At 39.2% G+C, this 72089-nt stretch overlaps 1 protein-coding gene across 1 annotated transcript; it reads left to right on the forward strand.

The window, feature by feature from the left end:
• The first annotated feature begins 18066 nt into the window (after positions 1-18066).
• On the forward strand, positions 18067-58204 carry TRIM58 (tripartite motif containing 58). Its single transcript, XM_045850566.1, has 6 exons — positions 18067-18486; positions 21536-21631; positions 50932-51162; positions 53172-53194; positions 53285-53385; positions 57615-58204. Exons 1-6 carry the CDS (start codon positions 18067-18069, stop codon positions 58202-58204), a joined length of 1461 nt encoding a protein of 486 aa, XP_045706522.1.
• Positions 58205-72089: the final 13885 nt, after the last annotated feature.

Consider the following 72089-nt stretch of genomic DNA (forward strand, 5'->3'; position numbering starts at 1 on the left):
GCCATATTTCTTTGTCTCAGCACACCTATTAAGTTATAAGGGGTCGGGGCCTTAGGTATTCACCAGGGCAGGGCAACCCTCTTTGCTGTGCTGCAGCGCTGCCTGTGTGGGAGGGGCCAGAGAGGGAGCAATGCAGCTTGCCTGCTTGGCTCTAGTCCACTTTCCGACAAACTCTTGTGTGAGACTGGGAGTTTCTCCCACTGTGGCAACCCCCACCGTACTCCACAGTCAACTCTGAGTCTCAGTTTCCCATTCAGTGAGCCCTGCCTGTGTGGTCTGCCACCTCGCTGCAGGTTCTTACTGGTCTCATTGCTCTGGTTGACTTTTTCTTTAATTCCTTGGTTATCGGAGTTCCATGCAGCTTGATTTTCTGGCACTTCTGGTTGTTTATTGATTTAAATTGGTTGTTATTCTCCTTTTGGTTGTGTGAGGAAGTGGAGGGTTTCTACCTACACCTCCATCTTGGCTAGAATCCCAATGTACCATAGTTTTTTTCATCCATTCATTTAGTAATGGGTACTTATGTTGCTTCAACACTTGACTATTGTAAATTGTGCTCCTGTGAACATTGGGGTGCATAGGTTCTTTTAAATTGGTGTGTCAGTGTTCTTAGGGTACAATTTAAGCAGTGGAATTATTGGGTGAAAAGGCAGTTCCATTTTTAGTTTTTTGAGGAAATTCCATACTGTTTTCCACAGTGGCTGCACCAGTCTGCATTCCCACCCACAGTGCACTAGGGTTCCCTTTCCCCACATCCTCATCAGCACTCATTTGTTGATTTGTTAATGGTTGGCACTCTAAGCAGTGAGAAGTGGTATCTCATTGTGGTTTTAATTTGCATCTCTCTGATGTCTACTGATGCTCAGCATTCTTTCATGTGTCTCTGGGCCCTCTGTATATCCTCCTTGGAGAAGTTCTGTTCAGGACCTTTGCCCCTTTTTCAATTGGGTTGTTTGTCTTCTTTCTGTGGAGTCATAGGAGCTCTTTATGTATTTTGGAGATCAAACCTTTGTCTGAGATATCATCTGAAAATATATTTTCCCATATAGATGGTTCACTTTTCATTTTTCTGGTGTTTTCTTTACCCATGCAGAAGCTTTTCATTTTTATGAAGTTCCATTTGGTTATTTTTTTCTTTATGTCCCTTGCTCTAAAGGAAGATCTGTGAAAATATGGCTGCATGGAATATCTGAGATTTTCCCACCTATCTTCTCTTCTAGGATTCTTATGGTATCATTACTTATATTTAAGTCTTTTATCCATCTTGAATTTATTTTGTGCATGGTGTAAGTTGGTGGTCAGCTTTAATTTTTTTTGCATGTATCTGTCCAGATGTCTCAACACCATTTGTTTAAGAGGCTATTTTTACTCCATTTTATGCTTCTGCCCCCTTTGTCAAATATTGATTGCCCATAGAGACTTGGGTTTATTTCTGGGCTCTTTATTCTGTTCCATTGGTCTATGTGTCTGTTCTTATGCCAGTACTAGGCTGTTTTGATTACCATGGCCTTTCAATATAGTTTAATGACAGGTATGGTGTACTTTGTTCTTTCTCAAAATTGCTGTAGCCATTCAGCGTCACTTATGGTTCCATGTAAATTTTCAAAATGTTTGTTCTATATCTGTAGAATATGCCATTGGTATTTCCATAGGAATTACATTGAATCTATAAATTTCTTTGAGTTGTATGGACATTTGGGTGATGTTAATTCTTCCAATCCATGAACATGGCATATGCTTCCATTTATTTGTGTCTTCCTTAATTTCAGTTCTGAGTTGTATAGTTTTGTGAGTACAGGTCTTTTACCCCCTTTGTAAGGTTTATTCCTAGGTACTTTATTTTTCTTGTTGCTATAGCAAATAGGATTTTCCCCCTGATTTGTGCCTCTGGTATTTTGTTGTTGGTGTACAAAAATGCCTTTGATTTCTGAATATTGAGTTTGTATCTCACTGCTTTGCCAAATTCACTGATCAGGTTGAGTAGCTTTTTGCAAAGTCTATAGGGTTTTCTATGTTGATCCATGTTTCTATTTCTTATTCTTCCCTCTATCCTCTCATAATCATTTTTCTTTCATTTGATCTTATTCTTTTTTCTTATAATATTCAATGTCCCTTTCCACTTTATTATTCTTTGCTCTTTTATCATTAACATTACTGTTTTTGTTGATTTTTTTGCTTGTGTGAATTTTGTTTTCTGTGTTTCTTTCTTTTGTTCTCTATGTTGTTTTGTTCTGTCATCATCTGTACAATAACGTATAAGATGTGGTATGGGTTGAACCTCTCAGTCAGCCAATGAACAGGACAACAAAAGTGAAGACCCAAACACAACAGGAGAACCTACGCAGAAACTACACAAGGGACATCCCTAGAACATCCAGTTCAGGAGATTGAGGAGACTGCACCACTGAGTCCCACAGTAGACCTACAGCATAAGGACTCCCCATGAAGACAGGGAGTCATAGCAAACTATCTAATATGTGGAAGCAAACAAAAAGAGTTGCTTACAATGGGGAGACAAAGAAACAACCCCCAAACATTTAAGGAAGAATCCCCCCAAAAAATCTAGTTGAAATTGAAGCAAGCAAATTATTAGACATAGTTCAAAGTAATGGTTATAAGGATGTTCAAGAAACTTAGTGAGAAGTACGAGGAACTTAGTGGGAACTACATCAGCATGAAAAAGGACATGGAAATCTTCAATAAGAACCAGTTGGAAATGAAGTATGCAATATCCAAAATTAAGAATACACTAGAAGAAATGAAAAGCAAACTAGATGAAGCAGAGGATCCAAACAGCTATTTGGAACACAGGGTAGAAAAATACACTGAATCAGATGAACAAAAAGAAAAAAGATGGAAGAAGAACAAGGATTGTTTAAATATATAATGAACACAAACCTCACTGAACTAACCAGAGTAAAAAAGGGCATTTTTTTCCTACTGACATTTATTAAATAAACATTCACTGAACACCAAAAAAAAACCTTCTACACTCAACACTGTTCTTACAACTTGTCTCATAAAATGCCCTGATTTTTGGGACTATAATCACAGTGCACATTTGTGGCTGATCATCATCAGAGCACTATGCATTAACTTCCCTGATGGTGTATGAAAAATTAACACCCTCATTATTTTTTCAAATAAATTAACATTCTCCTCTCAATGGACTCACTTGGCAGAAAGAAATCAACATGTTGTGAGAAGAGACAAAGTGGAAGAAGAGTTTAGAAGGTGTGGGAAGATACAGGTGGAAGAGGCACTAAACAACTTAAAAATAGAAATATCAGAACTACCAAATGGCCTACTTATTAAAAAATTTGCATTATCATTTACTGAAGTTGGGAATGAGAGTTGTTTCACATCAAACCAGATATAGTAATTCTTAGCATATTTGTTCACACATGTGTTGAGAATATGATGATAATGACAGACTCTACCCAGAAAAATATCCATATTACATACACACAAAATCCTGTTTTATAAGAACCACTAGTTAAATAATCAAGATGAGACCGTATCAGTCACAACACACACATAATAAGTAATCCTGATTACTTGACTGCCACATAATTTTTCTTGCATCTAACCTAGTTTCATTCTACTTTTTTATCCTGTTTGCTTAAAAAAAGATCATTATAGACCTGCCTGTGTTTCATATATGCTTGCAAAGGGCTATGAAATTTTTATCATGATTATCCTTCAAAATTGAAGCTTTCTTAATCTTTCCTCATTGATTGTGGCATAGAGTGCTATGCTAGTTATCTTTCAATATCCACTTCTTCCTTCTGCCATAGTTACTCAGCTATAGGATTACATTTTTGAGCCTCTCTTGCAGCTTGATGTGGCCATGTAACTAAGCTTTAATTCAGTAATATGTAAGCACTGTGCTATGTGGATCTTCTGAAAAATCTCCTTTTTCTTTTTCCATCTTACTGTCTGAAATAAAGATACAACAGCTAAAGATCAATAGCCATCTTGGGCCATGAGTTTGAGGTATGATGGGCAACACTGTCTGTTGACACTCCTACTAGAAAAAAATATCAAGAGAATAGGCACCTTGCTTTTTTCTTGTTATTATTAATTTTCTTTGTCCTTATTAGGGGATTCACATGAAATGACTAGTTTGGCTTCCAAATTATTAAATATAATATACTTTTGTAGATATGATTTTCTTTATAAAATTTATTTTTTATTTTTTAAACTTTATTTTTATTGTTGACACTATCACAGATGTTCCCATTTCCACCTCTGTTGCCCACCTACACCTAGCCCCTGCCTCCATTTTCCTCTGGATAGCACCACACAGTTGTCTATCTCTATGTGTTATGTATATGTTCTTTGGATAATCTCTTCACTTTCTTTCATCCAGTCCCTCCCTTTCCTTTCCCCTCCAACAGCTGTTAGTCTGTTCCATGTATACATGCCTCTGTTTCTATTTTGTTTGTCAATTTATTTTTTTCATTAGATTCCACATATAAATGAGATCATGTGATATTTGTCTTTTACTGACTGGCTTATTTAACTTAGCATAATTATTTCTAGATCCATCCATGTTGTCACAAAATGTTAGATTTCCTCCTTTTTATGTCTGTGTAGTATTCCATTGTGTAAATGTACCAGAGCTCTTTTATTCACTCATCTGCTAATGGGCACTGAGGTTGTTTCTGGATCTTGTCTACTGTAAATAAAGCTACAATGAATATAGGGATGCATGTAGTCTATTGAATTGGTGTTTTGGGATTCTTCGGATACATTCCCAGAAGGGGAATTGTTGGGTCATAAGGTAGTTCCATTTTTAATTTTTTGAGGCATCTCCATACTGTTTTCCACTGTGGCTGCACCAGTCTGAATTCCCACCAATTGTGAGGTAGGGTTCCCTTTTCTCCTCATCTTTGACACCACTTGTTGTTTGTTGATTTATTGATGGTAGCCATTCTGGCAGGTGTGAGATGATATCTCATTGTGGTTTTAATTTGCATCTCTCTGATTATTAGTGACATTGAGCATTTTTTCACATGTCTTGGCCATCCATATGTCCTATTACAGAATTATGTATTCAGATCCTTTGCCCATTTAAAAAAATTTTTTAAAAGATTTTATTTATTTATTTTTATAGAGGGAAGGGAGGGAGATAGAGAGAGAGAGAAACATCAATGTGTGGTTGCTGGGGGTCATGGCCTGCAACCCAAGCATGCACCCTGTCTGGGAATTGAACCTGCGATACTTTGGTTCACAGCCCGCGCTCAATCTACTGAGCTACGCCAGCCAGGGCTCCTTTGCCCATTTTTTAAAATTGGATTGTTTGTCTTCTTGGTGTTGAGTTGCATAAATTCTTTATATATTTTCGAAATTAACCCCTCATCAGATGTATCATAGGCAAAAATTGAACCCATACAGTGGGTTCCATTTTCATTTTGTTGATGGTTTCTTTTGCTGTGTAAAAACTTTTTAATCTGATGTAGTCCCATTTGTTTCTTTTCCTTTTATTTCCTTGCCTTAGGTGATATATCAGCAAAAATATTGATTTGTGGGATGTTTGAGATTTTATTGCCTATGTTTTCTTCTAAGATTTTTATTGTTTTGTGACTTACATTTAAGTCTTTCATCCATTTTGAGTTTATTCTTTTGTATGGTATAAATCGGTGGTCTAGTTTTATTTTTTTATGCATACACCTGTCCAACTTTCCCAACATCATTTACTGAGGAAACTGTCTTCATTGTATGCCCTTACATCCTTTGTGAAATGTTAATTGTAAAGGCATGGATTTATATCTGGGCTTCTTATCATGTTCATTTATCTATGAGGGGAGACCCAAGAAAAGAATTTATTTGTAAATATTGTGTATTTATTCTTACATGTTTAAATTTTGGTCATCTTCAAAGTATTCTCCATTTGATGTAATAAACTTATCAGGACATTTTTTCCACTGCTCAAAACAGTTTTTGACCTCATCAATTTTGTTGCTTTTTAGTGCTTCTGCCATTTTTTGTTTTACCTCTTCCACATCAGCAAAACATTTCCCTTTGAGGCATTTTTTCATCTGGGGAAACAAATGAAAGTTGCTTGGGGGCAAGATAGGGTGAATGGAAAGGGTGGAATGTGGAGGTCAGGATGTTTTTGGACTAAAATTCCTGAACACTCAGTACAGTGTGGACAGGTGCGCTCATAAATCACCCATCATGAAATGGGCAAATGCGTTGAAAGTCTTAAAAAAAAATTCATAGAAGCCAAATACAGTCTCTTACAACAATGCTAACTTGTGCACTGATGCAGATGGGTTCCTAGAATACTCACCTAGAGGGGAAACCTGTACTACAAGGGGCCTACCCTCCAGGAGATAATTCTGTTTTTAGGGAGGTTCCCCCTTATATATACCTGTTTTTATGCCAGTACCGTGCTGTTTTGATTACAATGGCCTTATAGTTGTTTGATATCAGGTAGTGTGAATCCTCAACTTTGTTTTTTTCTCAAGATTGCTGAGGCTATTTGGGGTCTGTTTTGTTTCCATATTAATTTTTGGAATATTTGTTCTGGATTTGTGAAATATGCCATTAGTAATTTGATAGGAATTGCACTGAATATATAGATTGCTTTGGGTAGTGTAGGCATATTAATTTTTTAAAAGATTTTATTTATTTATTTTTTAGAGAGGGAAGGGAGTGAGAAAGAGAGAGAGAAACATCAATGTCCGGTTGCTGGGGGTCACGGCCTGTAACCCAGGCACGTACTCTGATTGGGAATCGAACCTGCGACACTTTGGTTTGCAGCCTGTGCTCAACCCACTGAGCTACGCCAGCCAGGGCTTGGCATATTAATGTTAATTATTCTAATCTATGAACAGGGTATATGCTTCCACTTATATTTTCCTAAATTTCTTTCTTTAATGCACTATAGTTTTTTAAGTACAGGTCTTTTACCTCCTTGGTTAAATTTATTCCTAGGTACCTTATTTATTTTGTTGCAGTAGTAAATGGGATTATTTTATTAGTTCATCATTCTGATAGTTTATTATTGGTGGATAGAAAAGCCACAAATTCTTTTTTTTTAAAGATTTTATTTATCTATTTTTAGAGAGAGGGGATGGGGGAGGAGATAGAGGGAGGGAAACATTGATCAGTTGTCTCTCATATATCTTTGTTGGGGACCTGACCCACAACCCAGGCATATGCCCTGACCAGGAGTCAAACAGTGAGCTTTTGGTTTGTGAGATGAGGACCAAACCAACCCACTGAACCACACCAGTCAAGGTGCCACCAATTTGTGAATGTTAATTTTGTATCATGCTACTTTGCCAAATTCATTCATTCAATCTAGTAGGTTTTTGTTAAATTTTTAGGGTTTTTTCATGTACAATATCATGTCACCTGTGAATAATGACAGCTTTATTTCCTCCTCTGCAATTTGAATGCATTTTGTTTCTTCTTATCTGATCATTGCTCAGATGTTCAGTAAAATGTTGAGTAAGAGTGGTGAAAGTGGACATCCCTGTCTTGTTAATCTTAAGGGAAATGCTGTTAGTTTTTGCACATTGAGTGTGTTGTTGCCTATATGGCCTTTATTACCTTGAGGTAATTTCCCTTTATTTCCACTTTACTGAGCATTTTTTTTCACAAATGGGTGCTGGATTTTATTAAAAGTTTTTTCTGTATCTATTAATGTGGTTATGTGATTTTTATCTTTAATTTTGTTTGTGATGTATCACATTTATTGATTTGTGAATCTTGTACCAACCTTGAATTTTGGTATAAATTTCAGTTGATCATGGTATATAATCTTTTTAATGTATCGCTGGATTCAGTTTGCTAATATTGAGTTGAGGATTTTTAGCATCAATGTTCCCCAGGATATTGGCCTATAATTTTCTTCTTTGTAGTGTCTTCATCTGGTTTTGGAATTAGTATAATGCTGGCATTGTCAAGAAAGCTTGGAAGTCTTTCCTTGTCTTGTATTTTTGCAATAGTTTGAGAAGGAAAGGTGTTAGTTCTCCTTTGAATAATTGGTAAAATTTGCCTGTAAAGCCTCTTGGTTCAGGACTTTTGTTTGCTGGAGAGTTTTTTGATTACTGCTTCAATTTCATTAGTTGTAATTGTTTTATTCAGTTTCTGATTCTTTCCCAGTAAGTTTTGGAAGATTGTACATTTTCCCAGGAATTTACCCATTTATCCTAGGTTGTCCAATTTGTTTATCTATGAATATAATTGTTCATAGTATTTTCTTACAATCCTTTGTATTTCTGTGATGTCAGTTGTTATTTCTACTCTTTCATTTTCAGTATATGTGCTGCCAAAGTGAACACTCTCCTCTTTCATTTTTTATCTTATTTATTTGGGTCCTCTCTCTTTTTATCTTGATGAGTCTGGTTAAAGTTTGGTCTATCTTGTTTATCTTGTCAAAGAACCAGCTCTTGGTTTCATTAATTGTTTTGTGTGCTTTTTTTTTTTAGTCTCTATGGCATTTATTTTCACTTAGATCTTTATTATTTCCCTCCTTCTACTCACTCTGGGTTTTTTTTTTCCTGGTTGTTTTAGCTGTCGGGTTAGATTGTTTATTTGAGATTTTTCTTCTTCCTTGTGTTGTTGGCCTGTAATGCTATGAAATTGCCTCACAGAGCTGCTTTCAGTGTATCCAATAGGTTTTGGGTCCTTCTATGTTCGTTATCATTTGTTTCCAGGTAATTTTAATTTTTTTCCTTGATCTCATTGTTAACCCATTCATTATTTAATAACATGCTATTTAATCTCAATATGTTTGAATGTTTTTAAGTTTTTTCAAAATTTTTATTTATTTTTGGACAGAGGGGAAGGGAGGAAGAAAGGGAGGGAGAGAAACATTGCTGTGAGACACATTGATTGGTTGCCTCTTGCACAACTCCATCTGAGAAACTGGCCTGCAACCCAAGCATGTGACCTGACTGAAAATTGAACTGGTGACCTTTGTGTTTGCAGGACAGCACTCAGTACACTGAGTCACACCAGCCAGGGTGACGTTTCTTTTTTAAATTGTAGTTGATTTGTAGTTCATGCCATTGTGATCCAAGAAGATGCTTGATATGATTTCAATCTTCCTGAATTTGTTAAGACTTATTTTGTGTCCTAATATGTGGTCTGTCTTTTGGAATGTTCCATGTGGAATGGAGAAGAATGTATATTTTGCTGCTTTTGGATGAAATATTCTGTAAGTATCAATTAAATCCATCTCATCTAGTATGTTATTTAAGGTCGCTGTTGTCTTGTTGAATTTTTGTCTGAAATGTGTATCCATTGATGACAGTGGGTGGTAAAATCCCTGACTAAAACTATATTGTGTTTAATCTCTCTCTTAAAGTCCATCAAGAATTTTTAAAAACATATTTAGGTGCTTTTATATTGTGTGCATATATGTTTACAAAGGTTATATACTCTTGTTGGATCTATCCCTTTAGTATTATATAGTGATTTTCTTTGTCTCTTATTATGGCCTTTGTTTTGAAGTCTATTTTGTCAGATAGAAGTATTGCTACCTCAGCTTTTGTTTTGTTTCCATTTGCATGGAATGTATTTTCCCATTTCATCATTTTCCATCTGTGTGGATCTCTTATTCTGAAGTGGGTCTCTTGTAGATAGCATATGTGGGTCATGTTTTTTTTTTATTCATGCAAATACCCTATGTCATTTGATTGGAGCATTTAATCCATTTACATTTAAAGTTATTGTTGACAGGTATTTATTTATTGTCATTTTATTTTTTATACATATGTTCTCTCTATTCTTCTTCCTGAAGCACTCCCTTTAACATTTCTTGCAATATTGGTTTGGTAGTAATGAACTCATTTAGCCTTTTTCTTTTTGGTCTGGGAAGCTCTTTATTTCACCTTCAATTTTAAATGATAGTCTTGCTGTATAGAGTAGTCTTGATTGTAGGTCCTTGCTTTAAATTACTTTGAATACTTAATGCCAATCTCTTTTGACAGGTACTATTTCCTTTGAGAAATCAGATAATGGTCTTATGGGAACTTCATTGTAAGTACCTGTTTTCTTGCTGCCTCTAAGATTCTCTCTTTGTCTTTAACCTTTGCCATTTTAATTATGATGTATCTTGGTGTGGGTTTTTTGGAGTTCATCTTGATTGGGACTCTCTGTGCTTCCTGAACTTGTGTAATTTTTTTTTTCACCAGATTAGGGGAGTTTTCTGCCATTATTTCTTCAAAGAGATTCTTGATCCTTCACCCACTCCCTTCTCCTTCTTGTGCTCCTAGAATGTAGATGTTGTTACACTTGATGTTCTTCCAGAGGTTTCTTAGACTTTTTCTTACTTTTTAAAATTCTCTTTTCCTTTAGATTCTCTGCTTAGGTGCTTAATGTTATTCTGTCCTCTAAGTTGCTGATTTGATCCTCTGCTTCACCTAACCTGCTGTTGATTTCTTCTTGTGTATTCTATGTCCTTTTTAATGCTTACTCTCTTTTTGTTTATGTTCTCATTGAGATCATCCATTTTTCACCTAAGGTCCTTGAGTATACTTATAACCATTGTTTTAAACTCTGCATCTGGTATTTTGGTTGCTTCCTTTTCATCTAGTTCTTTTTCTGGGGATTTCTCTCTTTTTTTGTTGTTTGTTTTGTTTTGTTTTTCATTTGGACCATATTTCTTTATCTCTTCATTTTGTATCTGTGTATTATGTAGATCTGCTAAGACTCTCAAACTTGTTAAGATGGTTTTATGGTGAATGTGTCTTGGGTCGGTGGCACAATCTTCCAGTTTACCTGAGTTCCATACTTCAGGAATGTTTATTGTGGGTTATGTGCACCCTCTATTGTAACTGAGTCTTGAATGCTGTTGGCCCTTTCATCGGTGGAGTTAATGTTCAGGCTGGGTGACCGTACAGGTAAATTTTGACAATAATGTATGAGATGCTGTGCAGATGCTGCCCTTGAAGGTGAGGTTGTTCCCAGCAGGGTATGGTACTTGCCAGAATAGTTAGGTTGGACTCTGGTGTGGTCTGAAACTATCCACTTGTTGTGTTGGTTATGGGTTCACTTGGGTTCAGGTATAAGCTCTTTCAGACATTTTGTGTAACTTGCCTTGGGCTACCTGTCTGGAGCTGCCACACTGTTCACTGGTTGTGCCTGCACCTACTGGACCTGAGTATGCATGTGAGGGTCCAATCTGTGTAAAAGGGTTATTTCTCTTAGCTTAGAGGTGGGAGCAGTACTGTAAAAGAATCAAGGTTTACTGGGGCCTGCCTGCACCTGTCGGCTACTCTGTCTTCCCCCAAGGTTGCCTGGTATTCCTCCAGAGGCTTTTGAAGAATATCTGTAGGATGAGTCCAGGTTAGCTACACTCCACATCCCCTTTGACAGGTTGGGGTATTAGTAGGGAGGGGCAACCAAAATTGAGAGGGTCCCCTACTTGGGAATCACACACTCAGGCACTCAATAAGGGAAAAATGGCCTCTGCTTCAAAGCTAAACCACTCAATCTCTAACAGAGTTTTCAACACTAGTTGCCCCTGGAGGTTGGTTGCAGCCAGCTGTCCCCTCTGCAGGAGCAATGTCAGCTCTCTGGGCTCAAATGAAGAGTATTCTGTTGGGGATGATGCTGACCCAGCTTATAGGAGGATCCTAAGCACTTTGTCCCAGTACCAGACTATAGTTTGTGAGGGTCCCATACCTTGAATGTCCCAGCTCTGGTCAACTCTGCCTTTCCCCCATGGAACTGTGCCCAGCAAAGCACGATATTGAGGACACTACAGGGCTAATCCAGCCTGTCACCCATTGAAGGTGGTGCTCACAAGCCTGTAGGAGGGGGTGCCCACTTTTTTCCCTTTCCTGGGATAGTGTGGCCTGAATTTGCAGGGGAGACTGTATTTGCCTCCCTACAATGTAGCCAAACAGTCTAGAAGGCACCCTTCTTGTTCCTGGACCAAAGCTTCCCCATGGTACACTATACAAAAATCCCAGTCCTACATGGCTTTGTCCCCCCCCGCGCACACACACACACTGCTGAACTCTTCAGGATGGGGACAAAAGACCCAATTCAGTATGGCTGTCTGGTCTCCCCATGCTGCTGCCAAAGTCCACAGGATGGGGCTGAAATCCCTGTTCTGTGCCCCACCCTCTAATTTTCCTGTGTAGTCGGACTCAGCAGGACGAGGCAGCCAAGTGATTTGACAGGGAGGGTCACTGGCTGTGTGCTCAAGTCGGGGAGATCAGACCTCTTTCCCAAGCCACACGGTTCAGCCACTTCCAGAGTCTCCACCAAAAGCCTCCCTCCTCAAAATAGGGCCCCAACAGCAGTCACTGGGGAGCATAGCTAGCAGACCTCTGCAGGAGCCGAGTATGGCAGTGTGGCTTCACCAGCAGTCCTATTCCAGACTGTGAGCTCCCCAGGCTGGTGCTCATGAGGCTGCCATCTGAGCCTCCCAGATGGACTAGATCCTCACTGATCTTCACCAGTAGATGCTATGACAGGCTTCTCTTCCCATCTCCATTGCTCTGGCTTGGGGATCTCTGTATGGGGTTGGGACCCTACACTCCCAGGGTGAGGGTTTCACAGCTACTATATCCCTTCAACCTCTCAGCCACTGCTGCACCTGACTGTGGGACTATCCTTTTCCATATCTCCATCTGTCTTGTTAGTCTCTATGTAGCTTCTTCTCTAATCCTTGGTCATGATATTTCATATCAACTAGCTTTCACTGGATTGTTCTGTAATTTAGTTGCAAATCTGATTTGGTGCTAGGAGCAGGTGGGAGTTGCTTTCACCTACTCTGCATCCATCTTGGAATCTGCTGACCATTCTTAAGCATGTATTCAGTTGGATTCACAGTGCTTTGTGTTTTGCATTACCTAAGCTCACCTTCACAATTGTTCTCCTTTAATCTATAAATATGAAACCCGAGGCCTAGAAATAAATGATTTGCTCAAAGTCACCAAGCTCAAGGTCACTATAGCACCCTCCATGACTTCCTTCCAGAAGTCTGGATATGGAAGCCATATTTGTATATACAGTTCTTTCCTACTTCTCTAGGTACAGAGAGAATACATTTACTTACAAGTTAACGAAGGAGAAGGGAGTTGTTTAAGGTGACAGAGGTCTCACACAGTGTGCATATGGACTAACCACTCTAACTCAGCTGATCTGGAGCACACTGCTTTCACTTTTGAGAGCTGTGATTTAGAAACTCTTAGGTAAGTGGCATGTGCTCATAGGAGAACACCATGAGCTTTTAGAATTGTACCAATAGAAAGGAACAAAAAGGAAGTGGAGGTATTTCATCTGATTGGGAGAAGATAAACATGGTTTAATTTCAGGAGGAATTAAATAACTTTTACAAGAGTATTTAAAATTGTTTTGTGTCACCATAAACCCCACTCACATATTAGGCATGAGAAATTTGGGTTGTGAGCAAATTTAGGGATGTCTTATCTTCAGTTCTAAGCCTGTGTTCAGTGATATTCCTGGTGTGCAGACCAGTGCAGGCAGGGGGTTCCTCCTCCAATAGACAGTTTCTGAAGCCAGGCACTAGGTATTGGGCTCAAGTGGTAAGCTGTTGAAACCTCACATCACATAAGTATTTACTCATTTCCTTTGGTGATTCTTAGAGCCTGATTCCATGAATATAGCACCTGCAATTCTCAGAATTGCCATGAAAGAGTGCACTCTGGTGAAGGTCGTGGATTTGAAGCTGTCACAGACCTGCATTCAAACACTGATGCTCTCATGCAACCTGTGGAACCCTGGAGGGAGAAATGGGCCTTCTATAAAGATTATACGGAATACCACGTATGGAGGGGCTAGCATCTAATATGTATTCAACAAATTCTTGCCCAAACCCCTTACCCCCCTATTACATAATTCACATGAGAGAAATAAAGTGAAAACCTTGGGGACATTTTCTGTTCCCCGTGTGTGGGGTCAATCTGAAGTTTCCATGCCTCCATTCTGTGTTCCATGTCTTCTTTCCTAATTATGTGCCAGGAGGTTTATGAAGATAATAACAAATTATCTGCCAACTTTAAGATGCTAGAAAAGATCTTCAAGATGCTTGAAGATCTGCCATCTTCAAGATGTCTTGAAAAGAATAATTTGATTTCTAGATTGGTCACTTACCTTCTGTGGCTAGTTGTCTCAATTACTTCATCAGCTTTATTCAGTTACTTGTTTGTAGAGAGTGGTTTCAAATTATAAACAACCAACTCGCCCAAGTTTGCCCTTTGACAGAAAGGAATTCTAAAAAAATACAATATCATCCATCATAAAGGACATCACATTTGTTAATTTATTCCAGAACCTATACCACCCTCTTACTCTGTGCAGGCCCAGAGTAAAGTGACTTTGAAATGAAAGTATGAACAGGATATATTCTTGTCATTGAATCACTTAAATTAAGAGAAAATTTTCATGTAAATCACTCTTTACCTACAGCATTGCTAGACAAATCTCTTTGTTAACATGCACATGTGCTGATTAAAGCTCCTGTGCATGGAAGGGGGCTGGCATTTCTCTGGCTGTCCCACCAGTGTCTTAGAGACCCTGGGTTCTCCCTCAGTCAGGAGGCTTCTCTACTTTATGTGTGCTCTCTGAATTCCTTCCACAGAAGCACAGAGGTGCCTGGGTGCAGGTGCCCCTCAGCCAGCCAGGGGAATCTGAAGCTGTGTGAACAGAAGATTTTAGGCAACTTTAGCTCAATGAATCATCAACAGAGCCTTTGGGAAAAAGAAACAGTAAAAATCCAGGATGCAGCTGCTGAAATGAAAAGCAGCACAGATCCTTTTATTCTTTTTAAAGATTTTATTTATTTTTAGACTGAGGGGAAGGCAGGGAGAGAGGGAGAGAAGCATCAATGTGTGGTCGCCTCTTGCGCTCCCTCTACCGGGGACCTAGCCCACAACCCAGGCACTGGGAATTCCCTTAATTCCTCTGACTGAGAATTGAACCAGTGACCCTTTGGTTCACAGGCTGGTGCTCAATCTGCTGAGTCACACCTGCCAGAGCAGCACAGATCTTTTTAAAGACCAGAAGCAGGAAGGAAAGCCTGCATCATTGACTGTTGCTTTTGAGGATTTTTTGAGGTGTGTGCTGGTTGTTCTCCACATCTCCCCCACTCCGCCCCCGCCCCTCCCCCCACACTGTGGAGTGGGCTGAGTTTGAGGCTAGGAGAATGCAAATCCCTAAAGCAGGAGTGTCAAACTCCTTTTCATCAGGGGCCACATGAACCTGGTGGTTGCCTTCAAAGGGCTGAATGTAGAGCTCCTTGCCCCTAGTTAAGGAGTAGTTACATTTATACAGTCCTAAAATTACATTTGGCCCTTTGAAGGGAGGCTGATGTGGCCCCCAGTGAAAATGAGTTTGACACCCCCACCCTAAAGCTAAGACAGTGATGAAAAGGACCCAGGCTAGGGAAGGAAGCATGGATGCCCAAGGGAGATGGTTTCAGGAGCCCAAAGCCACAGTGATAAAGACATTAGCAAGGGAAAACGGAAGGTCAGGTCAGAGGATGGAGGACTCCATGTTGCCAGAGAAGGCAAAACACCAATGAAGAAGGGGATGGCATTAGGGGTGGGGGTGGGGTAGCTTAATGGACTGGAACTATGCACGCTCTCAGTGAGTCAGGGGATGGAGTCAGGGTTGGCAGAGGTGGGGGGACCAAATGGGGTTGTACCAGCACAAATGCAGAGATGTTTTATTCACTCCAGAAAAATGATCATCAGACAAGAGAAGTTTAAATTAGACAAACCATACTCAACAAGAAAGTTCCCCGAAGGCCCTTCACAGAGCATTTGTAAATAAGTGACATCAAGTTAATAACCTAGCCCACTGCTTGCCTGAAGATGGAACAGAGCCTTAGTGATTCTAGAACCAGACAGGGGAGACATGCCATCTGGCACTGGCTATCCCCTCCACTGTGTCCTCCTGAAGACCACTGTGACCCTCCTCAGCAGAAGCCAGTCACCTCCTCTTACCTCCTAGACACCAGGCAATCTGCATTAATGTGCGCTGTACTATCAAGTTGTTCATACATTTGAACAAATATGTTGCTTGGTTATGTCTCTAAATAAAATACAAACAGGGTCTAGTATCTCCCAGAGTCACAGTGATAAAAAGCCTGATCATATATATAAAATGCAGAAAAATATGGATCTCACATTTGAGATCATGTGATCACCTTTGAAGTTCTCTAATCCATTAGCTTCTAGGATAAAGTGTATTGATTCTGTATATTCCTTTATTCACTTATTTATTAACCTAGTATTTATTGGGTGTCCATATGTGCCAGTCACTCTTCAAGGTACTGGGGATACAGCACTGAATCAAACAGAAAAACATCCCTCTGTCCTCACTAGTCTTCCACTCACTTTGCTATGTTTCCTCTTTTTCTTTAATTAAATATGCTTATTACATGCCAGGACTTGTGTTAAGTGTGTATTATCCATTAGCTCATTTGACCCTGAGTGGCACTAGCACTGTCCTCACATGTTAGATGAAGTGGGGCCTATAAAGTTGACACAGCTCCTTTAAAGCCCCTCAGTGAGCAAGTCTCCAGCCTGGGTTTAGAGTATACTTCTCTGTCATGGAAGCCTCTGCTTTGCTTTCTTTGGTAACCTCAGGTTTTGCTCATATTGTCCATGTCTATTCTTAACAATCTATCCATTTTCATTATCCAGCTAGCCTTTTGGCAGATAGTCTCAAAGCTTTTAGACTCTTCCTTCTGCCAAAGCTACAGGCCAAGCCCTGGTCCTTAGAATAAGGAGGAGTGTCATGGGAGGGTGCCACAAGGACCTGAATCATTTGGCCTGGCTTCCACTGGGACCTTATCTGCTGCCACTCTTCTTCATCTGGCCACATAATTCCCTGCCTGGGGCTGGAGTAATGGGTGAATCTGGCTCTCTCTACCATGGCTCCTGTGGACTTTGCCCTCTCACTGTCCTGCTCACCACAGCCCCTTCCCACCTGTGGTTTGCACTCACCCTTCAGATGTTAGCTTGGAGACCCCCGAGGGTCCCACCTGATCCCATAGGCTGGTTTAGAGTCCTCTGTTATATTCTTGAAGCACTAGAAAGTTTCCTTATCCCAGTTATTGGCTCCTTGAGAGCTGGACCACATGTCTTTTGCTCACCTTGTGTCTGAGAGCCCGGCTACCTGAGTAGATTGCTGAAGATATGCCTACCATCACTTCAAGTTCAACAAAATGGAAATTACATTTTGCTCAGAAGGCAGACATGTCTATTTTCCTGTGACCTAATACCTCACCAAATTCATCCTCAGTCAGGATCACATACTTTCAAATCATCTTGCTCCTTCCCTGTCCTTCTCAGTCTCCCCATGACACAGGTGCAGCATTGATGGCCTCTGCTCATTGTCCTTCTGAGGAACGTCTTGGCCTACAGCATTGTCACCTTGGTAATTTGCTTTGCAACAATCAGAATGCCCCGCAGGCTCCCATGCCCAGGACCCTCTCTGAATGCAGCCAGATACTTATTCAAATGTTCTGAATGTTAGTGGACCATAGACCTATCATCACACACACATCTGTCAGGGCATCTATCTTCCCTTCAGCTCATCTACTAATTATTTTTTAATCATGAACTAATTAATAGGAGGTAGAGAGATTAAGGTTTGGAAAAGATATATTAAGAAATCATTATGTATGTAGGGATGAGGAGGACACAAACACAGTGGAGGAAGGAGCTCAGCCTGTCTCCAAATTTACTGGTGGTAAAAACACAAGCAGAGTAAGGCGCATAGTGAAGGGCTCCAGTTAGAAACGTCCAGTTGACTGGGGACCTAAGTGTTAATTTACCCTGGTGGCCCAGGGCCTGTGCATTGTTGCTTATCACTGGGAATGGCTCCTCCGGCCTCCTGACCCCAAGCCTGAGAATAAAATCCGTGGTGTGCACACTCATCCTCAAGCAGGGCCCCTCCCGAGCGTGCAGACCTGACTGAGATGATAGTGCAGGGAGCGGGTGGCAGGGCCCCTCCCAAGCGTGCAGACTGCACTGAGATGATAGTGCAGTTAGCAGGCATCAGGCCCCCTCCCTCCCGAGCAGACCAGAGGGAGGTAGCACCAACCGCGAGGCCAGCAGCATGGCCGAGGGGTCGCCTAGGCAGCGGCTGAGCGAGGAGGCGCGGTGCCCCGTGTGCCTGGACTTCTTGCAGGACCCGGTCAGCGTGGACTGCGGCCACAGCTTTTGCGTGCGTTGCATCTCCGAGTTCTGCGACAGGTCTGACAGAGAGCAGCGAGGCCTCTTTGCCTGCCCTCAGTGCCGCAGTCCCTTCACGCGGGAGGGCTTCCGGCCCAACCGGCAGCTGGCCAGCCTAGTGGACAGCGTGCGGTGGCTGGGGCTGGACGAGGGGCCCTCCTGGGCACAGTGCACACTGCACGGCCAGGAGCTCAGCCGCTTCTGCGAGGAGGACCAGGCCGCCCTGTGCTGGGTGTGTGACTCTGGCCCTGGGCACCGAGGTCACCACACGACACCGCTGCAGGAGGCCACCCAGCGCCACCAGGTGAGCTGTGCTTGCAGATGCACTGGCAGGCTGACTGGCCTGGAAGATACTTCCGACCACAGCAGGCCCAGCAGAGGTGCCCTGACCTTCCAGAGACACGGTCCGGTGCCACCACCTGATCCCAAGGACTTTGTGCCTACCACTGCGCCCCCCGCCCCCCCCCCGCCCCCCCACCCCGCGCTCTTGCCCCTCTCTCCCACACTCCTCCTACCCTACATGACCCAGATACTCGACTTCACATGCTCCCAGCGCCCTGCCCCCGCTCAACTCTCTCTCCCCAACTTCCCCGCGTCCCTGACATTCCCCCTCTGAGCCACACCCCCCACAGTGCACTTAGGTGGGTTGGGGTATCCCTGACTTTGCTCCAGAATAACCTCATCTGGGACCCCTGTTAAGGAGCTCAGATGCACATTCCTTGCAGGCATGGCCCACCTTTTGGCATTTCTGGGCCACATGGGAAGAAGAGCTGTTCTGGGCACCACATTAAATACACAAACATTAACGGAAACTGGTGAGCAAAAAACAAAGAAACAAAAAAACCCAAACAGGTTTTGAGTAAATTTATGATTTTGTGTTGGGCTGAATTCATAGCTATCCTGGGCCATGGGTTGGATATCCCTGTGAAGGACCACTCTGCCTGGTAGCCTTCCCCTCAGGTACCCCTTTTCCCAGGCTGATAGTCAGGGTCCCCCAGCTAGAGCCCTAGCATCAGCGCTGTGGGCTTGGTTACAAGGGTGAAGGTTTTTGGTGAACACATTCTAACCACTACCATTGGCATTCTGCCTTCCTTTTACATAATGTTGATCTCTACCTTAAATAATACTGTTATCAAAACAACCATGAGGTCTGAGCATTAGTTAAGAATAGTGCCTGGCTGGACACAGGGCCCTGAAATAGGAATCCAGGAGGTAAGGGCACAGGACAGGTCTGTATTCAACTCATATTTGAGGGCTCAGGATGTGAGCACTTCAATGAACAGGTGCTTCCTACCAGTATTTGGCTCCCAAAAGGGATATCTGTGACACTCTATAAATAGAGTTCTCCATCCTGGTGCTCTTCTAAAGTTCTTGGACATACTCTGAACACATTTAAATTTGTGACATCTACAACAGCTACTAGCACAAAGAAGGTCAGAGTCTTGTTTAAACTGACATATTTTCCTGAAATAGGATGACAATGAAATAAATTAAAAATACTTAAAAAAAATTTTTAAGCTTGGTTTTATTGTTTAAAAACAAGATTTAGGGTATTTATCCCTGAAACTTCCTTCTGGACTTTCCTAGAAACATCTCTGAGTTTTCTCCTTGGTTTTGGTTGCCATCTACAAAACTCAGATGCTGGCTATTTTCTAGCTAGTTTTTTTGTAGAATGTTTCTGTCTTTTTTTTTTTTTTCATCAAAAGCACCATACAGAGTATGGCTAGTGTAATATTTCTAGAGTCGTTTTTGGTATTTTAGTAGTCTTTCAATTAAATACCAAATAAATATCTTCTGAACTTCTTTGCCTTTGTCTTGATTTGCTGGGCTCTATGTTCTATTTGTATTGTTGTCTTAACCCACTGAGATCCAACAACACTGGCCTACTAGCTGCTCTCCCCAACCCTGCCAGGCCTTAGTCACCTCATTGATTTTGCCAGTTTCTCCTGTGGGAGGGAGCTTCTTTCCATCTATGTGATTCTACTCCTTGCAAACACTAAAACAAATGCCATTTTGATCATGTTAATTCCACCATGAATCCTACTATATTTTATCATCATTATGGTATGTCATCATCATCATCATCATTATTATATATGTATATGTTTTTATTTATTTAGAAATAATTGGTGTGTAGGAGTTGTGAATGACTTTGGCACATTTTTTTCCCCTGAGACTTATTGAATAGCTTTGAGTAGAGTTTTAAAATGTGTGTGTGTGTTCTCTGTAAGTAAAGTACGTGCCTACCTCTAGCGGGGGCCTAGGGTGGAAAGGAAATTTAGTTTTCATTAAATTATTTTCTACTCTTTGTAAGACTTACAACATTCTGTATTTCTTTTTCATTGAATAAATTCTAACTTACATGATTTCTTGTTGCCTAATACTAGTAAACACTTTTCTGATTATAAAGTAGTAAGTATTTTCTGAAGTTGACACGTATGGGTGTAGGAATAACATCCTTTCTCATTCAGACACTAGTAGGTGTCTAGTAGGTGAGGTTTTGTTTTTGTTTTTTGAACATTTTTACTGACCTCTGCCTAGTTTTTATATATTCCTTAAAGCACATATTTTTCCAAAATTGGTATGGTATTACATAAAATATTCTTATTTTAGTTCACTTTAAAATTGTGAGCACTTCTTATTATTAAACACTTTCTTCTTGTTATTAGACACCTTATTTTAATTTCATCCTGTTAGTGTAAAATATATTTTTCTTACTCCCTACTTTAAAAAAATTATTGGATTATTATTTATTAATTAATGTATTATTTTCTTTTTTCTGTTACTTTTATTGTATTTTTCATTACCATTTATACCTCTGTCCTTCCAACAATCACACACTATTGTTCATGTCCATGAGTCCTTTTTCCTTTTTGCTCAATCTCTCCACCCCACCACCCCCTCCCCCCATAGCTGTCATCCTGCTCTCTATCTATGATTCTGTTTCTATTTTGCTTGTTAGTTCAGTTTGTTCACTAGATTCCACATATGAGTGAAATCTCATGTTTGTTTTTTTTTTCTTTCTCTGACTGGCTTATTTCACTTAGCACAATGCTCTCTAGGTCCATCCATGCTGTTGCAAAGGATAAAATTTTCTTCTTTAACATTTTGGTTAGTTACAGGTTTACTATTTTAAATAATGCCACAGTGAACATACTTTTACTAAATCTTTGGTTATGTCTGGCATTAACATTAAAAGTGTATGTATGTTTAACTTAGCTATAATGAGGTTGGGCATCTTTGTGTGCTCACTGGGCCTGTTCTAGGTGATCTCTGTGTTGCCTGATGCACCTGGTTGGGACAGGTACTACATGAGGGTTTCTGTAATGGTCTCAGCATATCTTCCCAAACAGGCAAATCTCCAGACGGCCCTAAAACTTGTAAGGAAGGAGATGGAGGAGGCGTTGAGTCAGGAGACCAACCTTGGGAAGAAAACTGTCATTTGGAAGGTATGAGAATATTGTTACTTCAGGAGGCTTGCCTACCTGAAGGATCCAAATTTGGGTCATTATATCATTCTTCCTTGCTCGAACACTTTTGTGACATCTCTATCCTTCTTAGCTGTAACCCCAACCTGAGTTATAAGGAGATTTGCTGACCTGGCTGTCACCAAAACTCACTGACTCACCCCTACAGCCTCGAGCAGAGTCTCATACTGCCACTGCGAGTGTGAAGACTGGCCTTTCTGGATGAATGAATGCTAAACATCTCTTAGCATTGATGTAGATGCTAAGACACGATCACTTGCATATAGAGAAGGATCGTCTGAATGTTCAGCCTCTTTATCATATATGTGTTCTCTCTTCTATACATCATTGGCTCGTTGTTTCTTTTAGTCACTTACACACAGAGAATGGTTCTCATATGGGTGGTTTTGCCTTCTAAAGTGAATTTTGCAGTATCAGTAGATATTTTTTGTTGTCACAACCGGGGGCTGGAGAGTGTTACTGGCATCTATTGGTAGAGGCCAGAAATGCCACTAAGCAGCCTACAAATGCACAGAACAGCCCCTAAAACTCACAGTAAGGAATAATCTGGTCATATACCAAATAGGGTCTATTTAGATTGAGAAACTATATATATAAACTATATATGAAATATAGTATACCATATAGAAAATTTATAAAATATTACTTTTTTTATAGGGTTAGAAATAGGTTTTGAGTTAAGGTTAATGTTAGGATTAGGGTTAGATTTAGGGTTAGGTGTAGGGTTGAGTTTTTGATTCTTTGAGGATTTGAGTTTTCAGGTTAGGGTTAGAATTAGCTCTGAGGTCAGAGTTTGGGTGTAAATAAATTAGGATTAGGGTTAGGATAAAGGCTACGGTTAAAGTTAGTTTTGAGTAAGGGTTGGGGTGAGGGTTAGATTTTAAGTTAGTGTTACATGTAGAGTGGGGTTATGATTAGCATTAAAATTAGGTTTGAGTTTAGGATTAGAGTTAGGTTTAGTGTTAGTTTTGAAGTATTAATTAGGCTTAGTATTAGATTTTGGGTTAGGGTGAGGAGTAATGTTGGGTTAGGGTTAGGGTTAGGTTTGCCTTAGTGTTAGGGTTAGAATTACAATAAGGGTTAGGTTGAGTTTATGAGCAGGGTTGGGCTTAGAGTTAGCTTTAGTTTTACACTTAATGGGTACATTAAGATTATGGTTAGAGGTTGGGTTAGGGTTAGGTTTGGGTTTAGTTTTAGACTTGAGATTATGGTTAGGGTTAGAGATAGCTTTAAGGTTCGGGTTTAGGTTTAAACTAGAGCTGAGGTTAGGGTTAAGTTGTGAGTTAGGGTTAGATTTACCTTTAGGGTTAGAGTGAGCTTCAGGGTTACAATTAGTGTTTATTTTATGATTAGAGCTAGGGTTAGTGTTAAGGTTAGAGTTAGCTCTGAGATCAGTGAAATGGTTTAAATTAGGGTTCAGGGTAGGGTTAGTTTTAGAGTTAGGTTTAGGTTTGGGATTAAACAAGTTTAGGATTTACTTTATTTTATTTTTTTTTAAAGACTTCACTTATTTATGTTTAGAGAGAGAGGAAGGGAGGGAGAAACAGGGACAGAAACATCAATGTGTGGTTGTCTCTCATGTGCCCCCAACAGGGGGCCTGGGAGACATGTGCCCTGACTGGGAATCAAACTGGAGACCCTTTGGTTCGCAGGCCAGCACTCAATCCACTGAGCCACACCAGCCAGGGCAGGACTCACTTTATGTTTAGGGTTAGGGGTAAGTTTAGTGGTATAGTTATCTTGAGATTAGGGTTTGGGCTTAAATTAGAAATAAGTTTAAGGTTAGGGTTTGGTTAAGTGCTAGGGTTAGGTTTAATTTTAAAGTTAGAGTTGTGGTTAAGGTTAGGTTTTGAGTAAGGGTTTAAATTTATGCTCAAGGTTAGAGTTAGTTTTAGGGTTAGAGTTACACTTATGGTTGATTTAATGATTAGCATTAGGGTTAGTAGTAAGGTTAGACTTAGCTTTGAGGTTAGCATTTAGGTTAATTTATTTTTAAAATTTTATATTTGTTTCAGGTATATACTGTAGTGGTTAAGTAATTATATAATTTATGAAGTAAACCCTGATAACTTTAGTACCCACCTGACACCACACATAATTATTACAATATTACTGATTATATTTCCTATTCTCTACTTTACATCCTGTGAATATTTTATAACTTCTTACTCCCTCCAACTTTTTCACCCATCCTTCCCACCTCGGTTTCCTCACTGTATCTGTCTATGACTCTGTTTCTGTTTTGTTTGTGTATTTATTTTGTTCTTTAGATTCCACATATAAGTGAAATCATATGGTTTTTGTCTTTCTCTGTCTGACCTATTTCACTTAGGATAATAACCACTAGGTCCATCCATGTTGTCACACATGGTAAGATTTTGTTCTTTTTTATAGGTAATATTCCATTGTATATAAGTACCACTTCTTTATTTAACCAACTGTTGATGTTCACTTAGGTTGCTTCCATGTCTCTGTTATTATAAATAACACTGCAGTGAGCATAGGGGTGCATACATCTTTTCACATTAGTGTTTTTGTATTCTTTGGATATATTCTCAGAAGTAGAAGTAGTAGAAGTAGAATTAATTAATTCTCAGAAGTAGAAGTAGAAGTAGAACTTCTACTTCTGGGTCATAAGATATTTCTATTTTTAATTTTCTGAGGAATCTTCACAATGGTTTTCATAATAGTTGCACCATTTTACACCATAAACAGTGCATTAGTGTTTCCTTTTATCCACATTCTCACCAACACTTGCTGCTTTTTTATTTATTAATGATAGCTATTCTGATAGGTGTGAGATAACATTAAACAATATCTTTTGGCCATCTATAGCTCCTTTTTTAGAGAATATCTATTCAGGTCTTCTGCTCATTTTTTAAAAAGATTTTATTTATTTATTTTGAGAGAGGGAAGGGAGGGAGAAAGAGAGAGAGAGAGAAACATCAATGTGCAGTTGCTGGGGGCCATGGCCTGCAACCCAGGCATGTACCCTGACTGGGAATCAAACCTGAGACACTTTGGTTCACAGCCCGCACTCAATCCACTGAGCTACGCCAGCCAGGGCTTCTGCTCATTTTTAAATTGGGTTGTTTGTATTTTTGGTTTTGAGTTATATGAGTTCATTATGAATTTTGGACATTAACCCCTTAATGTATATATTATTGGTGAATATATGCTTTCATTCAGTAGGTTGTCTTTTTGTTTCATTGTTTTCCTTTGCTGTACAAACCCTATTTAGTTTGATGTAGTCTCATTTGTTTATTTTTTCTTTTGTTTCCCATGCCCAAGGAGATGTATCAGAAAACTTATAACTAAGAGTAATGTCTGGGGGGGTTAGCCAGGGACCAGCTGCTGTTACCCTCTGCTCTCCTGGTGATAAGACCATTGGGAACTCTTAGAGTTTAGGAAAAAGAAAACAAGGGGTCCTGAGATGGTGGCTTAGTTGAAGGAATCGTGAACCCCTTCCTCTGTGCAGGGGAGAAAAACTCGTGGATCAGCAGAGGAACAGAGCAAGGGGCATAGGATATCGAAACATTTATGAAAACAAGACATCAAAAATTATAGTGGACATTGAAAAACCAGATGGTAAGGAGACTGCTTCAGGACAACAGGGACTCAGGGATCAGCTCGGGGACCAGGGGGGTTGCAGTCCCCAGGCCCTGTGCTCTCAGGTCTGCTTCAGGGAACCCAGGAGAGCGGAGTTGCTGCTCCCTCCCCGGACAATGGGGGCTGAGCAACACCAGGGGAGGCCTTGTTGCTTTAAGGCACAGAGAGGGGAGTTGGACTGGGAGACAGTCTTGCAGGGCTGCTGGCACTCAAGCGTAGCCCTGGGAGGGGTGAGTGCCCCCAGCCGGTGCTACCAGAGGCAGCCTGGACGTGCGCCCGCGCCCCCAGCCCGGTGGGAGTGTTGATCTGTGGAAAACACAGACCTCACAGCCCTGAATAAGGAAAGGGCATGGGGGTTCGCTAGTTTCTGGAGCTTGTGGTAGTGAACTTGAGGAAGCGTGCGCCCCTTCAGGATTCCCGACTCTGGCGCTGTGAACCCGGAAGGGACGCCGCATTTTGGGGGTTCCTGGAACTGGCAACGGGGAAATTGGTGGAAGTGTGTATCCGTTCGCAATCTCCAGAGCTTGTGCCGTGAATCCAGAAAATATGCAGGTGCTTCCCGAGAACATAGAGCCCACTGCAGTGAAATTTGGCAGAAAGGCGTGTCTCCTTGCGATCCCTGGAGCTTGCACTGTGAATCCAGAAAAGATGCAGGAGCTCTTAGGGGTCCGGAGCCCGGGAGACCGCGACAGTGAGCTCTGGAGAGCGTGATCGGGAGCACCAAGGGTCCTGCGGGGGAAGTCGGATTGGCTCTGCAGAGAGTGCCCGGCTGGCCCTGGGGACAGTACTTGAGAGACTGACTGAGTTTTGACTGGGAAGACTGATAAGCATTTGAAAGGGCCCTCAGCCTGCTGAAGCCAGCAAGACCAGAAAAACTGGTCTGGCCAGTTACAAACTGACAAGAGGTGGGTTTGTTTGTTTGTTTGTTTGTTTGTTTTTTGCCTTTTTTTTTTGGCTGTTGTTATTGGTTGATTGTTTGATTTTATCTTGTTTTTTAAGTGACTTTTTATTTTTAATTCTTCTTATTTTTATATCTCTCAATTCCTTATGTTTCTCTTCCTTTCATCCTAGTATTATTCCTTCCACTCCAAATTTATCTCTCCTGCATTCCACCTTCTGCTTTTTCCCCCTTTTTTCCCTGAGCTTACAAGTTACTGCAAATTTGTATTATCTTTTTCTCACTTTTCTGACATTTTTTATTTTAATAGTATTTTGGTATTCTTTTTCTTTCTGTATAATCTTCTTTGCTTGGCTGGTTATACTGTCATTTTTGATAGGTTCCCCCTGTTATCTCAGTCACAGTGTATTGATAATTTACTATCCTTCGTCTGTGTTCCATTATACACCTCTCAAGGTTCTATACTCCTTATTTTTGTTATCTAGATCTCTCATATTCTGCCACATGATTGTTGCTTTAATATTACTGTAAATAAGACCTAGTTCATACAATTGTAAATACTACTCAACACCCCTACCTTATCTCAGCCCACTTCGCAATTTCCTGAACTATATTTTTGTGGGGGTTGTCTCTATTTTTTTACACACTACTCCTATTTACTAATCTTTATTCCCACCCTACATCAGAATCTGACCTCCCACAGCCTCACAGCTTTCTAGATCCAACTAACAATCCTTTCATCCCCAATAAGAGTCTTATCTTCTTTCCACCCTTTCTAAAATGTGGCTAGTGGGGTAGAAGATCATGGTTAACACTATAAGTAGCCAAAGGATATCCCATCTCTTCTCTTCTGGCTGCTAATGTAAATACCATAGAATACTGTCTTGCTGTCTTAAACCATTTTGCCTTACTCCTCCAACTGATCACAAAAAAGAGTAGGGGGAAGCTGTGAACAGCAGGATACCCAAAGGAGACAGCACCACTGAATCTCATGGGTATTCTACCACAGAAGTTCACACCATAAACCCAGGGAACAAGAACAGATAAATTTAAGAAACAGAGGCTAACAAGAAGAGTCTCACAAATAATGAGAAAACAAAGAAACAATCCCCAAATGAAGGGAAAGGAGGAAGCCTCAGAAAAAATGCTAAATAGAGGCAACTCAACTATCAGATATTGAGTTCAAAACAATGATTATCAGGAAGCTCAATGAACTCACAATGAGCTACCAGAAATGAGAGGGAAGCTACAATGATCTCACTGCAAACTATATCAACATGAAAAAGGAAATAGAAACTATCAACAAGAACCAAGAGGAACTGAAGAATACAATTTCTGAACTGAAGAACACAGTAGAAGAAATCAAAAGTAGGACTGATGAAGCAGGAGATCAGATCAGCGAATTGGAGGACAGAGTAGAAAAGACACCCAGAAAGAGCAAGAAAAGGAAAAGAGGCTTAGAAAGAATGAAGAGGGATTAAGAGAAGTGCAAGACAATATGAAACGTAATAATATCCAAAAATAGGGATACCAGGAGAAGAAGAGCAAGGGATAGAAACCTGGTTGAAAAAGTAATGATGGAGAACTTTCCTAATTTGATGAGAGAAAAAGTCACACAAATCCAGGAAACACAGAGAGTTTGAATCAAGAGGAACCCAAAGAGGCCCACCTCAAGACACATCATAATTAAAATGGCAAAATTCCAAAACAAAGAGAGAATATTAAAGGCAGCAAGGGAAAAAAAGGAAGTGACATACAAGGGAGCCCCAGTAAGGCTAACAGCTGACTTCTCAATGGAAACACTCCAAGCCAGAAGAGAATGGCAAAAAATATTCCAAGTAATGAGAACCGGAGGTCTGCAACCAAGGCTACTTTACCCAGCTAGGCTCTCAATCAAGATAGAAGGCCAAATAAGAAGCTTCCCAGACAAAAGAAGTCTAAAAGAATACACCTCCACCAAACCAGCTCTGCAAGAGATGCTAAAGGGACTGCTTTAAGGAAAGGAAGGAAAAGAGAGAGAGAGAGAGAGGAACACACATAAATAAAAGACAATGGATACGTACCTATCAAGAATAACCTTAAACATAAATGGATTAAATGCTCCAATCAAAAGACATAGAATAGCTGAATGGATAAGAAAACATGACCCACACATATGCTGCCTACAAGAGACCCACCTCAAGATAAAAGACCTGCACAGGCTGAAAGTGAAAGGCTGGAAACAAATTTTCCAAGCAAATGGACAGGAAAAAAAAGCCTGGGTAGCAATACTCATATCAGACTAAATAGACTTCCAAAAAAGGGCCATAAAGAGAGACCTAGAAGGTCACTTCATAATACTCAAGGGAAGAACCCACCAAGAAGACATAAATATTGTAAATATACATGCACCCAACATAGGAGGACCCAAATACATAAAGAAAATCTTGGAGGACTTCAAGAAAGATATTGACAGCAACAAACTTATAGTGGGAAATTTTAACACCCCACTGTCAAAAATGGACGGATCTTCCAAACAAAATATCAACAAAGATATAGTGGCATTGAACAATGCCCTAGATGAAATGGACTTAACTGATATATATATAGCCTTTCATCCCAAAGAAGCAAAATACATATTCTTTTCAAATGTACATGGAACATTTTCAAAGATAGGCCACATGATAGAACACAAAACAAGCCTCAACAATTTCAAGAAAATTTAAATCATACCAAGCATTTTCTTGGACCACAAGGGACTGAAGCTAGAAACCAACCACAAGGAAAAAAACCCCAAACACTCAAAGTCATGGAGATTAAATAGCATGCTATTAAACAATGAATGGACCAAAAATGAAATTAGGGAAGAAATCAAAAGATTTCTGGAAACAAATGAAAACAAACTCACAACAACCCAAAACTTATGGGACACAGAGAAGGCAGCTCTGAGAGGGAAGTTCATAACAATACAGGCCTACCTAAAAAAGTTAGAAACATTTCAAACAAACAACCTAACCCTACATCTACAGGGACTTGAGGAACAATAACAAAGACAGTTCAGAGCAAGTAGAAGGAAAGAAATAACCAAGATCAGAGCAGAATTAAATGACATAGAGACTAAAAGCACAATTCTAAGGATCAATGAATCCAACAGCTGGTTGTTTGAAAAGATAAACAAAATCGACAAGCCTTTAAGCAAACTCATCAAGAAAAAAGGAGAGAAGACCCAAATAAACACAATCAGAAATGAAAGAGGGGGAGATTACAACAGATACCACAGAAATAAAAAGGATTGTAAGAAATTACTATGAAGAACTTGCCAAGTTCTTGCTATTACTATGCTATTACTAAATTACTATGAAGAACTTGCCAAGAACTTGCCATTGTATGCCAAGAAATTTGAAAACCTAGGTGAAATGGACAAATTTCTAGGAAAATATAATCTTCCATAACTCAGTGAAAAGAAGCAGAAAGCCTGAACAAACCAATAACAGCAAAAGAGATTGAAGCAGTAATCAAAAAACTCCCAACACACAAAAGCCCTGGACCAGATGGTTTCACAGGAGAATTCTACAAAGTACTTAAGGAAGAGCTAACCCCTATCCTTCACAGACTATTCCAAAAAATCCAAAAAGAGGGAAGACTCCCAAACTCTTTTTATGAGGCCAACATCATCCTAATTCCAAAACCAGATAAAAACACAACAAAGAAAGAAAACTTCAGGCCAATATCGCTGATGAACATTGACACTAAAATCCTCAACAAAATACTGGCAAACCGCATCCAACAATACATTAAAAAGATCATACAGTATGACCAAGTGGGATTCATCCCAGGGATGCAAGGATGGTACAATATTCGCAAATCAATAAATGTAATACATCACATAAACAAAAGCAGACAAAAACCACATGATCATATCAATTGATGCAGAAAAAGCATGTATTAGTACAGCACCCATTTATGATAAAAACACTCAACAAAGTGGGAATAGAGGGAGCATTCCTCGACGTAATAAAGGCCATATATGAGAGATCCACAGCCAACATCATACTCAATGGGCAAAAATTAAAATGTTTTCCACTAAGATCAGGAACAAGACAAGGCTGTCCACTTTTACCACTTCCATTCAATATAGTACTGGAAGTTTTAGCCACAGGGATCAGACAAGAAAAAGAAATAAAAGGCATCCAAATCGGAAAGGAGGAAACAAAACTGTCACTGTTTGCAGATGACATGGTAGTGTACATAGAAAGTCCTATAGAGTCCACCAAAAAAGTGCTTGACCTAATAAATGAATTTGGAAAAACAGCGGGATACAAAGTCAATACCCAGAAATCAAAGGCATTTCTGTACACCAACAATGAAACAGCAGAAGCAGGAATCAAGAAAAAAAATCCCATTTGAAATAGCAAAAAGAAAAATAAAATATCTAGGAATAAACCTAACCAAAGAGGTAAAAGACCTGTATTCAGAAAACTACATAACACTGAAGAAAGAAATCAAGGAAGACACAAACAAATGGAAACCTATACCATGTTCATGGATTGGAAGAATTAATATCATCAAAATGTCCATACTACCCAAAGCAATTTACACATTCAATGCAATACCTATTAAAGTACCAATGGCTTATTTCACAGACATAGAACAAACACTTCAAAAATTTATACAGAACCATAAACGACCCTGAATAGCTGCTGCAATTTTGAGAAAGAAGTGCAAAGTAGGAGGGATCACAATACCTGACACTAAACTATACTACAAGGCCACTGTAATCAAAACAGCTTGGTACTGGCATAAAAACAGGCACATGACCAATGGAACAGAACAAAGAGCCCAGAAATAAACCCAATTCTCTATGGTCAATTAATATTTGACAAAGGAGGCAGCAACATAAAATGGAGTAAAAATAGCCTCTTCAACAAATGGTGTTGGGAGAATTGGACAGCTACATGCAAAAAAATTGAAACTTGAGCACCAACTTACACCTTATACAAAAATAAATTCAAGGTGGGTAAAAGACTTAAATATAAACCATGACACCATTAAAGTCCTAGAGGAGAATGTAGGTAGGAAAATCTCAGATATTTCATGCAGAAACTTTTTTACTGACATGTCCCCTAAAGCAAGGGACATAAAGGAAAGAATAAACAAATGGGACATTATCAAAATAAAAAGCTTCTGCACAGCTAAATAAAACAGTATCAAAATAAAAAGAGAACCAACTGTATGGGAAAACATATTTGCCAATGATACCTCAGACGAGGGTTTAATCTCCAAAATATATAAAGAACTTACACGACTACACTCTAAGAAGTCAAGCAACCCAGTTAAAAAATGAGCAAAGGACTTGAACAGACACTTCTCCAAGGAGGACACACAGAGGATCCAGAGACACATGAAACAATGTTCAATATTGCTAGTTATCAGAGAGATGCAAATTAAAACCACAATGAGATACCACTTCACACCAGTCAGAATGGCCATCATAAACAAAGCAAAAAACAACAGGTGTTGGAGAGGCTGTGGAGAGAAGGGGACCCTAGTGCACTGTTGGTGGGACTGCAGACTGGTACAACCACTGTGGAAAGCAGTATGGAACTTCCTCAGAAAACTAAAAATGGATCTGCCTTTTGACCCAGCAATTCCACTGCTGGGACTATATCCTAAGAACAGTAAAACACCAATAGAAAAGAACCTTTGCACCCCGATGTTCATAGCAGCACAATTTACAATAGCTAGGTGCTGGAAGCAACCTAGATGCCCATCAGTAAATGAATGGATCAGAAAACTATGGTACATTTACACAATGGAATTCTATGCAGCAGAAAGAAAGAAGGAGCTCCTACCCTTTGCAACAGCTTGGATGGAGCTGGAAAGCATTACGCTAAGCGAAATAAGCCAGACAGTGAAAGACAAATACCATATGATCTCAGCTTTAACAGGAACCTAAACAACAAAACAAACAAAGAAGCAAAATATAACCAAAGACACTTAGATAGAGGACAGGCTGACAGTGAATAGAGGGGAGAGAAGAGGGAATTTCAGGGGAGAATGGGAAGGGTTTATAGGAAGAAATTTAAAGGACACAGGGACAAAAACTAGGGGGGGTTGGTAATGGGAGGGAAGTGGGAATGGTTGGGTGGGTGGGCTGAACTGGGAGTAAAAGGGAGAAAACTGTACTTGAACAATGATTAAAATAAAAATAAATAAATAAATAAAAGAGTAATGTCTGAGCGTTTAGTGCCCATATTTTCTTCAAGAAGTTTTATGGCTTAGGGCCTTATATTTAAGTCTTTAATCTATTTTGAGTTGATTCTTATATATAGTGCAGTAAGATGGTCCAGTTTCTTTTTTAGCATATATTCGCCCAGTTTTCCCAACACTATTTATTGAATAGACTGTCTTTGCCCCATTATATATTCTTGTCTTTGTCATATGCTAATTGATCATACAACATGGGTCAATTTGTCTCTTTTTGTGTGTGTGCCAGTATCGTCATGCTCTATGATTATAATGGCCTTGTATGTGACTCTTTTAACTTTACTTCTTTTTCTCAAAATTCCTGCAGCTATTAGGGGCCTTTTGTGGTTCTATATAAATTTTAGGATTATTTATTCTAGTTCTGTGGAAAATGCCATTGACGTTTTGATAAGGATTGCATTGAATCTATAGATTGCTTTGAGTTGTGTGGACATTTTAACGATGTTACTTATTCCTTTCCATGGACATAATATATACTTCTATTTATCTGTATCTTCTTCAATGTTTATAATTTTCTGAGTACAGGTCTTCTACCTCCTTGGGTAAATTCATTCATAGGTATTTTTAAATGCAATTGTAAATGGGATTTTTTTGATAGCTCATTATTGGTATATAAAAAGAAACTGAATTCTAAATATTAATTTTATTTCTTGCTACTTTAATGAATTCATTTCTCAGTCTAATAGATTTTTGGTGGAATCATTAGGTTTCTCTGTATGTAGTATTATGTCATATGCAAATAATGACAGTTTTACTTCATCCCTTTCCAATTTGGATACCTTTTATTTATTTTTCTTGACTGATTGTTTTTGCAAGTATTCCAATACTATGATCAATAAAAGTGGTGAAAGTAGATAACATTATCTTTTTCCTGATGTTAAGAGAAACACTTTAACTTTATTCCATTGAGTATGATGTTAGCTGTGGGTTTGTTATATGTGGACTTTATTATGTTGAGAGACATTCCCATTGTACTGAGAGTTTTTCTCATAAATGGGTGCTGGATTTTGTCAAATGATTTTTCTGCATCTATTGATATGATTGTATGATTTTAATCTTTTACCTTGTTTGTGTGGTGCATCACACTAATTGATTTGTGGATACTCGGACAACATTTCATCCCAGGAATAAATCCCACTTGATCATGCTGTATGCTCTTTTTTAATGCATTGCTGAATTCAGTTTGCTAATGTTTTATTGAGCATTTTTGCATCTATATTCATCAGGATGTTGGACTATAATATTCTGTTTTGGATAATGTTTCTGTCTCATTTTGGAATCAGAGTAATGCTGATAGTAATACTATCAGAGTAATTGTAAAATGAGCTTGGGAGGCTTACCTCCTCTTTAAATTTTTGGAATAATTTGAGAAAGATAGGTGTTAATTCTCCTTGAATGTTTTGTAAAATTCATCTGTGAAGTCATCTGGTCCAGGTTTTTTATTAGATGGGAGCTTTTGATTACTATTTGATTTCATTGGTTATAATTGGTAATCTTCAGATTACCTGTTTCTTTTTGAATCAGTCTTGAAATATTGTATGTTTCTAGGAATTTCTCCATTTCCTACAGATTGTCTAGTCTGTTTGCATATAATTGTTTATATATTTTCTTATAATCCCTCTTTCACTCCTCATTTTATTAATTTGGGTTCTCTCTCTATTTTTCCTGATGAGCCCAGTTAAGCCTTTATCAATTTTGTTTATTTTTCAAAGAAACAGCTCTTGGTTTCATGGATCTTTAATATTAGTTTTTAGATTCCAGTTTATTAATTTCTGTTCCAATTTTCTTATTTTCTTTCTTCTACTCCCTTTGGGCTTTGATTGTTATTTTTTAAGTGTTTTTAGGTGTAAGCTTAATTTGTTTATTTGAGATTTTTCTTTTTTCTTAAAGTATGCCTTTATTGCTGTGAATTTCCCTCAGAGGGCTGTTTTGCTCTATCTCATAAATTTTGGGTCCTTGTATTTTTGTGTTCATTCATTTCAAAGTATCTTTTGGTTTCTTCCTTCATATCTTTATTGACCCTTTCATTGTTTATTAACATGTTAGTTATAACTTCCATGTGTTTTTGTGTTTTCTATAATTGAGTTCTAGAGTCACACTATTGTGTTTGGAGATGCTTGTTTATTTATTTTGGAAAGAGAATTAGCTTTATGTATTTATTTTTATTTATTTATTTTAAATAAATTTATTGGGGTGACATTGGTTAATAGGATCATATAGGTTCCATGTGCACATTTCTATGATATGTGATCTGTATATTGCATCATGTGCCCATCATCCAAAATCATATTATCTTCTGTAACCATATACAGAGAGTCTGGCACAAATAATGCTCCTTTTTAATTGAGAAATCTTGTATTAAAAAATCATAAGCATGTAGCTCTGTAACATAACGATATCACAGTAAAGCACACCATGTGACATTTGATGTGAAATGCTCAAATTACAACTATCAATTATTATTACCCCATATTATTACCCTACCAACCACACTCAAGCTGGCCTTACTCTTGCTGGATCCTGTATTTGCTTCTCTTTACCATTTGCTAACCTGTCTTCCCTCTGGTAAACACCATAGTGTTTTCTGTGTCCATGAGTTTGAGTTGTATATTTCACAAATGAGTGAAATTATATAATTCTTAGCTTTTTCTGATGGGCTTATTTTGCTTAGCATATTATTCTCAAGGTCCATCCATGTTGTCATGAATGGCAGTATTTCATCTTTTCTTAAAGCTGAGTAGTATCCCATAGTATATATGCACCACATCATCTATATCCAATCCTCTATTGAAGGACAGACACTTTGATTGTCTCCAGGTGTTGGCCACTGAAAAATGTTGCAATGAAAACAGGGGTTTGCAAGTAAGTGTTTTTGAATTTTTTTGATAGATGCCCAGGAGGGTTTTTTTTAGGTCATGTGGTAACTGTAGTTTTAAATTTATGAGAAACTGCAGGAGTGTTTTCAATAGTGGCTGTACCAGTTTGCATTCCCACCAGCAGTGAATGAGTTCTTGTTCTCTATAATCTCTTCAACACTTGTTATTGCTTGTTGTGTTGATAATAGCCATTCTAACAGGTGTGAGGTAGTATCTCATTGTAGTTTTGATTTGCATTTCCTTAATAGCTAGTGAATGCCAGTGTCCAGCCTCAGCAGGGTTTCAGGGTCCCCTAAGGATGCACGGCTAAGGTGAAGTAACTGAAGCGAGACATCCCGTGGGGTGCCAGAGGACAGCCAGGCTTTTTGGGCCTGACTGACTCACCAAGAAAAATCAATCTTTATTTTTATAGGGGAAGTTATACAACATTCAATGCATAGTGTGATTATTAAAACAGAAACGGTTACCACAAAAATAATTTCTAAAAACACAGAAGGTTTTACAGATCAATCATGTTAAACAAAGAAATAACCAAAAAGTACAGAAGGTCCCACAGATCAACCATATTAAACAAAGGTTATTTTGACCAAGAGGGTCATTAATCGGATAGCCAACAAAGCTATACGGGCACAAACTTTCAGGTGCCAATTAGTAACTAGGTATCTATTAAAATTCTAGAAATTGGTCTAAATTAAAAGGGTACAAGGGATGATTTATAGGTATATAGAAGTCAATGATTATCCATTAAAATTAAGTTTATGTCAATCAGATAATTGATTTTTTGCCTGTATTTTTTGATTTATACATCTTGGAGGGGGACATGTTTTGTGTTTGTTTCCATGTATTGAGATTATTATTCTCAACTAGAACTCCTTGTTTTTATACACTCCTGTCCAGGGTATGGGAGGGGTAGTGACTCTAATAAATCTTAAGCTTTCAAGTGGTGACTCCCTAAGAAACATTCCCAGCAACAGCTTCCTTCAGCAGTTCCGGCAGTTGGTCTGCCCATAGTTTAGTTTTGTCCTTAACTTCCCAGGTAGGGGAAGCAAGCACCATTGGCATTGTTAGGGGTCTCTATTCTGTGGTCAGCAAGTCATTTTGTGCAAAATCACAGAGGCATTGTACAGATTTTTTGTTATAACACACAGGTATCTAAAAATCCCACCACCTATTACTAGCAGGGACAGGCATACAGGAAGAGATAGACAGGAGATCCAACCACAGTCGCCTCTGCTGTGCAGATGAGTCTCACCTGACCCGACTGTGTCAGGTGTTGGTCAGCTCCCGACAAGTGAAGTTGACCATCTTTTCATAAATATGTTGGCTGTTTGTATGTCTTTTTGAGAGAAGTGTCTGTTCAAGTCCTCTTCCCATTTTTTAAATTGAATTATTTGGTGCTGAGTTTTATGACTTCTTTATATATTTTGGATATTAACCCCTTGTTGGAGCTGTTTGCTAATATCATCCCCATTTGGTTGGTTGCTTTCTTTGGTTGTAGTCAGTTTCCTTTGCTGTGAAGAAACTTTTTAGTTTGATGTAGTCCCATTCATTTATTTTTTACCTTTACTTCCCTTGCCTTTATAATCAAATTCATAAAATCTTCTCTACAATCAAGGTCCATAAGTTTAGTAGCTATGTTTTGTTTTGTGTAATATATTTTTTCAGATCTTTTATTTAGCTCTTTGATCCATTTTGAATTAATTTTTTTTTACATGAGGGCGTACTGTAATCTACTTTCATTTTTTTTTGTTGTGGCTTCCCTATTTTCTCAGAATCATTTATTGAAGACGCTTTCTTTTCTACATTGTATATTTTTAGCTTCTTTGTCAAAAATAATTTTTAAGCGATTTTATTTACTTATTTTTAGAGAGAGGGGAAGGGAGGGAGAAAGAGAGAGAAACATCAATGTGTGGTTGCCACTGAGAGGCCCTTTACTGGGGACCTGGCTTGCAACCCAGGCATATGCCCTGATTGGGAATTGAACCAACAGCCCTTTGCTTTGTAGTCTGGTGCTTAGTTCACTGATCCACACCAGCCAGGGCCTTTGTCAAAAATTATTTTCCAGTTTTATTTCCAGGCTCTCAATTCTTTTCCATTGGTTTATGTGTCTATTTTTCTGTCAATACTGTGCTGTTTTGATTATTATAACTCTGTAGTATAACTTGAAGTTAGATTACTGTGATACCTCTGGCTTTGTTCTTTTTACTCAGGATTGCTTTGACTATTTGGAGTCTTTGTCTTCTGTGTTTCCATTCAAACATGATGATTTTTTTGTTCTGGTCATTTAAAAAATGACATTGATTTTGATGGGGATTGCATTAAATCTGTATGTTACTTTGGGTAATATGGACATTTTAATTATGTTGATTCTTCCAGTCCATGAACATGGAATATCTTTCCATTTCATTGTGTCCATTCCAATCTCTTTTAATAATACTTTGTAGTTTTCAGTATATAAGACCTTCACATTCTTTGTTAAGGTTATTCCTAGATATTTTATTCCTTTGGTTGCAATTGCAAAAGGAATAGGGTTTTTTTCCCATTTGTATTTCTGAAATGTCATTGTTTTTTATACAGGAAAGCAGTGGATTTTTTGTACATTGATTTTATAACTTAAGACTTTACTGTATTTTTAATTGAAAAAAGTGACACACATACTTCTTCATTTCCAATTTGGATGCCTTTTTTTTCCCTCTCTTGCCTGATTGTTCTGGCTAGGAATTCCAGAGCTATGTTGAATGAGAAGCATGAGAGTGGACATCCTCAACATGTTCCTGATCTTAGAGGAAAAGTTTTCAGTTTTCACCATTGAGTATGATATTGGCTGAGAGTTTGTCATGCATGGTCATTATGATGTTGGGTTACTTACCTTCTATACCCATTTTATAGAGTGTTTTAATTATAAATGGATGTTATGTCTTATCAAATGTTTTTTTCTGCATCTATTGATAAGGTTATATGATTTTTATCCTTGTTTTGTTAATTTGTGTATTACATTGATTGCTTAGCATATGTTAAACCATCTTTGTACTCCTGGAATGAGTCCCACTTGATCATGATGTATAATTTTTTAAATGTGTTGTTGTATTCAGTTAGCTAGTATTTTGTTTACGATTTTTACATCTGTATCAATTAGAGCTGTTGGTTTGTAGTTTGTGAATGTGTGTGTTATACTTACCAGGTTTTGGTATCAGAGTTATGTTGGCTTCATAAAATATGTTAGGAGGTGTTGCCTCATCTTTAATTTTTTTGACTAGTTGGAGAAGGATAGGTTTCAAATCTTTTTAAAATTTTTTTTAACTTCTTTTTTTATTGTTATTCAAGTACAGTTGTCTCTATTTTCTCCCCACCACTTCCCCTGACCCCAGCCATCCCACCCTTGATCCTACCCCCTTTGCTTTTTGTCCATGTGTCCTTTATAGATGTTCCCGAAAACCCTTCCCCCTTTCCCTGCCATTATCCCCTCCCACTTCCCCTCTTGTTACTGTCAGTTTGTTCTTAATTTCAATGTTTCTGGTTATATTTTGCTTGCTTGTTTGTTTTGTTGATTAGGTTCCACTTATAGGTGAGATCATACGGTATTTGTCTTTCACTGCCTGCCATATTTCACTTAGCATAATGCTCTTCAGTTCTACCCATGCTGTCGTAAAGGGTGGGACCTCCTTTCTTTCTGCTGCATAGTATTCCATTGTGTAAATGTCAGATAGCTATCAAATCTTTGAATGTTCGGTAGAATTCACTGGTGAAGACATCTAGTCCTAGACTTTTAGGTTTTGGATGTTTGTTTTAATTTCCTCACTATTGATCATTCTATTTAAGTATTCCAGTTCTTGATTCAGTTAGGAAGTTTGTATGTTTCTGCAAACTTACCCATTTCTTCTAGGTTATTGAACTTGGTGGCATATAGTCTGTTATAATATTCTATATGACCCTCTGTAAATCTGTGATGTCTGTGGTAACTTCTACTGTTTCATTCTGATTTTATTTATATGAGTCTTTTTTCTTTTTTCTTCATATGCCTAGCTTGAGTTTTATCAATTTTATTAATCTTTTTCAAAGCACCAGTTCTTGTTGTATTAATTTTGGGGGTAGATTTTTTTGTTCTTTATTTCATTCAATTCTGCTCTCATTTTTATTATTTTATTTCTTCTGACTTTGTATTGTTTTTGTTCTTCTTTTCTAGTTTTTTAAGATGTAATGTTAAATTATTTATAATGGTTTTCAATTCTTTCTTGAGATAGGCCTGTGGTGACATAAAGTTTCCTCTTATTACTGCTTTCAGTGCATCCCAGAAGCTTTGATATGTTGTATTTTCATTCTCATTTGTCTCTATGTATCTTTTGATTTCACCTTTTCTTTTTTTCTGTGTTGCTTTACTACTTTGGTTATTTATGGTATTTGGTGGATTCTTTCTGTGTCTAGGCATCTATGTGTGAGGGGTACTTTTCTAGCAGATTAATACAAAGAGGTCTTTCAATTATTTCAGTAGGTGGCAATGAATCACAAGTGGGTTTTTTGTTTGTTTTTTGTTTTGTTTTGTTTTGCCTTTTTTTTTCTTTTAGCTCTGTGAAATCCCAACGCTGTCTGCTATGCAGTTGGATGATGCTGTCAGTGTAGCCATGGTGCATGGGAGTGGGCTGGGCTGTGGGAGCCAGCCAACTTTTTTGTTGTTTTGACCTCCTGCTAGTGGTGACCTCAGACTTCCAGGGAGTACCCGCTTTGCCACAACCCCAGGACCAGTGCACTCTATGCTCAGAGACAAATATTATCTGTAGTACTGTCATACCAGTCTCAAATTTGCAGATACTGTGCTGTGTGACCTGATACCAAGCGCCAAAGGAGGTGAGCTCTGGGAGGCTAAGGGCAGCAGAGATCTGTGGCTTTGTTTTTCTGTCTTGAATGCCCACCGTCCAACAACTGTAGCTGACATGGATGCCGGTCCACAGTATCTGTGGCATTATGGACGGGACGAAATAAATTCACACAGACTACTGAGTCCTGTGGAGGAAAAGGGATGGCAGGAATTCTCTCTCAAGGGGAGAGCAAGCCTGGGAGGGCCTTGGCCACACTCTCAAGAGGAGAGTGCCTGGACCCTTGCCTTGAGAGGCTTTTATTGAATTCAATTTGCATAGGAATACAGGGTGTACACTTAAAACTCATTAATCATTATCAGGCAGTAAGGATCAAACAGTAGATAACATACAAAGAACTCTGAGGGCCTATTTTGAGTCAGGGTCAGATAACTAAATGGTCATAAAACTTTGGGGAACAAACTTACTTCTTGCTTGGACCCTTATCATTTAACTGAGCGTATTCTAAACAAAGCAGGTTTCACAGGATTTTACATATTCTTTCTTAGGCCTGATGACCCTAGGGAACCCACCTTTTCCAGCACAGGGCTGCACCCACCACCGACATTGTTTCAGGCTTAAAACATTGTTTCAGGCTAAAGTCAGGCAGGGGAAGTAAAGCAGGCAGGAGATTAGGAGACTTATAGTAGACAGAATGAGGACTCAGGCTATGTCAAAGCCAAGGGGCGAGGGTCCAACACCCCTTTTCTGTAGCCCCCAAGTCCTTCCCTAGGGGTCCCCTGTGATCATGCCTGTCTTAGGTCACCCCTCCCTTGAGGAATCTTACCCTTTATTGGCTAACCGATCAAGCATTGGGGGCCAGGCAGGGTGAAGTAAAAGGAGCAGAGATGGTGCCCCTACCAGGGAGATAAACTTTGTCTCCTTAGTGGCTTATGGTCTGACGATCACTCACTCAGCCTTAGCCATGGGGGGGGGGGCAGGTTACAGCTCCTGAAACCAGGCAGGGCAGTTCCCAACATGTGGCCACATCCCTGTGCTGTGTTTTTGCCCAGGTCCTGAGGCTCAGCTGCCCTATCATGCTCCTGCAGGAATGCCCACTGAATTTCTGCTTCTCCCAGCTGAAGGGAGTGCCAACCATGACTAGATTTCTCCCCTCTCCAGATGTGAGCTCCCAGCTGCAGGGCTGCTTCCATGGCTCTGTTCTTTTCCCTTCTCACCTCCCCCATTTGTTCCAAATCACCCACCTTTAGATGGTTCAGTTCTCTCTGCCATGTGGGTACATTGAGCAGATAATTCTTTATTCAGTTATAGCTGTTACAATTTTTGAAAATTCATGGGGAGAGACCAAAGGAATCTTTCACACCACCATTCCTCAGATACTTTTTGTTGATATTATTTTAATCTTCTTAAATTCACTGAGACTTGTTTTGGGACCTAACATGTGGTCTAACCTGAAATATGTTTCATGTGAGCTTGAAAAGAATGCATATTCCGCTACATTGAGGTAAAATGCTCTAAAAGTATGCAAAAAATTCCACTTATGTAATGTGTCATTTAAGGCTACACCCTCGATTTTCTGTCTGGAAAATCTATCTAATGATGTCCATGAAGAATTGATGTCCCTACTATGATCTTATTACTGTTCATATCTCCATTTATCTCCATCAATATTTATCTTATATATTTAGATGTTGTTAGACTGGGTACATTAATACTTGCAAGGGTTATATTTTCTTTTGGATTGATTCCCCCATCATTATATAATGTTTTTTGTCTCCTTTTAAAAATATTTTAAAAGTGTATTTTATTAATTAGGCTATTACAGTTATCCCAATTTTTTTCTCCCCTTTATCGCCTTCCTCCCTGTACCACCACCCTCACCCCCCAGCACCCTAGCCCTCCAAAAGTTCATGTCCATGGGTTGTACATATAAGTTCTTTGGCTTCTCCATTCCCCATACTATTCTTAACCTCCTTCTGTCTATTTTGTACCTACCTATTCTGCTTCTTGTTCCTTGCACCTTTCCCCCCTTTTTCCCTTTTCTCCTCCCCACTGATAACCCTTCATGTGATCTCCATTTCAGTGAATCTGTTCCTGTTCTACTGTTTGCTTAGTTTTTGATTTTTAGGTTCAGTTGTTGATAGCTGTGAGTTTATTGTCATTTTATTGTTCATAGTTTTGGGTCTTCTTTTTCTTAGACTAGTCCCTTTAACACTTTCTATAATAAGGGCTTGGTGAGATGAACTCCTTTAACTTGACATTATCTGGGAAGCACTTTATCTTCCCTTCCATTCTAAATTAAAGCTTTGCTGGATAGAGTAATCTTGGATGTAGGTCCTTGCCTTTCATGTCTTCAAATACTTCTTTCCAGCCCCTTCTTGCCTATAAGGTTTCTTTTGAGAAATCAGCTGACAGTCTTATAGGAACTCCTTTGTAGGTAACTGTCTCCTTTCTTCTTGCTGCTTTTAATATTATCTTCTTATCTTTAATCTTGGGTAACTTAATGATGATGTGCCTTTATGTGTGCTTCCTTGGGTCCAACTTCTTTGGGACTCTGAGCTTTCTGGACTTCCTGGAAGTCTATTTCTTTTGCCAGATTGGGGAAGTTTTCCTTCATTATTTGTTCAAATAAGTTTTCCATTTCTTGCTGTTATTCTCCTTCTGACACTCCCATGATTTGTTTGTTGGAGTGGTTAAAGTTGTCCTGGGTCTTCCTAAGCTTCTTCTCATTCTTTTGAATTCTTCCTTCTTCATTCTGTTCCTGTGGGATATTTCTTTCTTCCCTTTGTTCCAAATCATTGATTTGAGTCCTGGTTTCTTTCCTGTCACTGTTGATTCCCTGTATATTTTCCTTTATTTCACTTTGTTTAGACTTCATTTCTTTCTTCATTTTGTGGCCAAGCTCAATCAATTCTATGAGCTGCCTGATTACTAGTATTTTGACATCTGCATGAGACAGGTTGTCTATCTCCTTATCACTTAATTCTTTTTCTGGAGTTTTGATCTGTTCTTTCATTTAGGACACGTTTCTTTGTCTTGGTGCACCTGTTACATGTAAGGGGCAGAGCTTACATGTGTAAGTATTCGCCAGGGCAGAGCAACCCTGCTTGCTGTTTTGTGGCACTGCCTGTGAGGGAGCAGTAAGAGGGAATAATGCTGCTTGCTCTGCTCTTGACCCACTTTCACTTCCCTTGCTTCCCACAAGCAGTTTGTGCCCTTTCAGGTGCTGATTCACAGGTAGGTATGTTTGTGTATGTTTTAGGATCCTGTGGGTCTCTACAATGGACTCTCCTGTGAAGCTGGGAGTTTCTCCCACCACCATAATCCCCACAGATTTTTTTACAGCCTGGGGTTTTGTGTCTTTAGTTTCCCACTCTGAAACCCTGGGTTTTGTGGTCTGTCTCACTCTCCCGCTGTTCCTCCAGGCTTGTCTGCATGAAGGTGGGATTGCCCACATGGTCAGCCAGCTACTGCCTTGTCCACTCTGGTCCTCCAGCTGTAGTGTTGCTGTGTGTCCTGTCTGCCCAGCTGCCCATCTCTGCCTCTCCTACGATCTGGCTGAATGTTTTTTTAACTCCTTGGTTGTTGGACTTCCATGCAAATGTTCTTCTGGTAGTTCTTTGTTTTTAAATTGGTTGTTATCATTCTTCTGGTTGTATAAGGAAGCAAAGCATTTCTGCCTATGCTTCCATCTTGGCCAGAACTCTTTTGTCACTTATTGTAGCTGAGGAAGCAGCATTGTTCCCTCTCAGACCCCTCCCCCACACATAGTGCCACAACACAGCAAAGAGGGTTACCCCGCCCTGGCAAATACCTAAGGCTCCGCCCCTTACTACCTGACAGGCATGCTGAGACAAAAAATATGGCCAAATGAAAGAACATATCAAAGCTCCAGAAAAAATACAAGTAAGCAATGAAGAGATAGCCAACCCATTTGATGCAGAATTCAAAACACTGGAAATCAGGATGTTCACAGAGATGATTGAGCTTGGTCACAAAATGAAGGAAGGAATTAAGGCTATGCAAAGTGAAATAAAGGAAAATATACAGGGAACCAAAAGTGAAGGGAAGGAAATCAGGCCTCAAATCAACAACTTTTGAATCAGAAGGAAGAAATAAATATTTAACCAGAACAGACTGAAGAAACAAGAATTCAAAAAAAAAAATGAGGAGAGGCTAGAAACCTCTGGGGCAACTTTAAGTGTTCTAACATCCAAATCATAGGGGTGCCAGAAGGAGAACAACAGCAAGAAATGGAAAACTTATTTGAACAAATAATGAAGGAAAACTTCCCCAATCTGGCAAAAGAAATAGACTTTCAGGAAGTCCAGGAAGCTCAGAGAGTCCCAAAGAAGTTGGACCCAAGGAAGCACACATAAAGGCACATCATCATTAAGTTACCCAAGATTAAAGATAAGGAGATAATATTAAAAGCAGCAAGAAGAAAGGAGACAGTTACCTACAAAGGAGTTCCTATAAGACTGTCAGCTGATTTCTCAAAAGAAACCTTATAGGCAAGAAGGGGCTGGAAAGAAGTATTTGAAGATATGAAAGGCAAGGACCTACATCCAAGATTACTCTATCCAGCAAAGCTTTAATTTAGAATGGAAGGGAAGATAAAGTGCTTCCCAGATAATGTCAAGTTAAAGGAGTTCATCTCACCAAGCCCTTATTATATGAAATGTTAAAGGGACTAGTCTAAAAAAAAGAAGATGATAAAAATATGAACAGTAAAATGACAACAAACTCATAACTATCAACAACTCAACCTAAAAAGAAAAACAAAAACAAAATAAGAAAACTACTAGAACAGGAACAGATTCACTGAAATGGAGATCACATGGAGGGCTATCAGCAGGGAGGATGAGGGGGGAAAATGGGGGAAAAGACACAGGTAACTTGAAGTATAAATGGTAGGTTCAAAGTAGACAGGTGAAGGTTAAGAATAGTATGGGAAATGGAGAAGCCAAGGAACTTATATAAGTGACCCATGGACATAAACTAAGGTGGGGGAATGATGGTAGGAGGAGGATACAAAGTGGAGGGGAATAAAAGGGAGAAAAAAATGGGAGAATTGTACTAGCATAATCAGTACTATATATTTAAAAATAATATGAATATTGTCAGGTATGTTGTTATTGCCATTTTATTAATGTTCCTTTTTTCCCTTCTTGTTTTTCATGAAGTCCGTTTAGCATTTCTTGTAATATTGATTTGGTCTTGATAAACTCCTTTAGCTTTTTTTTTTTTCCTGCAAGAAGCTTGTGATTTCTTGTTAAATTTTAAATGATAGCCTTTCTAGGTGGAGTAGTGACAGTTGTAAGTCCTTGCTTTACATCATGTTGAATATTTTTTTACCAACTCTACTGGCCTGCAAAGTGCCTCTTGAGAAATCAGCTGACATTCTTATGGGAGCTGCCTTGTATATAACTAACTGCTTTTCTCTTGTTGCTTTTAATATTCTTTCTTTGTCTTTAACATTTGGCATTTTAATCATGATGTGTCTTAGTGTGAACCTTTTTGAGTTTATCTTGTTTGGGACTCTCTGTGCTTTCTTGATTTGCATGTATATTTCCTATGCCAGGTTAAAGAGGTTCTCAATCTCTTGTCCTCTCTCTTCTCCTGTGTTGCAGAGGTTATGTTTAATGTCCCAGAGGTCCCTTAAATTATCCTTATTTTTTTTAAAGTTACTATTTCTTTATGATTCTCTGAGTGGTTGTTTTCTTCTGTCTTATTTTCTAAGTCACTGATTCAATACTCTGCTTCATCTAATCTGCTGTTGATTCCTTCTAATGTATTCTCCTTCTTAATTTTTTAAATTATCACCAGGGATAATTTTTTTATTAGTTCTAGAGAGACAGGAATGGAGAGAGATAGAGATAGATAGATAGATAGATAGATAGACAGATAGATAGAGGCATTTATATAAGAGAGAAACATTGATTGGTTGCCTCCTGCCTTCACATCAATGGGTGATCAAACTTAAACCTAAACATGTGCCCTGACAGGGAATTGAACTTGCATCCTTTTGGTGTATTGTATGATGCTCCAACCAACTAAGCCACCTGGCCAGGGCCCTCTAATGTGTTTTTTTCATTATATTTTATTGTATATGCTATTACAATTGTACCAACTTTTCCCCTTTGTTCCTCTGCACTGCCACCCCTCCTCTCCCTCAGGTAATCCCTACATTGTTCCTGTGTCATACATGTATGTTCTTTGGTTACTCTATTCCCTATGCTCTGGTTTACTTTCCCATGACTATTCTGTAACTACTAATTTGTACTTCTTAATTCCTTTACTTTTTTCATTCAACTCCCTCCCTTCTGGGAACCATCAAAATGTTCTCTGTGTCTGTGGTTCTGTTTCTGTTCTGCTTGTTTATTTATTTTGTTTGTTAGATTCAATTGTTGATAGATATGTCTTTATTGCCATTATATTGTTCATATTTTTTTCTTCTTCTTTTTCTTAAAGAAGACCCTTTAACATTTCATGTAATACTGGTTTGGTGGTGGTAAACTCCTTTAGATTTTTCTTGTCTGGCAAGCTCTTTATCTGTCCATCAATTCTAAATGAGAGCTTTGCTGGATAGAGTAATCTTGGTTACAACCAAGATGACTTTGGTTTTTGCTTTTCATCACTTTGAATATATCTTGCAAATCCCTTTTAGCCTGCAGAGTTTCCTTTGAAACATCAGCCGACAGTCTTATGGGAGCTCTGTTGTAGGTAACTAACTGCTTTTCTCTTGCTGCCTTTAAGATTCTCTCTTTGTCTCTAACCTTTTGTATTTTAATTATGATGTGTCTTGGTGTGGGCCTTTTTGGGACTCTCTGTGCTTTCTGGACGTGTATGTCTATTTCCTTCACCAAGTTAGGGAAGTATTCTGTCATTTCTTCAAGCAGGTTTCCAATACCTTGCTCTCTTCTCCCTTTAGCACTCCCATGATGCAAATGTTGATATGCTTAAAGTTGTTCCAAAGTTTCCTTACACTATCCTCAATTTTTGGACTGTTTTTTTTTTCTTCTTGCTGCTCTGATTGGTTGCTTTTTGCTTCCTTATGTTCTGAATTGCTGATTTGATTCTTGGCTTCATCCAATTTTTGATGCCTTATAAATTGTTCTTTATTTCCATTAGTATGTCCTTCATTTCTGACTGGATCTTTTTTATGCTGTCAGGTTTTCACTAAGTACCTTGAACATTTTTATAATCAGAGTTTTGAACTCTGCATCTAGTAGATTGCTTGTCTCTATTTTGTTTTATTCTTTTTCTGGACTTCATTTCTTTCATTTGGTCTATGTTTCTTTGTCTCCTCATTTTGGCAGCCTCCCTGTGTTTGTTTTTATGTATTAGGTAGAGCTTCTATGACTCCCTGTCTTGGTAGAGTTGCTTAATATAGTAGGTGTCCTGTATGGTTCAGTGGCACAACATTTCCTATTACCCAAGCTGGGTACTCAAGGTGCATGCACTGTGTGTACAGTCTCTTGCTGTAATTGAGCCTTGATTTCTGTTGGTATGTTGAAGGCCAGTCACTGCCTGTGTTCTGTTCAGGGCCACACAGCATAAGGTAAAAAGCAATCTGCAGATGACTGCTACTTATACTGGGCTTAAAGGTGCCCCATTAAAGGCAAAGCTGTGAACCAAGGCTGGCTGCTACTAGTGCCAGGCCTGGGGCAACTTAACAAGAAGTATAGGGCCTCTGAAACCAGATGCTGCTTGTTTGAGAGAATTTAGAAAAGGTTGAAGCATTGGACAAGATAAACCATTTGTATGGAAACAGCTTGGGTGGGCCTCAGGGAATTACCAGGGTGGGGCTTATAGTGTGAGCCAGGCTGATGGAGTCTCAGATATGTTACCTGTCTGTTGGCTGTTGGAGGAAGGCTCAGAAAAGGAATAGTGGCCTCTGCCAGCACTTCCATCTGGGAGGAAGCTGCCCCCTAGCTCTCACCCTGATGCTGGGCAATTGTATTTTTTCCCATATGTCTCTGATGCCTTTCAGTCTTCTGCTGCAGCACTGGTGCTCAGAGGGAGTGAGTCGAAGTAAATCTGTGGATCCTTTAAAAGGAACTGCCTAGAATTTCAGCAGTTTTTGTTTTCCACAACCTCAATCCCAACTCCCAACTGGTTTTTACAGCCAGAAGTTAGGAAGACTTATTTTCTTAGACCCAGAATCCGGGGATGGGGGACATGGTGTGGAGCTGGGACTGCTTGCTCCTGAGATATCCCTCCTGATGTTTACCTACCACATGTGGATGTGAGACCAGCCTGCTCCACATCTCCTCTCCTCCTACCAGTCTCACTGTGGTTTCTTCTTTAATTCCATGGTTGTAGGACTGCCATCCAGCTCAATTTCTGATGGTTTTGAATGATGGTTGTTCTATAGTTTAGTTGTAATTTTTTAAATTTCTAGGAAATTTATTTTAATAATAGTAATAATATATACATACAACTATAACAATTATTTATTTGACAATGTTTCTCATGTAATGTTAGCAACTCAAATAGACTTAATTAGCTTATTTTCCTTTTTTTTTTTTAAATAAAGAGAGAGGGGGAGTGGAGATCCTTTGGAATGTTTCAGGGATTCTTCCTAAAAATGTCAGTTATTTTTACATTAAGAAAAGGACTCATTGATTTTCACAGCCAGATGTTGTGGGGCCCCTCTTTTTTTGGCACTGGTGCTATGGGTTGGGAAGCTTAGTGTGGGATTGAGACCCCTTCCTCCTCAGGTGGGACCTCTGCAGCTGAAGTATCCCTCCTGATTCCCAGTCACTGCACATGGATGTGGGGACTAGCCCTTTTTGTATCTTCATTCTTTCTACCAGTCTTGACGTGGCTTCTTCTGTTATATAACTTCTATTCAGCCAGTCTTTAGATGGTTTTCCAGGTTAATTATTCTATAATTTAGTTATAATTTGGATGTGTTCATGGGAGGAGTGAGCACCATGTCCACCTACATTTTGGTCTTGAATGGAACTTGAGATTTTTGGTATTCTTTGTCCCCCTGCACATAACCATTCTCTGATCATTTTTTTTCTAGTTCTCTCCTTTTCTTGATAACAGGGTCTTATGCTATATCCTCAGACAGATATTTTCATAAGAACCACTTTTGGCACATTTTTCTTCTGAGATGTTTTCCATAGCTATATTTTTATATGCAAAGCCACACATTTATTGATCATTTTTGTACTTGTAGGTTAATAATCCTGATCTGACCACAGACTTACTTAATCAGAAACCTCCTCATCAAGATCTTGGTCCTGCATTTTAAAAAATCCACCCTGGTAATTCTAAAGTAGAGGTGATACTAATTTCCTGTTCTAAGCCAAGTAAATCTGCATGATCTTTATTATTGAGAATGTATTCATGTGAGCCAAAGGCACAAGCATAGGTATAATACGATGAACTCCAAATGCTACAAAACCCTTTTCCTGCCTATGTCTGTAGATATAATTGTAGTACTGAAAATGATAATGTGAGAGAAAAATGCATTGCACCCAAACCCCTTCTCACCACATCATCCCTCATGCCCCATTTGTGACTGAGTTATCACCCCTACTTTGCATAGCCTCCAGCATCTGGAGAAATTACCTGAGTTGTACTTCTAGATCAGATTATGGAATTCAGAGTTTGTTCATTTGAAGAGGTGAGGTTATTATACAAATCTGGTCATTTAGAAAGTGGTAGACAGATGTAGAGATGGGAAATTAGAGGGAGGAGTTGAGTCCTATGGTATTTGAGGAAAACTATTATTAATGTTTAAAGGTGTTAGCTTATGCTCTTTAATCAAACCAAGATGTTGTCATATTTAAAAGTGAGCTAGGGAATTAAAATTGTGGAGAGACTATGGTAGAATTGCTTGCCTATTATACTCAGTTTAGATATAATAATGCAGTATCACAATGTTCTCCTTGAGTCTATTCAAAAACCATAAAGGCAAGATTTGAGTTGAGATAAAATTAATTCCCTGAGGTTAAATCTGCAGTCACTGGACTGCTTAGCACTCTGGGCTCTGCAGAGAACCCTGGCCCCAGGGTTACTGGATGCTGGAATGGGGAGGGACATTGATATTCTTTAAGTTCTGAGCCTTTCTTTGTTCATATGTACAAACCAAGGTCCCTGATGTCTCTTCATGACCCCACTGTTCCTGGCAGTGCTCTTTCTAGTGACCCCTCTGATAGAAAATTTCAACTTCTGTGTTAGTGACTGCACTCGAGAATTTAGTGGCCATTTAATTTTAATACCCTCTTTTCCCATTTTTTGTATATGGTGCTGAAACTTGAATGTAGAAGTACATTGCCCCCAAGTCCAAATCCATGTCTTTCTTAAACTCTCAGCTTGAAATCTCTGCAAGGCCACGTGTCACGTAGCGGCCTCTGGTTCCTGTGTGCTTTTAAAATGAGCCAGTGATTCAGTCTTCCCTCTCTCCATTGTCTTTGTCCATGGGTCCTTTATACACCTTCCTTGATGACCCTTCCCTGTTCTTTCCCCCATTACCCTCCCTCCACCTCCCCTCTGGTCACTGACAGCTTGTTCTTTATTTCCATGTCTCAGGTTCTATTTTGCTGGCTTTACTTTATTGATTAGGTTCCACATATAGGTTGAAATCATATGAATGTGGGAGGTGGGGGTGTAGGGCTGAAGAGAGTAATGGGGGGATAATGGGACAACTATAATTGAACAATAAAAAAAAAAAGGAAAAAAGAAAAGAAAAGAAAAGGAGCCAGTAAGTCCCCAGACTAGGGGAGCTGAGTTCACACAGGACCTAGCCTTTTCAGGCCTCACCACCCAGGAAGGCAGCAGCAGCTGTACTTCGCCTTCCAGGAGAAAGTGGAAACTCAGAGACAGCGCTTCAGACTTGAGTTTGAGAAGTACCGAGGCTTCCTTGGTCAGGAGGAGCGGTTGCAGCTGCGGCAGCTGGAGCAGGAGGAGCGCGCCACCCTGCAGAGACTCCGCAACTTCCAGAGACAGCTGGTGCAGCACAGCCAGGTGTTGTCCGAGCTGGCGCAGGAACTGAACGACCGCTGCAGGCATCCGGCCCTGGACCTAATGGAGGTGAGGCCTCTGCAGCAGCTGCGCTCGCAACTACGTGGAAAGGACACCTTCGATCTCTGTGGGACTGCATCAGTTTCAGGGTATCCTACAGAACCATATAATAGTTCACATTGAACAGAAAAACCTAAATATTTTTGAAAATTAAAACTAACCAGATTATTTGCATAAGATTAAACAGAAAAATGACAACCTACAGTATGTTGGCCGAAAAACACTGAAAAATATTTTATTTATTTTTAGAAAGAAGGGAAAGGAAAGAGAGAGAAAGGGAGAGAAACATCAATATGTGCTTGCCTTTTCCACGCCCAGCCACGTCAGACCTGGCTTGCAAACCAGGCACTTGCCCTGACTGGAAATCAAACCAGCGACCCTTTTGTTCACTGGCCGGCGCTCAGTCCACTGAGCTACACCAGCCAGGGCTGGAAAAAAAAAAACCTTTTATTCTTAAAACCTTTCATTCTGTCAATTACTATATATTGTTGTATTTAGCAATGGTCAATTCAGAAAGTCTTTGGTAACCTGCCTCAGGGAAGAGACAAGTGTGTAAATAAATTTTAAATTGTCCAGGTTGGAATTTTCATCTTAAAATTTAAGGCAAAAGCCAATTACAAGCCTGTTCCGGCACAGCAGCAAGTACACAGGTGCCATGCAGTTTGCACACATTCTGTATGGGATTATAGAATAGACAAATACAGGGGGAGGACACACTCATTTTAATCCTCCACGAAGGCATTAATCCCAGGGAACTGGGAAATCCCTCACTGATGGATACGTGTCATTGTGATAGAACCACTGTAATAGAAATTTCCTGGGCACACTTTATTCTGTCTCATCCCCACTGACTTATGCAGAGGTTTCTAAACTAAGGGATTCATATCCTCATCCACAAGAATGGTGACTATGCACAGTGGAAGTAATTAAATGAAGAATTTACAAAGCATTTATATTTAATTTTACCCATTTTGTATTAAAAATACCTACAGATAAGTAAAAAATTATTACTGTTGTTGTTATTATTGCTATACCTATTTCCTTCTGAGCAACCTAAAAGTCAGAAAGGAATTTTTTAAAAAATTTCATACAGGAGGTAAACACAAGAACTTGAGCATTTTTAACAACATTCATTTTCTTATACTTCAGGACACAACTAACTTATTTAAAATGACCATTCATTAGCACCAAATAAATGTTAAAATTGATTGACGATACAAATTTTAGGGAAGATAAACTCAAATAATTTATTTTTATTTTCATCCTCACCTCTTCTTCTCATCCCCATTACCAACAGGCTGCATTTTACATCCCACAGCCAAGAACCAGGCCTGCCATAAAAAGTAAAATTAATCACTTCCATACTTTATAAAAATTAATTTTATAGGTAAACATTTTTAGAGGGAGAGGAGAAATGTAATACAGTTGATTTATTTAATAATCTACTTTGAGATAAACTGATTCTTGATACTATTGACTTCTGTTTTTATCCACATAGGAAACTGCTCACATATGAATCCATAGATAGGTGTGTTGGTTCAAAAAATGAGGAATTTGTGTTTTTTGTTCAAACAGAGACATTGAAAGTAACATTTTATGCCTATACCTTTCACTGTGTCTCAAACATATTCTGCAGATATTTAAGATCTTTTTTTACCCCAATTCTACATACATTTGTTACAGAATGTAACATTTTATTAAATATCCAAGTGTCAGAATTATCAATTTGCAAAATAATTAAAATTGGTAGATATCATGAGAATTAACCTAAACTTTCTGTAGTCTGATTCTATTTCCATAGAAGCAAACTGATTCTACTATTTTAAATTCATGAGAAAATTCAACAGCAACCTATTTTATGTTTTTTATTAAGAGAGATTCATGTCTCTTATACTTTATCTTAATAGTTTAGTGATTTTTAATAATTTCCAAACAGATGTTCATGGTTAGTTCCCAGTCTGTCAAAAGCAATTTTGACATCAAACTCACACATGCTTGTATTTTCCTTCTATTTCCAGGGTGTGAGAGGAGTCTTGAGCCGGTATGTATACTTTCTGGAGCAGAGGATGCGTTGGAAGAGGCTGAGGAGGTTGGTGGATGTTGAGAACTGTGGGTTATGTGCTCTTCCTAGAAGTAAGAGTGTTACACAGCTAGAACTGGAGACTATCCCCTTGGAGTTGAAGACAATGTGTCGCATCCCCGGGATGAGAGAAATGTTGAGAAAATTCCAAGGTAGGTTGCATCTTAGTGCTTGGGGGATGTGGTGTCTTGTGCCTTGATGCTTCTACACCAAGCAGGTGCAAGCAGAACCTGAAGTGTAGTGACAAAAGTCAGCCAAGTTTTTTCTGAGGTCATTTTATTGGTTTATTACAGGATAGTGGAGGGTTTGGTTTCATATCTCTCACTCTGAGGCCCATGTATACAGCCCACATCCTTGCAGTTGCTGGTAGCCATGCAGGAGGGCGAGGTTATGGTGAATGAGGCCCTGTTCCTGAAGGCATGCATGCAGGTGTGGTGCTCATGGCTTCCCTAACAATGTTATTGGTGGAAGGGAGCCCCATGGCAATGCCAGTCTGTAAGGGGATGGGAGAGAGCACCATGCTCAGAGGAAAGGGGACGGGGATGGTATGAACAGTCCTGATGCCATAGATGCAACATTTGGTTAGAACAGTGGGCTCAGGAGCTGTGACAGGAGTAACAATAGCTCCAACAAATCTGCATTTTTTGTTTATTAAAATGATAAAACAATATTATTTGAAAGACTAAAGGAAACATATTTGAAAGCAGAATAAAGAACATCAATATAAAAGCATTGCAGAGTATCAAATATTAACTTTGGTTATTATATTAACTGTCAATTTGATGAGTTGCTTAAATTAGAGAGTTCATAAAGCTAAAAATATTTAGTCAATTCTTATTATGTAGGAATAATTACGGTGTCATAAATTAATTGCTTTTGTCTGATTATGTTTTTTTTTTAATCCTCACCTGAGGATATGCTTATTGATTTTGGAGAGAGGGGAAGGGAGGTAAAGAAACATCAGTCTGTTGCCTCTCACATGCCCTCAACCAGGGACTGGACCCGCAACCCAGGCATGTGTTCTGACTGTGAACCTGCGACCTTTCAGTTTATGAATGATGCTCCAATCAACTGAGCCACACTGGCCAGGACTGATTATGTTATTCTTTAAAACAGTCCAGATTCAATTTTAAAATTTCTTTTTTAATCCAACTTATACCAAGTAATGAAAAAACACTATGACTATATAGGGGTTTCACTATTCAATGGGAAACACCAGTTTTGTTCCATAGTGAGAAAACCAATCATTAGTAGTCTTGTTCAATAATTCAACCTATGTTCTGATAGGCAAATTCATATATAACAACTGTGTAAATTCTTTTAATCATTACACTGTCAGAATACATGTCCTCATATTCCCAGTGACATTTACAGAATTAAATAATCAGTTAATACATTCAACAAATATGCAGTATTTAAAAGTATTATGCCAGCTACTATTCTAAGCATTGGAGTATATCATTGAAAAACAACAAAAATGCTACAAACCTAAGCTTCATGTTGCCCAAATTTACTTAAATTACTTAATATGCCTTTGTATTGTTAGAAGATGATACAGAATATTGAAAACAAAGAGAAAGATAAGGGTGACAAGAAGTTCTGGGAGTAGGGCATCAACTTTTGATTTTGGCAATCGAGGAAGACCTCACCCAGTAGGGATGTGTGAGTGCAGCACACACCTGATCTGGAGAAGGGCTTTCCAGAGAGGGAGGAATGGGAGTTGTCTTCCAGGACTTGTGAGGAAGCCCATGCTGTGGTGGTTGGGTCAGGAGTAGAGGACCCTATAAGTAGGCCACTGGGCAGGATGCCTTGCCTTTGAGTGAACGAGGCAATCAGTGAAAAGTTGTAAGTAGAGGAATAGCAGGGTTTGCTCATTTTGTGGAGCTCACTTTGTGCACTTAACTCAGAGTCAGTTAGAGAGGGGCAAGGCTTGAAGTGGGAAAAGCAGTTAGGACCTTTGTAATACTTCAGTCAGAGTTGATTGTGGACTTGTCCTGGGGGTGCTGAGAAAGAGACAGGATCTTGGCATATTTTGAAGACAGAGCTGGGAAGATGTGCTGCTCAATTAGACATGAGATGTCAGACAAAGAGAAGACTTATGAGTAGTTTCCAACTTTAATCCTCTGGAATTGACATAATGAAGTTGCCATTTCCATTGACAGTATTGCTGCAGGTAAGACAGAAGGAGGGAAGCTGGGTTTTGGACATATAGGTGTTGTAAAGAATGTTGAATATCCAAATGTAGATGTCAGGTTGTCAGATGAATTTACTAAGACTGAGTTTCAGGAGAAAGGTCTAGGCTAGAACTGTGCATTTGGAATCAGTAAGCAAATGATTGAAATTCAATTAAAGCACAGAGCCAGCCAGCCAGAACACATGGGAGTGAGCTGAAAAAGGGAGAAAAGGTTCCAGTCCTGAGACCATTGGCTTTTCCAGAGGTGACGGAGGAGAAGAGGAAAAAGCAGCAAAGATAACCAAGAAGGGGTGGTGAGTAGAGAGGGAGGGAAAGATGATGACTGTTGTTTGGCAGAGAGAAGGGAGGTTCTCCAGGACAAAGTGTTTCTCAGCAGTGTTAAGTGCCACAGAAAAGTCATATAAAATGTCCATCTCACACTATTCTGGAAACCATTGGGGAGATGGACAGGAGTGGCTCGGTTAGGTGAGTGGTTCAGTTCAAGAGAGGAGTTGGAGACAGACTGTATTAAAAACCAGTGCACAGACTTTTTTTCTTATAAATGGAATAAAGAAGGCAGCTGGAGCAGGACTGATGTGTGAGATATAGCATGTCAAATAGGTTTAACGACCCCACAGAGACCCGTGTTTAAGCCCTGCTATTTTCAGTTCTGAGTTTGGGAAAATCACATGAAGCTCTTAACTCTCAGTCTTGTTGTCTATAATGTGGGTGATAATGGCCACCTTGAGGTAGTTTCATGTGTGAGCATAGATGGTGAGCTACCTGCATGACTCACTTAGGTATGAATATTAACAAAACATCATGAGACATGATTTAGAGACAAATAATAGCAATCACAGTAGTAATGTTTGTCACCATGATATTACAAATGAAACTAAATTAAATTTACTATTTTTGAGTGTTTGTTTATAAAGAGAAAACTGAATATTTTACATTATTCCTTCTTCACTGAGGAGATTCCATGTGTGGCTTTACTTATTAATAACTACAACTAAAATTTCACATCAGTCTCACTGGAACTTCCCACTATCAGTATTTGTGTCCTATTGATGCCTACAAGTTGCCACAGACTTAGATGTTTGAAACCACACCCATTTATTAGCTCAAGGTTCTGCAGATAAGTCTTACAGCTGGGGTCAGCTGGCTTCTCTGCTTAGGGTTTCACAAGATCAAAATGAAGTTGTTGGCCACACTAGACTTCTATGAAAGGTCTGGGGGAGAGTCACTTCCAATCTTACATCACTTGGTAGCATAAAGCACTTCCAGGCAGCTGTAGGACTGAGATCCCCAGTTCCTCAGGAGGTCACTTGCCTTTCTTCTCATGGTATTTCCCCTTCATCTTTAAAGCCAATGATGACAAATCAAATTAAAATTTCTGACTTGTCTTCTGCCATCAGCACAGTAACCAGAGAAATCTTTCTGATTTAAAAAAAAAATTGGCCCTGGCTGGTGTGTCTCAGTGGACTGAGCTCTGGCCTGTGAACTAAAGGGTTGCTGGTTCGATTCCCAGTCAGGGCACATGCCTGGGTTGCAGGCTAGGTTCCCAGTAGGGGGCACGTGAGCAGCAACCACATATTGATGTTTCTCTCCTTTTCTTTCTCCCTCTCTTCCCCTCTCTCTAAAAATAAATATATAAAATATTTTTTAAAATGATGTGACTATATTAGACTCACCCAGATAATCTCCCTCTTGTCATAGAGTATAACAATCATGAAAGTACCACCAGGATCTGAGGTCATGGGTTCTATTTCAGAATTCTGCCTATCACAATAACATAGCTTTGAAAATGGTGTATTTTATATAAATAAAATTTTTCTCATAGATTTTGTAAATAAAGAAAAATACACCCTATGTGGTTTTTAAATTTCATTTTAAATGCAAAAAGATACTGCTCAGAGCCTGTAGGTGCTTTGGGTGTGATGGTCTTGCGCTTGTTCAGTCAGCACCGGCGATTCTGCCTTCATGGGGCAGGAGTGATCCCTGGGTGCAGACTAGCAGTGGAATACACCCAAAGGAATGAATAATGTTCTCTTTGACCTGCAAGGGGAAATATTTACTGTATTTTCTCTAGAAGCTGTTAAAGAGGGAATGAGGGATGTTGTGATCATTCTCCTCAGTGTAATGGCTTCCTAAGTGTTTACCAGCATTTCCCATTCTTTTACATGTCCCACAAAATCCTTTCTGCAGTTGATGTGAAGCTGGACCCTGCCACAGCACATCCTAGCCTTCTCTTGACCGCTGATCTGCACAGTGTGCAAGATGCAGAGATGTGGAGGGATGTCCCCAACAACCCTGAGCGATTTGACACATGGCCCTGTGTCCTGGGTTTGCAGAACTTCTCATCAGGAAGGCATTACTGGGAAGTCCTGGTGGGAGAAAAAGCAGAGTGGGGTTTAGGAGTCTGTCAAGACACAGTGCCAAGAAAGGGGGAAACCACACCGTCTCCTGAGAACGGAGTCTGGGCCATGTGGCTGCTGAAAGGCGATGAGTACATGGTCCTTGCCTCCCCATCGGTGCCTCTCATCCACCTAGAACGGCCTTGTTGCATTGGGATTTTCTTGGACTATGAAGCAGGTGAAATCTCTTTTTACAACATCACAAATGGATCTTACATCTATACATTCAACCAACTGTTCACTGGTGTTCTCCGACCTTACTTTTTCATCTGTGACATGACTCCTCTTGTCTTGCCACCTATGACAGAAGTAGAGTCAGGAATTTGTGCATCCAGCTGTCATCCTGACCCTGCTTCTAATACTGCAGATAACTATTCCTAACATTCTGTCCTGAGATACACTCCAATCATAGCAGTTTGCTGGTGTGGAGTGGAGGATACACAAATGTCCCTATTTAGGGCAACACTTTAGTCATTGTTGCTATGGAACTTTTCCCATAGGGACAAAAGAAAAATATGAAATATTTGCTCTTGGGGGAGCATTGTGAAATACAGTAATATTAGAAATGGAATATTCTCAACAGTCTTTATCCAAGATGGCTCCACATGCTTTCTTATTAAGTGTCTTCAAATGAATGGATCTTGTATTAAACATATCTACACATTCATTATAATTTCTCATTCCTTTCAACGTCCTTTCAGTCCAAGTCTTCCATGTATTAACAACTAGAAATGGCAGTTTTTAAACAGATTGAGAACTCTCCAATATTATTCTAGCATCAGACTCTTGATTGTGTTTCTCCTCTTTATTTTTCTTCTTCTCTCTCATTCCCTCTCTCTCTTCTTTTCCTTTGCCTTTGTGTCTTTTTATTTGTCTCCCTCTCTTCCTCTGTTTCTTGCTTCTTTTTTGTGTGATACTTGATTTGTCTTACCTTCCATTTCCTTCTAGATTAATTTATTGAGAACCATTCCTTTATATATTTACAATTGCTATGACTGTTCAATTACGTTTAAGTTCTCCATTCTGGGACTAATTTTTGAGGATTATGAACCCCATTCCTCTGAATCTAACATCACTGAAACCCACACCATACCCCACTGGGAATGCAATTTTTCCTTTTATCTTTGCATACATGTTTTAGGGTAGGGATTTCTTAGAACTATGATTCAACTAGTTTGACCTAGCTCTTTATTGGTTGTAAGAGCTCAGACATATAACTCCCTCACTACCGGCTATACCTGGAACAATGATATTGACCTCACAATGTTATGGTAAGTTTTTAAGGTCATGATTGGTATGATTGGTTAAAATTCAACATTGCTACTTAATTTGAATATAAAGATGGTGATGATGAAGAAACAATAATATTTGACTTATTTTAAAGTATATTCTGTATGTTCCCAATAAAATTCTTGTCATTGAAAGCTAACTTTGCCACTCTATTTTTGTGTATCTGTGTCTAGTAAATAGTTGCTAACCAAGTGCTAAATTACTTAAATGCTTAAATGCTAATTGTGTAAATGCTAAACAGTGATTAACTAATGTAAATTTGTTTAATGTTATGCTAATAATTTTGCTAAAACTTTAATCCTCCTCTAATTCCACCTGGAATTTTACAGTGTTTATCTCTTCCAGGAGATTTTTTTTTTTCACTAAAGTCTTTTCACTTACTTTCCAATAACATTATTAATAGTTTTTTCTGGGTTTTGAAACATTGTTTTCTAGGCATTTTGTATTTGGAGGAGCATTATGGAGACTAATAACTTTAGAAATGCAGCAAGCTCATCAAACTCCATTTCCAGATGGATCTCTCTTACTTATTGATGAATACTGGATTAAGCTAAGATTTCTACATTCATGTTTAACACACTTATATTTTATTCTAAGCAGACATTTTCACTCTCCATCTCTCACTTGCAAACATAGATGATAGTACCATAACCTTACATCTCTCTTGCTATTTTACAGACCACGCATGCCCTAAGGCCTGCCCATGCATGATCTGGTTAGAAAAGAGACACCTGATCTGGGCCTCAGCCCATAGCTCTCCATCATCAGGGGTTAGCAGCTGAGTGCCCGTGTCATGGCAAGGTCAGTCCTGAGTAACAGGAATCATGATGTACAACATACACTCAGAGCAGTATAACACCTTCTTCATGGAAATTGGGCAGCACAGAGTCATCAGTCTGAGATTCCACTTTCCTGGGGGCTCCATTCATCAGGATGAGGAAGCCTAATGTGTGGGGACAAATCCAGCAGCACAGGCCTCCTACCAACTCTAAGGGATGAACAAGGATCCCAGAAATGCCACCTCAACCTTGAAAGCTAGTATCCTGGTCTCCACCATCTCCCTTGAATCCTTGCATCTAAATGTGCATTTTATCGTAATATATTTGAGTCATTAAACTAAGTTAAGTCATTGTTTTTCCTTTGGATTTGAAGAACCACAAAGCTTTGTGCATCTCCTAGTATGACCATTCTCCTTCCCACCCAATCCTAAAAGGTCTCTAATGTTTTCTCTGGAATTCTAGTTCACTACCAGTAACATCCTCTAAATCCATATTGATTTTTTGACCATCCTTTTACTTTCTTCTCCATTGTTTCTACTGAATACCAGACTTCTATATTCAACTGTTCAACTGCTCATCAAAATGCATGTTTAAGTTGACATACCTAAAACTTGGCTCTAAACTGTCCCCCAAGCCTTCCTCTAATGAACACACACACACACACACACACACACACACACACACACACACACACACACACACAGCCTTCTCCATCTAAATGGATGACAACTATTCTTTCGATCGATCAAGTAAAAAATCTGGCTGATTTCACTGTCCCGCATTTAGTTTATAAGCAAATGCTGATGGCTCTCCCTTCACAATATCATCAGAGCCCTGGCAGCTCTCTCTACCTCTGCCTGCTGCACCCTTGGCCTGAACTCCCCTCCTCTCCCTTGGGGTTTCTGCATGAGTTTCCTACCAGTGTAATATTGGCTATACTCTGGCCTCTTTCACATCTGTTCTCAATGCAGCAGCTGGACTCATCCTTTTAGTGCCCAAGATAGTAGTGTCATCACAATGACTTCTCATTCACCTCAGAGAGAAAGCCAAAATCTTACAGTGAGCCCTCAGGTGTGAATGCAGTTCCTTCTCTGATCCTGTCTCACTCCTCTCCCCCTTTTCATCCTACTGCATCCAACCCTGAATCCCTACTGGTCACTTCCCATTATCAGGCCTTTCTCTACTTGCAGTGCCCTTTCCCCAGATATCTTCTCTGCTCATTCCCTGAATCCTTCAAGCCTGCTCAAACCCATCTTCTAAGTGAGGACAGTACAGCCATTCCCCACCCCAGACCCACCCTCCCAGTACCCTTGGCTAGTCCTAGTGGAGGCTCTATTTTCCAATATATTGTTTGCCAAGTTGTAATGTGTTCCACTTCTGTCTTATTCATTAGTTCATTTCATTTGGTTGTTTCCCCCCCCCCTTTTTTTTGTAGAATTAAGAACTGTAGGAAGGGGTCTTTGCCTGTTGATAGCAGAATGGTGGGCATTGCCCAAGCACCTCAAATACTGGTTTGTCAGTCGTATCACTCACTACATACTTGCTGTATAAATAAATGATTGTGTTGTTAGGGTTTCAGAATTAAATGGCTGAGCTGAAAGTATGTTGTGAAATATAGTATCATTATTATTTATAATTCATCACTGACCCATAAAGTTTAATGTCAAGTGCTAAATGAGTAAAATCAACTCTTAGATACAGAGAAAATTTGAATAGAAGGCTGTGTTTGCAGAGGTAATGAAGTCTAGTGACAGAGTGAGCTGCCCTGTCCAGGTCTGGCCCCACAGAGCCACCTGTAGCTTTGATTCCCTGCAGCTTATGGCAACACAATGACACCTCGAATCATGCATTGCCACAAACACACACCACACACCACCTCTCTTGTACTCACTAGAAACCTGGGGAATAGTTTATAAAATTCTATGGACTAGCCCTGGCTGGTGTAGCTCAGTGGATTGAGCATGGGCTGCGAACCAAAGCATCACAGGTTCGATTCCCAGTCAGGGTACATGTCTGGGTTGCAGGCCATGACCCCCAGCAACCGCACATTGATGTTTCTCTCTCTCTCTCTTTCTCTTTCCTTCCCCCTCTAAAAAATAAATAAAATCTTAAAAAAAAATAAAATAAAATTCTATGGGCTAAAACCTTTTTTTTAAAAATAACTCATGCTCCAGGGGTCCTTTTTAATCTGAACTTTACAGCACTGCCACCTCCTTTCCTCGTCCTCACTCCCCTACGACCATGTGCTCCTCTGTGATTAGACATTAGATTTTTTTTCTAGCCCATATTATTATAAAGAATGGCTAAAAAGCCACCCCCTAGCATCAGAGTCTAGTTTCTATGTCTATAGTTTATTAGAAACTGGATGATTTATTTAAATCTAATTAGATAGTTTTGCCCAACTGCCACCCCACAATGGAGTGACTGTTTTGTTGAGTGAATTAACTAAACAGCTAGTTATGTTGTTTTCTGGCATGTTGGGAAGGCCCTGAATGCAAGGTATTGGGAGGACAGTGATATGTGGAGCTGGTAGGGAGCAGGCAGTAAAACAGTTTTATCAGCTGGCAGAAGGAATGAAGCTAATTTAGAGTAATAGTTTCAACTTTGTCTCAAAGGGCAGATGAATTGGGACACTGAGATTTATTAAAACCACCTGCTCTCCAAACACTGACCCATTGTGCATGTTTCTGGAGAGCTGCTCTGCCACTGTACAAGGAAGTGGGCAGGGTGATGTGCATGTGGTTCAGGATGCACATTCTCACATCTACAGGTTCTGCATACTCACCTGCACACAATATTCTCATGCCCTGATTCTGTGACTATCTACCCAAAAGTACTCAAATAACTATTTTGACATATTCCTTAGTCAATTGACCCAAACAAGTATAGTTTTGCTCTGATATTGCTTGGTTGATTGCAAGAACTCAATTTTTATTCATTTATTTACTATATGAGTATTTAAATATTCAGTCTTTTGATATCACATTTGCCTCTGCAACAACATTAAGACAGGTCATATATACACAATCAGATAAATCAGGAGTTCATGATACTCGTTCAATGTCCTCTTAGTCAGTTTTTGAAACTGAATAGAGTAGGCCAAACAAACAAACTCATAGACACAGACAACAGTATGGTGATTACAAGAGGGAAGCGGGGATGGGGGAATAAATGGTGACAGAAGAGACTTCACTTGGGATGGTGAATGCACAATACAATATACAGACGATGCATTACAGAATTGTACACCTGAAACCTATATAATGTTATTAACCAATGTCACCCCAACAAATTCAATTTAAACATTTTTAAAAGTAAATAGATGTGAGAAGTATAAATTGACATATACTGACATTTTCCTTTAAAATCCCCAAATAAAACTAAATAATTGAATAAAATAAAATAGTTCACCCTGTTAGCTCCTTAAATTAGTAATAATAATGTTAATCAATGCACCTATAAAATTTTTCCACTATCTAGGACAATGGGTTATTTATTTTTCATACACAAAATTCCTTTTAAAAATCAAAATACTATTCTATTTTCAGTAGATCTAAGGCAGAAAAAAAATAACACAATCCTGTTCTAGGTAGGATGGGATTAATTATGCCTCAATTGTTTTTTGGACACATAATAATTCTTGGGAGCAGGGAAAGGGGCAAATGACCCAGCAGTATTTATGTTTATGAAAAAACAATGGGGTGAGTCCTAACTTTGCTTCTACAGAGAAAAAGTCCTTACTATATCAAGGGACAAATTCTCATGGTCCTCATTTTTCTGTCTGGATCTCGTGGGGTCTCGTGGGACTGGAGGTGTGTGCCCATGGCACACCTCAGTGTCTGTACTAATGACCCATGTGAGTTCCGAAGTTTCCTTGGAGTGCAGGGCTGTGGATGATCTCAGATCACCATTGGGACTCCTCTCCACTCTTTCCTCAGGATAGAGGAGGCATCACTGGTGGTCATTGCCTTACACCTGCACAAATACTGTGATCCATTGTATTTATGGAGGCATGGGCCATGACCAAGAGAGGTGCCTGCATTTTCTCCATGTGTGCTGTCACAGCTGGTAGAGCACCTGCCTAACACAAGAGGGGAGAAGAAATTGCACATATGAAGGTCCTCCAGCTAGACCTGAACCTTCTGAATTCCAACTTTTAACGGTACCTGTTAGCACACAAGTGAAAATTGCGAGTGAATTTCTGGATTTAGGAGCTCAATAAGTTTGTATTTCTGTATTGGTTTGTTAAAAAGCCATATGGAATGTCTCAAAAGAACAGAAAAATAGGAAATGAGGAACATATTATTTGCTTTTGGAAAGTTTATGGATTATTATAGATACACCAAGGCACAAATCTACACATAAACATATATTACAAAGTATGTTATTGAATTATAACAAAACAAATTTACCAGTATAAAATGATTTTTAAAGGATGAGATATAAAATTGCTGAAAAGACAGAAAGAAAAAATAAAAGTTATTTTTTATTCTTGCCACTGTTACAGATGTCCCCCATTTTTCTCCACTCCCCCCGCCCTTTACCCAGCCCTGGCCTTCACCACATTATCTGTGTTCATGGGTTATGTGTATATGCATATATATTCTTTGGCTAATCTCCTTTGGCAACCCCCCATACCCCTTCCCTCTGATATCTGCCAGTCTGTTCCATGTATCCATGTCTCTGGTTTTATTTTGTTCATTACATTCTGCATATGAGCGAGCCTGTATGGTATTTTTCTCTGAGTGGCTTATTTCACTTAGCATAATGTTCTCCAGTTCCATTCATGCTGTCGAGAAGGGTAAGTATTCCTTCTTTTTTATAGCTGTGTAGTATTCCATTGTGTAAATGTACCACAGCTTTTAAATCCACTAATCTACCGATAGGCAATTGGACTGTTTCCTGAACTTGGCTATTGTAAATAATGCTACAATGAACATAGAGGTGCATATATTCTTTCTTATTGGTGTTTCAGGATTTTTAGGATATATTCCCAGAAGTGGGATTGCTGGGTCAATGGCAGTTCCATTTTAAATTTTTTGAGAAAACTCCATACTGCTTTCCACAGTGGCTGTACCAATCGGCATTCCCATCAACAGTGCAGTAGGGTTACCTTTTCTCCACATCTTTGCCAGTACTTGTTGTTTGTTGAATTATTTTATTTACTTTTTAAAGGTTTTATTTATTTATTTTTAGAGAGAGGGGAAGGGAGAGAGAAAGAGAGGAAGAGAAACATCAATGTGTGGTTGCCTCTCACATGGCCCCCACTGGTGACCTGGCCCGAAACACAGGTTTGTGCCCTGACTAGGAATCAAACCAGCAACTCCCACTTAATCCACTGAGCTACACCGGCCAGGGCTGTTTGTTGATTTTTTGCTGGTAGTAGCCATTCTGGCAAATGTGAGTTGATATCTCATTGTGGTTTAATTTTCATCTCTCTGATTATTAATGATGATGAGCATTTTTTTAAATGTCTATAGGACATCTGTACCTCCTCCTTGGAGGTGTCCTTTACCCATTTCTTAATTGTGTTGTCTTCCTTGTGTTGATATATTTATATGTCACATACATAACTTCATATATATATGAAATTAACCCTTTATTAGATGTATCATTGACAAATATATTCTCCCATTCAGTGGGTTACCTTTTAATTTTATTGATTTTGCTGTGCAGAAGGTTTTTAGTTTGATGTAATCCCATTTGTTTGTTTCCCTTGCCCTAGGAGATATATTGGCAAAAATATTTCACATGAGGTATCTGAGATTTTATGTTGGGATAAGAAACATCGAGTTTTCTTGGTGAACATGAGAAAATGAGATATAAGATTTGAATTTCATTTGGAAAAAAAAACCATCAAAAAAGGTATTAGCAACCTCATGGGGGTGATGGGGAACTGTCCCTCAGCTGGGAAGATGCAGCCCTGCCCTCGCTCTGAAAAACATGGATTTCACTTCCTGCTGTTTGTCATTGTAGCCACGTATTTTACGAGTTTAAACCATTTCATCTTCAAGATTAAAAAAAAAACCTTTGGACATAAACGAAAGTCTTTAATCTTACCCTCTCTCCAGGTACTGAAAATAGTACAGCTATTTTAGTAGTGGATTGAGTGTGGGCACTTCTGAGGTGGGACGGTGCATCTGGGGGCAAATAGTGTTCACACTGTTTGTCCCGCACTTACAGGGAGAAGTCGTCTTACCTTTGCTGCATCATGAGCGCATACTCCCGCGCAATGGAGTGAAACAAACTTCCACAAAGCAACAGTCCCCCTGGTGCAGGTGAGCCGCTCTGCCGTCTGCAGTTCCAACCAAACTGAGGAAGAACCCCAGGTCCTGCCACTAGATTCATTTCCTGCCCTTCTATGAGTCACCTGCGTGGATGTGAGAGCTTGGGGTGCCCAAGCTCAGAGCTCGATGCTGTCTCGGGTTTTCCTCGCATTAATCCGAGAACAGTAAATGCTTCCTTGTGGTAGGGAAGACTTAACTGCCACATTAACAATTAATTGTTCATTCTTTAATCTTCTACAATGTGTCCATATATAAATGATGAATATTTCCCCAACTCTCCCCGCACCCGGAGAGCAGTGACAAGCCCATGGCACAGGGGCGCAGTCAGGGGAAGTGCGCAGACGCTCAATGCGATTGTCGAAAGTTCCCTGTCGGGTGGTAACTGCAGTGGGCAGGTGGAGAGGCGGGCAGGCTCTTAACCCTGGCCCAGTGAGCTGAGAGGGACTCTGCACAGAAAAAGTAAAACCGAAAACCGAATTGAAGGGGATGAAATATCTGCCCCTTCCCAGAACCGCTCAGAAATTGAAGGCCTGAGATACAGCGTGTGAGAGACCTGTGTCTGCCACGCAGAGCGGAATGAGCGCGGGGCTGGGCCGGCCTGCTCCTCCGCTCCCGGGCTGAGCAAGGCCAGGTGGGGCCCCGTGTGCAAGGTTGCTCTAGACTCAGAGCGGGCAAAATGTGAGCTGTTAGGATGAACATTCCTTTCATTTGCCTGAATCTCTGCCTGAAGAAGTCACTCTGACTCCGTATTAAAGTGCAGAAAACAATTCTGGAGATCGGAAGGCAGGTTTTATCCTGAAAATCAGACTCACACCGTCACTGCATCCCACTCATATTCAGCTCCACAGTCTACTTTTCTTTAATTTCACAGACTTCACAATTTTTGGATCATGAAACTGTGCAGTAGTTTGTTGTAAAACAATGATGTTATTATGATGATTGAAAATTTGTTTCAGTCTTTCTTCCTAATTTTCTTCCTTTTCAGTTTATTTATTTTTTTAAGTGATTCATTAAGGCTGATCTGTAAAGAAACAATAACAAAGTTAAAATGATATATTAACAGGTTTAGAAACAAAATAGAAAATAACTCTCAAGAAAACTTCCTATTTTATTATAGTCTAACAAAATACTTTAAAAATATTTTATTTATTTTATTTTTAGAGAGAGGGGAATGGAAGGAGAAGGAGAGGGAGAGAAACATCAGTGTATGGTTGCCTCTTCTGTGCTCCCTACTGGGGACCTGGCCCACAACCTGAGCATGAGCTCTGACTGGGAATCGAACCGGTGACCCTCTGGTTTGCAGGCGAGGGCTCAATCCACTAAGCTACACCAGCTAGGGCTTACATATTATTTTTAAATTTCATAATAATTCATAATTATTACTATTTAATAAAGTAGGAATTATATAAAATGAAATTCTCAAACTCCATCTCACTTTCTGCAAATGTCTTTAACAATTCAGTGTATATGTTTAGGTATTGTAATTATTTTAATATAAATATACATACCTAGAGAGTTTGTGACCAAAAAGTGGGATGACGCTACATATTATCTCCTCATACTTTATATTTTATTTTCCATTTGTTTGAATTTGACTTTTGGCAAAAATCACATATGTATGCTTATTTCCATTTAGTAGTTGTTTTTAGTTTATAAAGTTGGCATTATTTATTAATCATTTCTGTTTTTCCTTATCCCCCTCCTCCTTGCACCTCACCACCTTCCAGCATTCCTCCCTACCACTTAGTTCATGTCCATTGGTTGTATATATAAGTTCTTTGACTTCTCCATTTCCTACATTATTCTTAACATCTCCCTGACTATTTTGTGCCTACCTATTATGCTTCTTATTCCCTGTACCTTTCCCCCTGCCATTCTCCTCCTTGCCACTGATAATCCTTCATGCGATCTCCATTTCTGTGATTCTATTCTTGTTCTAGTTGTTTGCCTAGTTTTTGTTTTTTAGGTTCAGTTGTTGATAGTTGTGAGTTTGTTGTCATTTTACTGTTCATATCTTTGATCATCTTGTATTTCTTAGGTAAGTCCCTTTAACATTTCATATAATAAAGGCTTGGTGATGATGAACTCCTTTAACTTGACCTTATCTGGGAAGCACGTTATCTGCCCTTCCATTCTAAATGATAGCTTTGCTGGATAGAATAATCTTGGATATAGGTTCTTGCCTTTCATGACTTCAAATACTTCTTTTCAGTCTCTTCTTGTCTGTAAGGTTTCTTTTGAGAAATCAGCTGATAGTCTTACGAGAACTCTTTTATAGGTAACTGTTTCCTTTTCTCTTGCTGCTTTTAAAATTTTCTCCACATCTTTAATCCTGGGTAACTTAATTATGATGTGTCTTGGTGAGTCCCTGCTTAGGTCCAATTTGTTTGGGACTCTCTGAACTTCCTGGACTTCCTGGAAGTCTATTTCCTTTGCCAGATTGGGGAAGTTTTCCTTCATTATTTGTTCAAATAAGTTTTTAATTTCTTGCCCTTCCTCTTCTCCTTCTGGCACCCCTATGATTCAGATGTTGGAGCATTTAAAGTTGTCCCAGAGCTTTCTCAGCCTCTCCTCATTTTTTTGAATTCTTGTTTCTTCATTCTGTTTCAGTGGGATGTTTATTTTGTTTCAAATCCTTGGTTTGAGTCCCACCTTCCTTCCTTTCACTTTTGGTTCACTGTATATTTTCCTTTATTTCACTTTGTTTAGCCTTCATTTCTTTCTTCATTTTGCAACTGAACTCAATCATCGCTGTGAACATCCTGATTTCCAGTGTTTTGAACTCTGCATCAGATAGGTTGTCTATCTTCTTGTCACTTAGTTCTTTTTCTGGAGTTTTGATTTGTTCTTTCATTTGGGCCATATTTCTTTGTCTTGGCACACCTGTTATGTTGTAAGGGGCAGAACCTTAGGAATTCACCAAGGCGGGGCGACCCTCCTTGCTGCTGTTGTGGTGCTGTCTGTAGGAGAGGGGTCAGACAGGGACAATGCCATTTGCTGACTCTGCTCTAGCCCTACTCTCTGTCACTTCCCTCACTTCCCACAAGTGGATTGTGGCTTTTCAGATGCTGACTTACAGATGGGTGGATTTGTGTATGTTCTAGGACCCTGTGGGCCTCCCATGGACTCTCCTGTGAATCTGAGAGTTTCTCCCACTGCCAAAACTCCCACAGATTTTTATATCCAGAGGTTTTGAGTGTTTAGTTTTCCAGGCTGAAACCCTGGGTTCCATGGTCTGTCTCACTTCCCAATGGTTCTTCCCAGCATATCGGCCCATGAATGTGAGACCAACTGGTCAACGAGCCACCTCCTTGGCTGTGAGTCATCTCCACCTCAGCTGCCCATTTCCGCCCCTCCTACCAGGCTGAGTGAATGTTTCTTTAACTCCTTGGTTGTTGGACTTCCATGAAGTTTGAATATCTGGAGGTTCTGGTTGTTTTTTGTTTTTAAATTTGTTGATCTTCTTTTGGTTGTGTGAGGAAGTGAAGCATTTCTACCTATGTCTCCATTGTGGCTGGAACTCCTGGGCTGCTTTCTCCAAATCCTTGGTGTATCAGTACATGAGAAAATCCACTATTAATCATTTCTACAACTTTAAATATATATATTGTCCTGAACTATCCATTTCAATTAATAATCTTTTCTTAAGATTCCTCTACATTATAGAGTTCAAGAGAATTGGTGTATTTCCTGGCACTTATCTATTTAAAAAAGGTAAATCTATCTTAACATTTATATTTTAATTTTATATCTTTAATTATCAGTGAGAAAAATTCTCATGTTTTTAAGTCATGTTTTTATATCACTTTTCCAGTAAACTACTTCTTCAAGTGATAATATTTTCATTTTGTTCCATATTTTCTTGCCAATTGTTTGAAAATGTTATTAAACAAGGTAGTCTTACAATTGTCATGTTGAATTTCTCTAGTATTTTCATTATTCTTTATACTTTTTAGTGGTGTTTCTCATAGCATAGATTTATTAAAGTATGCAAATTTATTTGTACTTTGTTTGATTGCTTTTGAGAATTGCGATTTGTCTAGTGAGGCCTGTCTAAATCCAAGATGATCAGGGAAAGAAGGAGGGTACAACCTTTGTGCCTTCTTATAATAGTAATATTTAATGTTAAAATATTTGATTTGTTATTTATTTTGGTGAAAGTAGTGAATGAGTGATTCACACTCCCTGACTCCAAATGCATCTCTGATTATCATGGTTTATTACATTTTCAAAGTATGTTTGAATATATGTTAAGGATAGTTTCTCATTAGACTTTTTTTTTCCAGAATTTCTCTGCCTAGTCACATGGGCCTAATTTCCCATTCCCATGTGCATATGACACATAAGCTTTATGCAGTATACTTTCATATTTACCAACGTTTAAATTTAAAATATCAAAACATCCACAAAATAAATAAGGTAGTTTGGTGAGTACCATTTTAGATGAGAAAACTGAAAAGGTTGGGAACTTTCTGAGGTCTCTTAATGTATCTTGTTGGCTAAGGGATGGTAACTGACAGCATGGTGGGGGATGTTTTCTATTGATTCCTCTATATTGTCTGTAAGACTTGGACTTTTGTCCTCAAACATACTTTGCTTGAAGGTGATGAACTCTCAGCAATGCAATCTGATAGAGGTTTTAGCATGTGTATGCAAATTATTGCATTAAAGTTGCATCACCTCTTACAAAGCAGCATATAGTACTTTGGAAGAAATATATATATATATATATATTAATTTTATGTGTGTGTTGCTTTAGTAATATTCAATTGTTTCTTATATTGTAATTTATTTGGGTACTTGAAACTTACCTCAAGACTAATGGTCAAATGAGTGAGATGTGTCTTTAAGTTAAAGAACAAATAAGGTATTCTGCATATAATATATATTTCCTAAATACTATTAATTTATTATTCCAGGATTCCATTTTGGGCCTTCAAAGTTTTAGCAGGAGCTCAGGAACTTGTGTTTCATGAAAAACCAATGTCTGGGCCATGCCAAGATTTATCTTTTTGTCATTGGAATTAGAAGCATTACCAGCAGTGAAGAATGAAGACTTCAAGCCCTATTTCCTTGGTTCAAAACCAGCTCTGCCTTTTTTAGAATATGATTATTCACTTAACACACATCTGCCTCAATTTTCTTTTCTGTAAGTCTAGGATGATAAGACTGTCAACTCCATATCACTATTGTTGGGGTTAAATAAATGTAAAAAGCATGGAGGAACACTTGGTTCATAGTAATACTGCCTTATATTGTCTGTTACTGTGGGGGAGCTTTGTCCAGCAGAGGCCCCCCTGCCCCCCCACCTGCCCGCCTGCTGTTGTGTGGATAAGGGTAAGTCTACCAAGACATGATCTGCTTGGGGAGGAAAGGTGGCTAACCTCTCCAAGGAGAAGGGCCTTGAGCCTGTTCCTCAATGGGCTTTTATTGGGTTCCACTTGCACAGAAATACAGTAAAGCTCATTAATCATTGTCAGGCAGTAATGATCAAATAATAGATAACATTCAAAGAACTATGAGGGCTAATTCTGAGTCAGGGTCAGATAGCTAAAGGGCCATACAACTTTGGGAAATGAACTCATTTTATGCTTGGACCCTTATTAGAAAATTGAGGGCATTTTTAGCAAAGCAAGTTTCACAGGATTTTATGCATTCTTTCTTAGGCCTGATTGCCCTGGGGAACTGTCTGTTCCTGCCCAGGTCTGTACCACCCTCTGGCATTGTTTCAGGCTTAAGTCAGGCAGGGGAAGTAAGGCAGCCAAGAGATTAGGAGACTTTTCACAGGCAGAATGAGGACTCAGGCTATGTCAAAGCCGAGGGGTGAGTGTGCATAACCCCCTTTTTCTGTAGCCCCCCAAGTTCTTCCCTGAGGGCCCCATCATTACCGTGCCTGTCTTCTCCTTCAGG

The sequence above is a fragment of the Phyllostomus hastatus genome, unplaced genomic scaffold (assembly GCF_019186645.2).
Source record: "Phyllostomus hastatus isolate PE091 unplaced genomic scaffold, TTU_PhHast_1.1 phas_contig_81, whole genome shotgun sequence".
In the NCBI taxonomy this organism is placed as follows: domain Eukaryota; kingdom Metazoa; phylum Chordata; class Mammalia; order Chiroptera; family Phyllostomidae; genus Phyllostomus; species Phyllostomus hastatus.

Bases quoted from the DNA above. Each gene is read 5' to 3' on its own strand.
- TRIM58 (XM_045850566.1), top strand. From the start codon at position 18,067: ATGGCCGAGGGGTCGCCTAGGCAGCGGCTGAGCGAGGAGGCGCGGTGC. The intron at 18,487-21,535 runs GTGAGCTGTGCT...CTTCCCAAACAG, and splicing joins AGGCCACCCAGCGCCACCAG to GCAAATCTCCAGACGGCCCT. The intron at 53,386-57,614 runs GTAGGTTGCATC...TCCTTTCTGCAG, and splicing joins AATGTTGAGAAAATTCCAAG to TTGATGTGAAGCTGGACCCT.